Source organism: Zingiber officinale, chromosome 2B, assembly GCF_018446385.1.
Source record: "Zingiber officinale cultivar Zhangliang chromosome 2B, Zo_v1.1, whole genome shotgun sequence".
Taxonomy (NCBI): domain Eukaryota; kingdom Viridiplantae; phylum Streptophyta; class Magnoliopsida; order Zingiberales; family Zingiberaceae; genus Zingiber; species Zingiber officinale.
The window spans coordinates 104,096,774-104,168,022 of record NC_055989.1 but is presented as its reverse complement, the minus strand read 5'-3'; the positions used below and the strand labels follow the sequence as shown (position 1 = coordinate 104,168,022).

Below are 71,249 nucleotides of genomic sequence, written 5' to 3'. Positions count from 1 at the left end.
CCCTAATTAGTAGTCTACTAGTCTCAAGAGTCTTGGTTGGTGTTGTGGTGAGGTTTCTCCACCCACAAGGAGCGACTTGAGATAGCAAGAGTTTGTCGGGGGCTAATCCACCGATGGATAGGGATCGTCTACCTCAAGGACACGCCGTGAAGTAGGAGCAAGTAATCTCCGAACCACGTTAAATGATTGTGTAACTTGGTTTGATTTCTTTCTTGTCTTTAGCTTTCTTTGTATTCATATTAGTTTGTATTTCCGCTGCGCAAACTAACAAGTGTAGGAAGCGAGTATTTGGGGGTGTCGTCTATCCAATCCGCCTTCAAGCCGGCCACCGATCCCCTTACAAGTGGTATCAGAGCAAGGCCTCTCTCCATTGGACTAACCGCCAAGGAAGCACATGATGACCGACTTGATTGAACCTCCAAAGTTTGAAGGAGGAAGCCTTGGGGACATCACATATTGGATGATGAAGATGGAGGTCTTCTTCAACACGGATTGGGACACCATGATGGTGGTCGAAGAGCCGTTTGAAGTCCCGAAGGACAAAAAAGGGAAGAAACTCCGACCGTGTCATTGGACGGAGGAGCAAACCACAAGATCGGAGGCAAACAATAAGGTAATATCAATTTTAATTGATATGTTGCCTTCTAATGTGATGAGCCGTGTAGGTAAATATGAGAACGCACACGATTTGTGGAGCAAGATAAAGAAGGTTAAATGGGAAGAGCCTATGCCTACACAAGAAGAAGAAGAAGAAGAAGAAGAAGAAGAAGAAGAAGAAAAGTCCGAAGAAATTGATGAAATGGTCCAAGAGGAGAAGAAGGACCAATCGGATGTGGAGCCCAAGGAGATGGGCTTAGTAGCTCAAGAAGAGGAGGTGGAGCAAACGGAAGTTGAGTCACGCTCAACATCCGAGGAGGAGAAGGAAGATGAGGCATCATCTACATCCTCAAGAATTGAAGAAGATTCCAAGACAAGTGAAGAAGAAGAAGTCTTGGAAGTCAACATAGCAAGCACCTCCACCGAAGTGAAGTCAAAGAACAACATAATTTGCTTCGGTTGCAATGAAAAAGGACACTACAAGAGTAGATGTCCATTGGGTAAGAAAGAGGTAAATCCTAAACCCATTCAAGTTAATTTAAACACTAACAAGGGTTGTAGGAATGAAGACGCCCAAAGGAGGAGATTGCACATTGTGTGCTTCGCGTGTGGGGAGAAGGGACACTACCACACCAAATGCCCCAAGAAGGGGGAAATCAAGAAGCTTGCGGATCTAAAGAAATGGGAGAAGAAAAGGAGCTCAAATCAAGGGGGAGCTTCAAGGGTAAGGGAGGTATACCCTAGTTTGAAGTGCAATTCAAATTTAAGTTCTTTAAGTTCTTATACTCCCATGCATGCTAGAAATAATTTCCATTATTTACCCATGCAAAATTTTGGTTTTAAATATAATGATAGAAATAGGGTAAATGTTGATCATAACCCTAGGAGACCCATTCATGATAAATCTAGTAATGGTAGACCTAAGGAGAACTTAGGCATTAATCCCAAGAAGGGGAGACACATGCCTAGAAAGGGTAGATCTAGAAATGTTCAAGATGGACATGTTGACTCTAGGTTTAGGAACCTAGAAAGGGAAAATCAAGCTTTGAAGTCAAAGCTTGATAATTTAGAGAAATTTCTTAAGAGATTCACTATTGGATCTAAGGGATTAAATATGGTGTTGGGTAGTCAAAGACCCAACAATAATAGATCGGGTTTGGGATACCGATCTAGCATCTCAAAGGCCAAAGAGAGATCATATGCTAGGGTGGAAAATGATCATGGCAAGGGAGGATCATCCAAAGCTAAGGGAAAGTCTTATGCTAGGGTTGCATATGACTATAGCAAGGAGAAGCCAATAAATGGCAAGGGAAAGCCATTTAAAGGTAAGGAAAAATTAACCAAGGACAAAGTGTCCAAGGTTAAGAAAGTTAGGTTTGTAGGTCAAGTGTCACCGGAGGTGCACCGATGTGGCCTAGCCATTGTGGGCGAGTCACCTAGGGAGGTGGCTAAGGTTAAGAGCTCTAGGGGGAGCTCAAAGAGTCAATTTGGGACCCATGACCAATGGATCTCAAGGGAGTTTTACTTGGGAGTCTAGACAAGCCATGGAATGTGCCAAGTGGTTTGGAGATGGACTTGAGTCTCAAACCTAGGGTTTTGGCACAATTGGGTTGTGTTTCATGCTTTGAAATATGACATTGGGGTCATATAGCATGATAATTGATTTTGGATGTATAGATGTCATATAAACCAATGCTAGGGATGCATTGTGGGTTAGTATGGGCAAATACATCATGAGAAAGCCAAAACTAGGACTTTAGGTCAAGGTTCAATTGAACTTTTTAGCTAGTTTTGTATTTTATGTCAATCTTGGGATTTGTGATAAATATATTTATATATATATTTTTTCCAAGTAGACATTGATAAAATAGACCTCTCCACAAAATTTGAGAATTTTTAGAGGTCTATGGAATTTCTGGTGCATTTCTGAAGTTGGTCAGAAAAGGTTAATTTTTGCATGAATAGTGTACCAGTCGATTGGTAACAGTGTTTTGGAGCACAGAATATCTTGTAAGCTCGTTTTCATGGGGGCAGTCGACTGGTACTTCTTTCAGTCGACTAATATTAGTCTGAAAGTGTTTTCAACACTGGATTTTGACCGGGTCAGCTCGTATAGATGTATGAGATCCATGGGGGATAAATACATGAGTTTAGGGTCAATTGGATGATAAGTTTTCAATAATTGGGATATTGTTCGAAAGCTTTTTGGATGTTAGGCAAAGGGGGAGAAGTAAGGTTTAGTTGGGAAAACCTTAGTGTCTTTGCGTAGGAGGTGTTGGAGTGTATACTAAAAGCCTAGCTTTTGTATAAATATTTATAAGAGTCACATTGGTCAAGTGTCTATATTTATATATACCAAATATAGATGTTCAATTAATTTATATTGTAGATAACATAGTGTGTGGTGTCACACACAGAAGATCGTGTTATCGGTTCTTTATAAATTAAAAACAGTAGCTCACGACCAAGATGGAAAGGAACAAACCATTGGAAGGTCGTAGTGTAATTAGGTATTAGTTTATCTTAACTATATAATTACACTAGTACACTTAGAGTGTATTGAGCAGGACCATTTAGAGGTCGTTTTTTTTATACTGACTTTATAAAGGAACAAAGACCTCAGTTATTATGGAAGTGTGTGCTCTTAATCCCAATATAATAATAAGCACATATATTTGATATTTATTTCTTTAATTTATCAATGGGTGAGATTTAGTTCGATAAATCAATAAGCATGATAAGTTGGGAAATGATATCACTTATAGTGTGTGTTGTTGATTATAGAAGGAAACTGTGTCCTAGTGATCTAGGTTGGTAATGTCCCCAAGAGGAGCTCATAAGGATTGTCATGTTAAACCCTGCAAGTGGACTTAGTCCGACATGACGATAAGGTTGAGTGGTACTACTCTTGGATTAAGATATTAATTAAATGAGTTGTCAGTAACTCACTTAATTAGTGGACATTTGACATCTTAAACACATGGAGACTAACACACTCATAATAAGAAGGAGCCCAAAAATGTAATTTGGGATTGGTGAGGTAGTTCAATAATAGTTCTTTAGTGGAATGAATTATTATTGATGGAATTAAGTTGTGTGTTCGGGGCGAACACGGGAAGCTTAATTTCATCGGGAGACCAAAACCAATTCCTCCTCTCGGTCCCTATCGTAGCCTCTTGTATATAGAGATTTATACCCACCACATACCCACCTTCTTACCCAACCAATAGGGGCCGGCCAAGCCAAGCTTGAAGCTCAAGCTTAGGGTCGACCAAGCCTAAAGGTTGAGCCTTAAGGTGGCCGGCCAATAGCTTGGAGACCAAGCTTAGGTGGTCGGCTACATCATATTAAAAAGGATTTTATTTATAAATTTTTTCTTATGTGGATTCCATGGTTTTAAAAGAGAGTTTAAAATTTAAATCTTTCCTTTTATAGCTTTCTACAAAAGTTTAAAAAAAGATTTAAAATCTTTCCTTATTTGTAGATTAAAAGGTGGATTTTAAATTTTAAGAAAACTTTCCTTTTTAACCATGTTCATGATTTAAAAGAGAGTTTAAAAATTAAATATTCTTTTTTATTAGTTTCTACAAAATATTAAGAAAAGATTTGATATCTTTCCTTATTTGTAGATTGAAAAGAGTTTTTAATTTTTAGAGATAACTTTCCTTTTTGAAAATTATCCACATGTTTAAAAGAAAGATTTTAATTTATAAAATTTCCTTTTTATAATCCACCATGAAGAGAAAAAATATTGGAGAAATTTTTTATAAATTTCCGGAAACAAATTAGGAAATTTTAATTTGTGTTTTAATTAACTCTCCTTGTTTTGGGGAAATAAGTGGTCGGCCATTGAAATTGAAAAAGGAATTGATTTTAAATCAATTAAAATTTATTTTTCATGGCAAAGGAATTAAGGAAGTTTTTATTAAAATTTCCTTATTTGTCAAGACCAAGGAATATAAAAGAGGGGGTAGAGGTGCCTTCATGGCTAACGACTCTATTCTTTTCTTCCTCTCTTTTCCTCCTTGGTGTGGTCGGCCCTAGGGTCTCCTCTTCTTCTTCTTTTCTCTTCCTCCTTTGTGGCCAGCGGCATCAACTTAAGGGAAGTCCATGGTGGCCGGTTCTAGCTAGGAGAAGAAGGAGAGAAAGAATGCTTCGTTTCTAGCATCCCTTGGAGCTTTGTGGTGGTGGCCGGATTTTTACTTCTCATGGAGAATTAATGGTGGCCGAATCTAGCTTGGAGAAGAAGGAACTTGGTAGTTCTCGTTTCGGAAGATCGTTGCCCACACAACGTCCAAGATAAAAAGAGGAATACGGTAGAAGATCAAGAGGTTATTTTGCTTACAAAAAAAGGTATAACTAGTAATTGTTTTCCGCATCATACTAGTTTTCTTTGTATAGTTATTTATGGAAATACCAAACACAAGAGGCATATGATTCTAGAGTTTTCGAAATAGTTTTTTGAGTTTGTGTTTTCTTCTTTTTCGAATTTGTGATTCGATTGTTCTTTTTGGTTAACCTAGAGTTATTTAAGGAAATAAATATTAGCTTTCCTTAAAAGGCTTTGCCTAGGCGGTGGTGGTTGCTCCCATATCCAAGAAGGCCATATGCCTCGCCATGCAGTCCTGGAAGCCAATTTTAGAAATTAATATTTATGGAATTAATAACTTAGGTAGATTTGAATCAATAGTGTTAAGTTCCGCTTGCGATTCAAATCTAAACCATTAAGAACAAATAAGTTAAATTTGGAATCAATGATGTTAAGTTCCGTCTGTGATTCATAATTTAGCTTCTAAAGAACACAATAGGTTATTTAAGGAAAGGTTCGACACTTATACAAAAGTTTTTGTACAGTGGAGCCGGTACGATTTTCTTAGGACTAACCAACAATTGGTATCAGAGCTAGGGTTTGCCTCTGTGTGTTTGGTTTTCAAATTAGGTTATGCACATGTCATACATAATTTAGGCAGGTTAATAGTAGGATGTGCTAACTTTGTGGTTGCAGACTCCAACTATTATGGCATATTTTTATTGTGTGTGATTGGACCCTTGGACATGTCAAGGGCATTTAATTGTGTGTGCATGATTGTAAAATTAAATACAGCAGGAGCTGTATTAGTTATTAGGATTTGCATTTTTTTGTTCGTTCTAGAATACATGTACATTCCATTTATGGAATATAGGATCGATATATGTAAAATTCTATATTTGTCGCGGATCGTATCTTAGCGAGGCGTGGTGCTATTGGAGGACTAGAGGCGCAGCGGAATAAGAAGCAAGATAGATGCGACAACTCGACCCGATGGCAGTTGCTAAAGATGGCAGCAGCTAGGGTTGGAGCACATGGAGGACAGTGATGAAAATGTCATAATAGTTGGAAAATAATTTCCATATTTATTGCTTTTATTTACTGTGATGTATGTGTATGCATGTGATGTATGCTAGGATAGTTTAAAATCCTCACTTTAAATAACTAAGTGGGAGAGAGATTAGTATATTAATCCCACGGTCTCCATTACTAGTTTGTAAGTGATGCAACAAGATTGTGTGTTGGCTCTGAGTGCCTCCCTCCACAACGGATGAGTTTGTTTGCGGATCACTATATCAAAGTTCCTTAATGGATGATTATAGGAAGTTATTTAGGATGTGTGTGATCTTCTCCAACTTAAGGGGCACAATTTTATTTAATGGACTTAGTATCAAGTAATGGTATACACTTAGCCACATTTAATAGTATCCTCCCCAACGGAGTCACTGCTATCACTTGTGTGACCAAAGGGAAACCAACTATTAATTTGTCATAAAACTAGGGTGACAAGATAATAAAATTAATGGGTTAAAATCCCTCTTACAAATGATTGATTTTGTATACATCCACACTAACGTGGCATACAAAATTAACGGTGTTTGAGATAATTTTATTTGTCATACAGTTAGGTTGACAAGATAGTTAATGGGTAAAATCCTCCTCTTACAAATGATGATTTTGTATACGTCCACACTAACGTGGCATGCAAAATTCACGGTGTTTTGAGGTGTTGGTAAATTTAAATAGTATTGTTAGAGGAATCAATATTATTTTAAATTTAGAGTCTTGACCAAATATTTGATCAAAGACAGACCAACTATTAATTTTATTTGTCATAGGTTGACGAGATAATAAAATTAATGGATGAAATCTCCTTTTAGAATTTGTATACGTCCACACTAACATGGCATACAAAATTCACGGGGATTTTGAGATGTTGGTCTTGACCAAATATTTTTGTGATTCTTAGGATTTCAAATGTTAGTCAATCCCCTAGTTGTTATACTATAGAATAGACTTAGTAGTCTCAATTATAATGATTGGAAAACTTGGACATTAAGGTAGATTATCCTCTCAGAACTGAGAACAATAACGGTGTATTTTATTAGTTGTTGAAACATATTTAGTGGTGTTATCTACCGGTACCTGGTGTGTAGATACATGAACCACTGATTATGCCTGTAATTCATTGCAGGGGTTCCAGAAAATTCGACAACTATATAAATCACCGTCCACATGGGCACTGCTGTAAAAGTAGCAACTGTTGCAGTGGGAGATGTTTATCCTTTGATAGGAATAAAATATGGATTATTAGAAATTGTCTTTACGTACTAAGTTTAGAAAGAACCTGATTTCAGTTTCTAAACTATTAAAGAATAGATATTCTGTCTATTTTGATAACAAACTTGTTATCAAGAAAAATAGGGAAGTTATCTGTTCTGGTACGTTGGTTGACAATTTATAATCCAATAACTCCCACGATGTAATAAATGGAAATTAATAACACATTTTCTAACTTTAAGAGAAAGTAACATTCGGAAATGAACCAATCATATTTTTGGCATCCAAGGCTAGGTTATATTAACTTGAGTAGGATTCAAAGGATAATAACCAATGAACTCTTGGGTTCATTGGTAGTGGAAATCTTTCCAACCTGAGAGTCTTATTTGGAAGGAAAAATAACCAAGAAGCTTTTAAGTCTAAGGGATATGGAGCCAAAGATATAATGGAATTGGTTCATTGTGATTTGTGTGGTCCTATGACTATCCAGACAAGAGGTAGTTTCGAATAGTTTGTCTATTTTATAGACAACTATTCGAGGCACAGATAGATTTACTTGATACACTGCAAGTCTAAGTGCTTTGATTAGTTCAAAGAGTACGAGGCTGATGCAGAGAAATGTCAAAGTAAAAATATCGAGACACTACAGTGAGATCGTAGTAGCAAATACCTCTTGGGAGAATTTAGGAGTCACTTATCAGAAGTAGGGATTCAATCCCAACTAACTGCACTTGGTACATCCCAACAGAATGGTGTAGTAGAAAGAAGATATAAGACTCTTATGGAATAATTAGAATGATGATGAGTTATTTAGAAAATTACCAAATTCATTTTAAGGATATACACTGAAAACGGAAGTGAACATAGTACCTTCTAAGTCAGAACTCTCTACTCCCACAGAATTGCAGAATGGACGTAAGCCTAGTCTGAAGCATATTCGGATTTGGGTGGTCTAGCACGTGAGATACACTGAAAAGTTGGACATGAGTTCACTTGTTTGTGAGTTATCCTAGAAAAACAAAAAGAGGTTTGTAGTCCTTAAAATCGGAAGGTTATTGTTGGCACCAATGCCCGATTTTAGAAAAGGACTATACTATGAACCATAAGCCCATAAGTAAATTTGTTCTTAAGAAAATAATAAAGGATATGTCTAATCTAGTACCAACTGTACAAGATGAAATATCACAATAAACTGCAACATGTATCACAATTGATACACAAACAGTGCCTCGTCGTAGTGGGAGGGTTGTGAGGCAACTTGAGAGATTCATGTTTTTGGGAGAATCTTCGGACTTGATCCCGAGTAAATATGAACCTGATCTCCAGACATATGACAAGCACTCCAAGATAAAGATGCAACATCTTTACAAAAAGCAATGAATACAGAATTAGAATATATATGTAATTCTAATAAAGTCTGGGAGCTTGTAGAATCACCAAATGGTGTAAAAGCCATTAAGTGAAAATAAGTCTACAATAGGAAAAGAGGGATAGACAGGAAGGTAGAAACTTTCAAAGCAAAGCTTGTTGGAAAAAGGAAACTTTTTACCAGTAGCCATGCTTAAGTCTATCAGGATTCTTTTATCTATTATGAGATTTGGCAAGTGGATGACAAGACAACTTTCCTTTATGGAAGTCTTGAAGACTGCATCCATATAAAGCAACCAGAAAGGTACATTGCAAAGGGCAAAGAACATCTAGTATGTAAGCTCAATCAGTCTATGGACTGAAGTAAAGCTTCAAGGTCTTGGAACATTCGATTTAATAAAGTAATCCGGACCTATGGATTTATTTAATAATCGAATGAGTCTTGTGTATACAAGAAGTGTGATGGAAACGTGGTGGTATTTCTTGTACTATACGTAGATAACATTTTTGATAGTTGGAAACAATATCAAAGTGTTGTCAGAAGTAAGGGTATGGTTGTCCAAACAATTCGATATGAAGAACTTAGGAGAATGTGCACACATTCTTGGGATCAAAGACATAAGTGATCGCAAGAAAAGAATGTTGTGCTTATCCCGAGCTTCATACAATCCTTGCTCATTTAGCATGCAGAACTCCAAGAAAGGTTTCTTACCTTTTAGGCATGGAGTAGCTTTATCTAAAGAGATGTCTTCAAAGACATCAAAGGAGATAAAGGACATGAAGGCAGTTCATTATGCTTCGGCTGTGGGAAGCCTAATGTATGCAATGCTGTGTACGAGACTGGATATCTGTTTTGCCGTGGGCATGGTTAGCAGACATCAAAGTAACCCTGGACAAGGACATTAGTCTGTGGTAAAGCATATATTGAAGTACCTTAGAGGAACTAGAGATTATATGCAAGCTTACAAGGCAGATAATTTGGTCCCTGTAGGTTGCACGGATTTTGACCTCCAATCATATAGGGATAATAGTAAGTCGACCTCGGGGTTTTGTGTTTACTTTAGGAGGTAAAGTCATAACTATGGAAGAATGATAAGCAAAAGTGCTTTTTCGGACTCAACCATAGAAGCTGAGTAAGTGGCAGCCTCTGAGGCAGTCATAGAAGCTGAGTGACTCAGTAACCTCAAGATGGACTTAGATATGATTTCTGGTTTAATTTGTCCAAAGATTATTATAATTTATTGTAATAATAATGGTGCAGTAGCAAACTCGAAGAAACCATGAGTCCATAAGGTAAGTGAACACAAAAGAGCGCAAGTACCACCTAATACGAGAAATCGTATAAACGAGAAGTTGTTGTCACCTAAATTGCATCAAATGATGACCTATAGATCCTTTCACTAAGGCCCTTAAGGCAAGAGCTTTTGATGGACATGTTGAATGGATGGGATTCAGATGTATGGCAGCATTTATGGCAGCATAGCCTTTTAGTATAAGTGGGAGATTGTTGGAGTGTATACTAAAAGCCTAGCTTTTGTATAAACATTTATAAGAATCACATTGGTCAAGTGTCTACATTTATATATACCAAATGTAGATGTTCAATTAATTTATATTGTAGATAACATAGTGTGTGGTGTCACACACAGAAGATCGTGTTATCGGTTCTTTATAAATTAAAAACAGCAGCTCACGACTAAGATGGAAAGGAACAAACCATTGGAAGGTCGTAGTGTAATTAGGTATTAGTTTATCTTAACTATATAATTACACTAGTACACTTAGAGTGTATTGAGCAGGACCATTTAGAGGTCGTTTCTTTTATACTGACTTTATAAAGGAACAAAGACCTCAGTTATTATGGAAGTGTGTGCTCTTAATCCTAATATAATAATAAGCACATATATTTGATATTTATTTCTTTAATTTATCAATGGGTGAGATTTAGTTCGATAAATCAATAAGCCTGATAAGTTGGGAAATGATATCACTTATAGTGTGTGTTATTGATTATAGAAGGAAATTGTGTCCTAGTGATCTAGGTTGATAATGTCCCCAAGAGGAGCTCATAAGGATTGTCATGTTAAACCCTGCAGGTGGACTTAGTCCGACATGACGATAAGGTTGAGTGGTACTACTCTTGGACTAAGATATTAATAAAATGAGTTGTCAGTGACTCACTTAATTAGTGGGCATTTGACATCTTAAACACAGGGAGACTAACACACTCATAATAAGAAGGAGCCCAAAAATGTAATTTGGAATTGGTGCGGTAGTTCAATAATAGTTCTTTAGTGGAATGAATTATTATTGATGGAATTAAGTTGTGTGTTCGGGGCGAACACGGGAAGCTTAATTTTATCGGGAGACCAAAACCAATTCCTCCTCTCGGTCCCTATCATAGCCTCTTGTATATAGAAATTTATACCCACCTTCTTACCCAACCAATAGGGGCCGGCCAAGCCAAGCTTGCAGCTCAAGCTTAGGGTCGGCCAAGCCTAAAGGTTGAGCCTTAAGGTGGTCGGCCAATAGCTTGGAGCCCAAGCTTAGGTGGCCGGCCACAGCATATTAAAAAGGATTTTATTTATAAATTTTTTTCTTATGTGGATTCCATGGTTTTAAAAGAGAGTTTAAAATTTAAATATTTCCTTTTATAGCTTTCTACAAAAGTTTAACAAAAGATTTAACATCTTTCCTTATTTGTAGATTAAAAGGTGGATTTTAAATTTTAAGAAAACTTTCCTTTTTAACCATGTTCATGATTTAAAAGAGAGTTTAAAAATTAAATATTCTCTTTTATTAGTTTCTACAAAAGATTAAGAAAAGATTTGATATCTTTCCTTATTTGTAGATTGAAAAGAGTTTTTAATTTTTAGAGATAACTTTCCTTTTTGAAAATTATCCACATGTTTAATAGAAAGATTTTAATTTATAAAATTTCCTTTTTATAATCCACCATGAAGAGAAAAAATATTGGAGAAATTTTTTATAAATTTCTGGAAACAAATTAGGAAGTTTTAATTAACTCTCCTTGTTTTGGGGAAATAAGTGGTCGACCATTGAAATTGAAAAAGGAATTGATTTTAAATCAATTAAAATTTATTTTTCATGGAAAAGGAATTAAGGAAGTTTTTATTAAAATTTCCTTATTTGTCAAGACCAAGGAATATAAAAGAGAGGGTAGAGGTGCCTTCATGGCTAACGACTCTATTCTTTTCTTCCTCTCTTTTCCTCCTTAGTGTGGCCGGCCCTAGGGTCTCCTCTTCTTCTTCTTTTCTCTTCCTCCTTTGTGGCCGGCGGCATCAACTTAAGGGAAGTCCATGGTGGCCGGTTCTAGCTAGGAGAAGAAGGAGAGAAAGAAGACTTCGTTTCTAGCATCCCTTGGAGCTTTGTGGTGGTGGCCGGATTTTTACTTCTCATGGAGAATTAATGGTGGCCGAATCTAGCTTGGAGAAGAAGGAACTTGGTGGTTCTCATCTTGGAAGATCGTTGCCCACACAACGAACAAGATAAAAAGAGGAATATGGTAGAAGATCAAGAGGTTATTTTGCTTACAAAGAAAGGTATAACTAGTAATTGTTTTCCGCATCATACTAGTTTTCTTTGTATAGTTATTTATGGAAATACCAAACACAAGAGGCATATGATTCTAGAGTTTTCGAAATAGTTTTTCGAGTTTGTGTTTTCTTCTTTTTCGAATTTGTGATTCGATTGTTCTTTTTGGTTAACCTAGAGTTATTTAAGGAAATAAATATTAACTTTCCTTAAAAGGCTTTGCCTAGGCGGTGGTGGTTGCTCCCATATCCAAGAAGGCCATGTGCTTCGCCATGCAGTCCTGGTAGCCAATTTTAGAAATTAATATTTATGGAATTAATAACTTAGGTAGATTTGAATCAATAGTATTAAGTTCCGCTTGCGATTCAAATCTAAACCATTAAGAACAGATAAGTTAAATTTGGAATCAATGATGTTAAGTTCCATCTGCGATTCATAATTTAACTTCTAAAGAACACAATAGGTTATTTAAGGAAAGGTTCGATACTTGTACAAAAGCTTTTGTACAGTGGAACCGGTATGATTTTCTTAGGACTAACCAACAGGGGGAGCCTTGGAATAGGTTCTTAAAAATCCCTGCGGGAAAATTCCTAGCTCAATGGGGAGCATAGGTGTAGGGGGAGCCTTGGGATAAGTTCCAATGCATGATGCATTGTTTCGGCGTTGTAAGTCCAAGTGTGTAGCCTTGGCATCGTAAGTCCATTCGACATTGTAAGTCCAAATGTGTAGCCTTGGCATCGTAAGTCCATTCGGCGGTGTAAGTCCAAGTGTGTAGCTTTGGCATCGTAAGTCCATTCGGCAGTGTAAGTCCAAGTGTGTAGCCTTGCCATCGTAAGTCCATTATTTTTAGCATGTTTATTTGCTATTTATTTTCCCTAACTTAAACGTATTGCCAAACATCAAAAAGGGAGAGATTGTTGGAGCAATCCCAATGGTCCGTGCGACCATGTGTTTTGGTGTTTGGGCAAAGGGTTTAAGTTAGGTTCACCCTTGTTATTTGATATGTGTACTTGAGTTGTGTAGGACTGCAGGATACACATGTGACTCAGGTTGACGGCGTCGGGTCCAGTGAAGGATGGAGCATCCAAGGGACCGTGGACAAGGCAGCGAGGACAAGGGCAGAGGGAAGCGACTTCGAGGCATACGCGAAGGATGGCATTGGGGACGAGCCGCGGGCTTGAATGCATCCGAGGGACGAGAGCCAAAGGAAGTAGGCTTGAAGGCAAGAGGTCAAGGCTGCAAAGAAGCGTCAAGTGAGTCATAAGGGTGAGGGTACGAGTGCACGAGAGATTATACTCGGAGTAAAATCCTAGTTTTAGGGGTTTACTGTAGCAGTAATGTAGCGTTACTGTAGCAGTACTGTAGCAGTCGACTGCATGTTTTAGCAGTCGACTAGTGCAGTCGACCGCGCAGTCGACTGGGTGCGAACAAAATAATTCTGTTCGTTTGGTCTATGTGGATCAGTCGACTGCATGTTTTAACAGTCGACTGCACCAGTCGATTGCAAGTTTTAGCAGTCGACTGGTATCGAGCCGTTGGGATGTAACAGTCGAATTTCCACATAGGGCAGTCGACTGCATATTTTGGCAGTCGACTGGTAGGTGGGGTTTTCAACCCGCGGCCTATATAACCAAAGCTTGGGAGCTTGGTTATAACTGACGAAATTAGTGGTGGTAAACCCTAATTAATAGTCTACTAGTCTCAAGAGTCTTGGTTGGTGTTGTGGTGAGGTTTCTCTACCCACAAGGAGCGACTTGAGATAGCCGGAGTTTGACGGGGGCTAATCCACCGACGGATAGGGATCGTCCACCTCAAGGACACGCCGTGGAGTAGGAGCAAGCAATCTCTGAACCACGTTAAATGATTGTGTAACTTGGTTTGATTTCTTTCTTGTCTTTAGCTTTCTTTGTATTCATATTAGTTTGTATTTCCGCTGCGCAAACTAACAAGTGTAGGAAGCGAGTATTTGGGGGTGCCGTCTATCCAACCCCCCTTCAAGCCGGCCACTGATCCCCTTACACTTACTGCCAACCGAACATTGTTTTCCAGGTAAAAAAAATTACAATCTTTTTGGTTGAAAGACTAAAATTTAGAAACACAAATTTCTCAAACCATAGAAATCTGCAGCTAGATGGTATGATTATTGCTCCAACAAATGCCAAGTACTGGGCTTTTGGACTTCTATGGTGGATTGAGTTCACAAAACTGAAAGGCATAGCAATTCGAGGGAGTGGAGTAATCGAAGGGCGAGGAAGTGTCTGGTGGATAGACACTGACTCTGATGTCGATCCAGTAAGTGTTTCATCTTCTTTTAATCTCTCTCAAATCCATCAGCTCAAACAGATTGCCCATCTTTAACAGACACATGATGAGCTGAGCTCCAACCTGCCTCAGATTAAGCCTACTGTGAGATCTCCTTCCTCATGATCTGCAAAGCAAAGTTGTAATCTCGTTCTAACATTTTTGCTTCGCAGGCCTTTAGGTTCTACGGAGCTACAATATGTCAGTGACTGGCATCATAATTCAGAACAGCAAGCAATGTCATCTTAAGTTCGACAACTACGAAGCTGTTCAGGTCTATAACATCACGATTGCTTCGCCAGGCAACAGCCTCAACATGGACGGAATTCATCTGCAGAACTCGAGAGATGTCATGATCCACCATGACAACATGAGCTGTGGTACATATTGCACTATCCTTTACTGATGAATGACGACCTGTTACATTCTGCAAGTGTACGGAAATGTCGCAAGTAATATAAAAGATTATCGTATCCACAGGGACTGGAATAAGCACTAGAAATATCTCAAAGTGAATTAGCTAAACAACTAATCAATTGATTTTAAATGCTAAGGATGAAAAACAAATCTAAAATGAAAGATTAACAAACAAGAGTTTGGGGTTTGAGTTATGATAAAGGGAGGTTCTAAGAGTTTTGGTTTCTTTGTAAGATCTCTTGAATGTATATGGTTTACCAATTCTTATTTCTCAATTGTCTAATATTTGTAGAAGGTTGCCGGTTCTCTCTTGCAATAGATAACCGACTTAGGACTAAAAAATGTACCTAAATGTGATCAATTAGATATGAACCTACATTGTCCTTACACAGGATTGCACCTATTACTATGCTTCCCTCGGATATCAACATAGAAGTTCATAGCTTCTTAACCCATTAAGATACAAGGATTGAATTATAAAATCTATCCTACCCTCTTAAATATTCTCATTTCCCCTTCAAGGTTATCCCTCAAACGTCCTTACACGGGCTTGCACCTGTCACGTGGATCCCTAAAAAAATTGAGTGAGAGTTAATCTCTACAAAGTCCATAAGATATCCAAACAATCAATCAAGAATGAGAATTAAGCCCTAATCACAATTAATCATTCAAGATCCAATCGATACAAACTAGGCAACATCATAGAAACAAAGAAATGGCAAATCCACAAGAGTTTACATCAATTTATCTCACAAATACTCCCTCCATCCTAGAACAAAAAGATCTACTCTATAAAACGAAGAAAGAAAACCAAAGATAAGAAGATTACAAGCATTTCTTCAATCCCAATCCAAGAAGAGGAGAGAAAGAAAACTTATCTACAATATAGCTCCATCTTCGGATCCAATCCTCACTTCCGGAGTCAAATTCGCCAAGATCTCCCTTTAGATCGCTCAAAAATCCTCCCAAGAATGGGAGGAATCCACCAAATCTTGCTTTCTCCCAAAGGGGAGAAGATCCCCTTTCAAATCTTCAAAGAGGCTTTAACTAGAGGGGGCTTTCGGGCGCCACACGGCCCCGGGGCATGGCCGTGTGAGGTTCACACGGCCAAAGCCTTTCCCCTCTCTGCCATCCATACACGGCCGTGTGGTGTACACGGCCGTGGACAACTCCCATCAAGACCTCCAAGCACGGTCGTGTAGATCCACACGGCCTGGACTGCCCCAGTTTCTAGAAACCTGGCACGGTCGTGTGGTGCACACGGCCAGAACACTTTTAAGCGCTAGGAACCCTGCACGACCATGTGATGCACACGGCCAAGGCCTTCTTGGTCTCTGGAAACCTTACACGGTCATGTAGATCCACACGACCATGTAAGGATTAAACTCTGATTTGGTTCAAAACTTGGCATGGCCGTGTGAGGTTCACACGGCCAGGCCAAGTTCCTTGTTTGTTTCTCCTGGTTGACCACACGGCCAGAGCTCTCCACCCAGGCAGGGCCGTGTGTGGCACACGACCAAGTGCTTTCTCCAATGCTTAGCTCATAAGTTTGCCCAAGAATGTAGAATATTCACCAAATTCGACTCCTGTGTACAAAAAATGCACAAAAAGTAGATCTCCGAACAAAAAAAGTAAATATGCTAAAAGAAAAGTTGGAAGTATAAAAATGCATAGATCAAGCAAGCTCAAAGTATGTAAATGTGCGTCAAAACATGCATAAAAGTATATAAAAACTATGCACATCACGACCCTAAAGGAAAAATGACTAAAACTTCTAACAAAACACAGGGGATGGTTGCGTCTCCATCCAAACGGGCTGCTCAAAAATTAACAATTGAGGAGTTGTTATTTCCTGTTGCTAAGTTGGTTTTATGTATTCCTTGAACTATCAAGTTTCTTTTATGTCTATGCTAATTCTTTTCACTGATATACCATGTTTTCTGGTTTATAAATTTACCTCTTTTTGTTGTTGTTGTTTCTACAGGATTTGTGTGTTGGTCTTCTTAGACGCGCTACATATACAACTTAAAGGCTTTGATCATTAAGTGAGTATTTTCTTTTGACCTTCTTGTTAAATTGATTCATGACCAAGTTAATTATGATTTTGTGAATTTCTGAATCCATCTGAATAGTTCCTAATACGGTTTAGGGTTTAGGTGATGATTCATGAATGACTCATAGTTTATTTATTGGTATAATGATGAAGTGCAAATTTTGTTTGTCATACTAAGTTAATTGTTGTTGAAGGAGGAAAGTAGGAAACAACTCTCTGTCACAGGGTTAAAATATCCCAGTTATGCTTAGGACTCTTGGTCAGATGGATACTGCTAATCCAATATTTACTCATGGTCAGCTACCTCCACGGGTAAGTCATTGAATATGTTTTACTTTTTTTTTTTTTGCCTTCCTACTTCAAGATTGCTTAAATGTACCGTGGAAGTTTTTATTTTATTTTTCAAAATCTATTGATTGAATTAATGGTCATTAGTAATTGTATTTTTTAGTTACTAGCTAAACATTTGTTGCAACAAAGATTTAGTTTGGCCATTTTATTTCTCATCCTCAAACAATCTGCTGTAGGTGAAATATGTTGATCCATTACTACACTCATCAATTGTTAGAGATGCAGCATTTGAGACTATGCTAAAGCTTGCTCATTGTATAGCCCCACCTCTTTCTAGTTGGGCACACGAGGTAGCTGCTGCTTTGCATATTATTTCTGAAAAAGATGTACATGCTTGGCCCTTCATTGGGTATTTTGAGCAAATAGTTAATGGTCTTTTGCTGTCATGTAAAGTTGGACCACTTCCAATAGATTTGTTTACCTTTATATTTCCGTATATTTCTATCTAAATTTAGTTATAATCTAATTTTACTTGTTTCTAGCTATTCTTTTTAATTGCTTCATTTCTACTTAGTAATAAAGCATATTTTTCTCCCAAGAAGATTGCATACACTTCACAAAATGACAACACTTCGTACTTCTGAGCCTCCATGGCTACTACACCTGGGAATTTGTGATATGACAAACACTTCCAACCTATTTTCTAGTGTTAGTTCATTGTTACCATATTTTCCCCCAACAGATTTCTTCTTTACAACTTGTTCACCAGTTTTCATTCTCTTTATTATTAGAATGTAGGTTTAGTTTATATTAGTTTTAGCTCATTAGTAGTTGCTAAATGAGTGTCAATTCTTTTGATTCATATGTCTCTCTGTTTTACTCTTAAAATGATAGGTCATATCAAAAGAAGTTCCATTGAGGTGCCTCTTGGAGCTACATGGGTTCATGGAACAATGCGAACTTCAAGATTTGATACAATTCCGGTACAATGCTTTCCTAACATATTATGAAATTGTGAACTTGCACTTTATGTAATATACTCCTCAACAGATATGTCCTTTGGAGAGGGCTAGGAAATGGGGAGTATCTCCTTCAGTTAAATCATTTACTTTTCTTGTTAAAGGTGGTTTTGTAATGGAGTTAACTGTTGCTTAGTTTTGGTCCAGTGGAATTGCTAGCCATGAAGTGACTCTCGTAGATTTTGAGTGAATCAACTAGCTATTTCTTACCATGCATCTTGTCATTAAAATGGAGTGATAGAAAAATCTGAGGTGTCAGATTCACACTTTCATCCATCAAATGTGTTTACTGTGTCATTATTTTGCTTGTGTACTAGTAATTTCTTTGCATTCTATTTTGAGTAAACATGTGTTGGAAATGAGATATCTTGGTGATTGTGGGAAAATTCAATTTTCTTACTAGCTTTCTACATTTCCCGAGGGTCGGATCAATTAATAGCTCTCACTGTGCTAGTGCTAATTTAACATTAAGATCGATCTATAGAGGTATCTACTCGTTTGGTCCTAGCATGTCAAAACTTTCTATATTTTCCAGGTCAGCAAATGAGATATACTTGCATGGTGAAATATATCATTTTTTTTGGGCAAGCCACTTTACCAAAGAAGGATTTGAGATCACAAACTCTTCAGTCTATAAGTTTTTATCTGTGAAATATATCTTTTAAGTGTGTAATCCAGTGGAGTCTATCACTTGAAATTGATATCTATATAAATAATAAAAAGTACATCTTTATTATGATTGTTTGTTCCACTTTGTAATCTAGTAGCTTCCCCGTTGGCAAATATCTTGTTGTTGGAGTTGTTGATGGAAGGAACATTCGGGCAAATGATTTTGCATCCTCTCTCAGCACACTTGCGAGTCTCGAGGCCATTGTTGGAAAAGGTCATATTGGTGTAATGCCTTTTCTTTCTTTCTAATTCTTGTTTTTCTTCAAAATGCAGCTGATATTATTTAATGTTTGTATGTAGATAAGCTTGTTGTCTCAACTTCGTGCACACGGTTGTCGACCTTGTCAACGAGACAAATTAAACTGGATACTGAGATCAAGGGCTTGCTTTTGTGTCTCCAAAAGTTGATGAAATAAATGCATTGGCTAAAGTGTTGGCTGGTGAGAAGGATGAGGTAGTTCTCACTGCAAAAGTTATTCATGCTTCCAGGTTTCATAATGATAGCAAAAGCTTATGATATTTGGAATCAAATGACACAACATCATGTCGTGCATATATCCCTTTCATGTTGTAATTGTCTTGACTCATAGTTTATTTTTGATTGATTTTGTTTTTGTTTGTATCTTTCTGCTTGTACATACTGTAAGTTGTAGATAAGTACTGATTAATTAAATTGTAACTATGAGAAAATTTCATTGCAATAATTTCTGATTTGGATTATATTAAGTTCCCAGGAATGATAGATCTATCACTATATGATGTGGTTGAGATAATTGATGAACGTTTCTCTTTTTAAGTATTCCAATTAGTTATCTTGTTACATGGTGCTCTTACTATTTTTTTAACTATGATTTTTGGTCTTGGTTTACTAATATATTATTTATGTGTTTTTATAGTTTACAAATCTCAAGTACTCCAGAGTTGAAATTGATGAAGTGTGGTTCGAGTGGGCTTCCTCTAAGACATCCTCAACTATTTAAATCTATTGGTGTCAAGCCGCCAAAAGGTATTTTGTTGTATGGTCCACCTGGTTCAGGTAAGACATTAATAGCTGAGGAGTCACAAATGAGACAGGAGCTTTTTTCTTTTGCATCAATGGTCCAGAGATTATGTCAAAGCTAGCCGGTGAGAGTGAGAGTAATTTGAGGAAAGCTTTTGAGGAAGCAGAGAAAAATGCACCCTCAATTATCTTCATTGATGAGATTGATTCCATTGCTCCTAAGAGAGAGAAAATTCATGGGGAAGTTGAAAGGCACATAGTGTCTCAACTGTTGACACTGATGGATGGGTTGAAGTCTCGTGCTCATGTAATTGTCATTGGGGCTATGAACAAGCCAAACAGTATCGATCCAGCTCTTAGACGATTCGGTAGGTTTGACAGAGAAATTGACATTGGTGTTCCTGATGAGGTTGACCATTGGAGGTTCTTCGCATCCATACTAAGAACATGAAGCTATCTGATGATGTATTTGAACATTACCAATTGATGTTACCTTGTTAATAGATATCTTGCAATGAATGTCCAAGTTATGAAATTTGATTTATTCAATGCAGGTTGATTTGGAAAGGATTGCTAAGGATACTCATGGCTATGTTGGGGTTGACCTTGCTGCTTTATGCACTGAAGCTGCTCTCCAGTGTATCCGTGAAAAGATGGACATAATTGATCTAGAAGATGAATCAATTGATGATGAGATTCTCAATTCTATGTCTGTTACAAATGAACACTTTAAGACTGCTTTGGGATCTAGTAACCCATCTGCCCTCCGTGAAACTGTAAGTCTTTGCTTTGGTAATTGTAATCATTTTCAGTTAGTTTTTTTCCTTCTAAATATGATTATCTACATGAATTTTTAAAATAAACTGTTGCTGCAAGAATTGAAAATGAGAAATTTGACATTGGTGTTCTTTCTAAATTAAACTTACCTTTTTCAACTTGAGAAATTCTATAGCCTCATGTGTCTGGTTGGTAACTTGTGTTTACTGTCATATGTTGATGAATGGCCTAAAAACCACTTCTATTTCTACCTTGAGATATGCTGATAGTTTGTTGGGTTTTGATCAGGTTGTTGAAGTACCAAATGGCAGCTGGGATGATATTGGTGGGCTGGAAAATGTCAAGAGGGAACTGCAAGAGGTAGTTTGCTGGATATGTTTGAGGTTTTATGTCCAACAAGTGTGATTTTTTCTTTCTGATGGTGATATTCTAGGACTTCTACAGCATGTATATTTCTTCTATTTTTGTTCTTTGCTGTAGTTAAGTAGACCAAATGATACTTTTGTTTGACAGATTAGAACAGTGGATGTTTTAACTCAGAAAACTAGGCATTTGAAGGTGAAAAGTGATGAGATTAGGGAAATGGAAGGCGCAAGAAGAATGGAGCAGTATAGCAAGTTGAACAGATTCTGATTCTCATAATTTAATGTAGCCTTAGCTTGATTTTTGACTCACGATGTTCTACCTTGATGTGTACAATATCTATTAGCTTTTGATGTAAAAAGAATATTTATGTATTTTATGGATACTGTTGTAAGAAGAATATTTATGTAATTTGTGAATATTTGTGTATTTTATGGATACTGTTGGAAGAAGAATATTTGTGTAATTTGTGAATATTTGTGTATTTTCTTGGATACTGTCGATTTTTCACTGTTTCGGAAATCGAATTTGTGTCGTTAAATAATACTGATATTACATCGGTTTTCCACCGCTGTAAAACCGGTGTCATTAACTAATATTACATCGGTTGTATACCGCTGCCAAAACTGGTGTTATTAACATATAATATTACATCGGTTTTACACCCGATGTCGTTAAGTGATACTACACCGGTTTTAACCAGATGTCTAAAATGACAAACCTTTTACATCGCCTTCATAGACATCGGTAGAAAATGTAATAGACACCGGTGGAAAACCGATGTCTATGAGGGTTTTTGTTGTAGTGTTTGTGGAGTGTGTGGTAGCACATCTCATCCAGCTCTATTTGTCATTTTTTCCAAAAGACTGCTATAACTCCGGAACTTCAGTGTTTGGTTCAACCTCAACATCAAAATACATATGAGCAAGTTCCTGATACTTATGGCTATGACTGGGAAGATTATCAAATTTAGAACCTTCAACCCCATCTAATTCTAGAGCAGATTGAGCAGTCATTTTCCCAGCAGCAGAACTCTGACCCACCTTAGCACTACAATCAGGATTGGATGGATTATCAAAATTTTGATTATAGAAGCGTGCAAGGTGTTGATCATTCTTTTCAAGCATCTCAGAGTCTCTCAGAGTTTCAGGATGATTTTTCATTGTATAGACCGCATCATTCACAACCAGATGAGTCGATTGACTTGGAGGACTCCCAAGACACAAATATTCCTGCTCCAAGTCAAGAGCTAATGGTGCAACGGGGGATTTTAGCTTTACGAATATTACTTCAAATATCTAATAATGTTGTTGATCCCTCTATTGATGACATTAGTGTTAGTGGATTTTCCCTACTTATGATGATGATGTGGTAGATAAAAGTGTAGGGACATGTACTATGGAGGAAATGTTCCAAGGATCACCTCTCTTGGTCGCACAACCAATTGATACTATGGAATTTGCAAATATGGAATTGGTTGATGATAATTGTGTAGGGACTTGTGCAATAGAAGCAAAGCCCCAAGAATCACTACTTTTAGAGGCACCACCACTCAAACCAGAGCTAGAATCACTACAAAATTCTGAAGAGGTCACATCCACTTGTTTAGAACTTTCAGGTACTTCTCAGCACTACAAGGTTAGTATTCTTAATGATCTTTTAGAAAATTTTATAGAGGTACCTATAATTGACTTTGTTGAATGTGATTCAGTTTTTATTACTTATTCATCTTATCTTGATATGATTCTAGTTCTATACTATATAACATGCTTGTGGGAGGTTTGTTTTTCGTTTTGGTGTGTAGGTTTTCAAGAGGCCAATAATTGGAAGCTCATACTGAACCATCTTCGACCACCTGAAAGAACTTTAAAGAAGACGAAGATGGAGAGGGCAATACTTCACTTTTTAACTCCAATATTGAAAGCTCCCTCCATAATAAGAACCCTTGGTAAGAAGGTTCTAAAATATCTTACCCCTCCAAGAGCGAGATTTAGATGAATCTTATGAGGCGGTCGAGCTAATGACCTTAAACAAGCGATTCTTGGGAGACAACCCAAGTTCATTTTCCTTATTTTCTTTTATGTCTTTAGTTCTTTCTTTATAATAAACATGTATCCTCTACTTAATTTTTCTTGTCTATCTTATTTTTGTAGAATTCAAAGTTGTGGAGGAATGTGAGTATTGGACAGAGGAGTATCTTTAAAAACATGAATGTCAACCATTTGGAGCTCATCGCTTGGTAACTTCTCTTACTTAAAATCTCCTCCGCATTGTTTTTAGTTTTCATTGGGACAAAGAAAAGTTTAAGTCTGGGGGGATGCATTAGATGCATTTGGATTAGTTTAGTTTTTGTATAATAAATTTTTTGTTTTTGCTAGTTGCATCATTCATCATATCATGATTGTTTGTTCCTTAATGCAAAATACTAGCACGTTTATTCTAGATTCCATGTGGTTTATTGGTTACTTATGGTGCTATTATGTTTAGTGATCTATCTTTTTCTATCTATGATAGCATGAAGTGATCAATGTTTTTACTATAAGAGTTTAAGTATTGGCCTTGTTTTAGGATCTCTATACACTATGCCTATTTTTGATGGTTGATAACTCTAAAATAGTCATGATTCATAGAATTGGACTAGTACTTGTGCTTCTATGGCGACCTCTCAACTACATTTTGGTTATTGGATAAACTCAGATCATGTAAGCTCATTTGGAAAAATCAATCCCCAAAAAATGAAAGTTTGTTCAAGTTTGATACTTTGCAAACATAAAAAAAAAAGAGAAAAAAATAAGGGATAAAAAACAGTTATCGTGAGTGGAAACTAGTAATTCACCCCTTTGAAACCGAGTTAGGTTACTGGAGAAATGAATGCTATGTTTCTCTTGATACTGAGTATTCCTTTGAGACCTTGTGTAGATGATGCATAGCATTTTTTTAGGGGAACGAACCTTGCGTGTGGCAGGTAAGTGTCTATCGCCGGAAGTATAAGGAACAAAATTTTATGATGACTTGACTAGACTTAGGGATTGAAACATGATAAACATAGTCCACTTTCGCACTAAGCATGGAGGACTACTATTTAGGTCATACTCAAATTACTTTTATACCTTGCTCACCAATGAAATCATTTGATAGGATTAGATTGACTTGCTAGAGATTATGATGTACTATTTAACCACATGAATCTAGATTGCGGGTTTTGCTTGAGGACAAGCAAAGGTTTAAGTCTGGGGGTATAATGTGCGTAGGTTATATACACTTTCACTACAAGAAAAAAGCTAATAGACAACGCTTTAAAAGCGTTGTCTTTGTGCCTGAAAAAGTGTTGTTAAAGGCACTGTTGTTAAAAGCCTGCTCAACGACAATGCTTTTAAAGCGTTGTCGTTTGTAGCGAAGACAACACTTTAAAAGCGTTGTGTATTTTTTTGCAAAAACATCATCTTTGCAACGCTTTAAAAGGGTTGTTGTTTTTGGCAAAGACAACACTTGTGCAACGCTTGTCTTTTTAAAATAAAAATAAAAATAAATCTATTTACAAAATTATTATTTTTTATATTTACAAAACTATTAATTTTCTTTTACCATGTCTAGATTTGAATTTGACATATAAAATAACATTAATTAGCTCAGCTAATGATTTCAAACTCGTACGAAAATAATAGAATTCAATTACAAAGTATTAGTATTTATAAGAAAATTCAACTATACACAAAGACTAAATAGTTCTGTTTCAAAGTAGATAGTGACATTCGAATTTAAAACAAAAACAAAACACAAAATAACTAGTCGGCCTCGAAGACAACGATCTGCATGCTTACTTCTACTAGATATACTGATCAAAAAAGATTGTTGGCTTGAGACTGGGACAAAACACCTACCACTGTGTATCTGCCACAAAAAATAATACCATTAGTATTATACAAAAGAAATTTTCACTCTTAAAGTTGAAAACAAAGGTCACAGTTCACACCATACAACAATGAGAAAATTTGAATTGAGAAAGACAGAAGAAAGAAATGGATCTTTGGCAGGTAAATTAGTGCACAAGAAAAAAGGCAACCAAAGTCACACATGATTCTATACATAGAACCTAGAATGATATCTTGGATTGGTTTTATATTTTACTGGCTACATTTCTTTAACAGGTATATTAATGCTATAAATCACATAGATATATTCTTCTCGCATTACTGAAATTCCTTCTCATTGTCAAATGTTTGACAAGATAATAAGTAGTCCTCGTCTATTGAAAAAGCAACAGTAAGATACATCTACAGACTATATTATTTGTCATTCATTGCATATCTCAGTATTAGGACACTAAAAAAATGTTGATTATGTTTACAGAAAAACCTTCATCTCAGGCTTCTTGACCTACCTTTTTAGTTTAACATATTCCTATTTTTTTCATACCACAGTTACAGGAATTCCATCTTAAACTGAACGAGAATGATTCAGGAGATAAATAAGTTATATATATCAATATATTATTAACATCCATTTAATGTAGGTTTGTTTTCCAGTTAAGCACTCCTATAAGTTTCTGATATTTGTTTCAAAACTTCAAGAATACACTGCACTGACTTAATGTTATAGTTCTGTCTTGAAACTTTATGAGAAATTATGTATCAACCTTCCACCAGTCCACCTGGACAATAAAGGATGATATTGGCTATTAACTATTCATGTTTCTAAATTTAGAATTCCTTCACAGACACTTAATAAAACTTTCAGCAATCAGTTAAACAAAATAGATGAATTAATTACAGAACAGAGCCTTGCTACAATACTATAGTGTAAAAGAGCTCGACAAAATAATCTGTGATTAAAAGGTTAAAACATAATTTCACGAAACAAATAAAGTCCAAATGCAAAAACATGGCATTTACCTATTGAGAACTTCAGCAGCCTTAGCCCACACAAAAAGGATGGAGATCAAGAGAAGCAGAACATTTGAGACAAGCAACAGAAGGGTATATCCAGCTACCTCAAAGATGATCCAAGACGCAAGTACACCGATGAGAATTCCCACGGTTACATTCTTCTTCCTCCAAAGGATCACATCAGCAACTATCAGGCACAATTACAGCGAGTCACTGATCAGGACACAAGCATTTTTAAATTCCACTCCCAATCATTTTGTTTCTCTCTATGTAACCCTAATCGAAGTAAAAATATCACAACTAGATTCGCCAATAGTAGAAAGAAGGAAAAAAAAATGGATCGGGAAACTAATAAAACACTTGATGGGCATGAGTCAATGAAATCATAATGTGTGCAAATTGAAACATAGGAGGTCAAATTAATACAAGCACTTAACATTCACATAAAACATTACTCAATATGAAAGACAACATGAAGAAAAACATAGAACGAAACCTAAAGCATGAAATGAAATCTAAATGAAGCTCTAAAATAGCAAAGACTCAATCAACTAACCTATCAGCATCCAAAGGGTTTTCCTATGATCGATAGCATTTCACTTTTCAGCTATCCTTACCCCTGATAGACTATTGCGTGGTTTGATGGAAAGAGCATGACAGATGTTAAGAATTCACAACAGGTTTATGTTTATTTCTCACTCAGGAAAATAATTGAGTCAGACATCTAGGAAAGAAATGGATGAATATCATGGCAGCTGTTAGACAAAAGGTTTCAAATTAAGACACAAGTAATCTTCAACCAGACCTCGGATAGATATAACATCATAAGATGAGTCCTATGCTATCATATATAGTTCTTCCTCTACCTGGCACCTTCTAATTTTCATTGATTTAGTTTGTCTAACTACAAAATTAATGGTCTCTCACAAGTCTTTGTCGTTGAGTTTGTCGAATCTTATTCCTCTTCTATATGTTGTCATGTGAGCTTCGGATGACAGATTCACAATACGGGCTCTCAATTCCTATCCTCTCTGCTGTGCTTTTCATTTTGTTAAGTAGAAGTTTGGTCAGCAGAAAATGACCTGAAATCAAAACGAAACCACATTGCAAGATCATATGGAAAACGAACATGTGGAAATCTTAAAAAGAATTGCTCGTTTACGATTACTAAGTGAAGTCGTTTTGAGATGGTGAAGAAGATACTCACCGACATGATTGGTAGTAAACTGCATCTCTATCCCATCCTCCGAAAGTTGAAACGGACAGTACATGACGCCGGCATTGTTTCTGAAAGCAAACAAGTTGAAGAGGAGACGTAAGATTCGGCCGCGACAAAGAATGGAACAATTAGTGTGAGGAAACAATGGTATAATTACATCAAGATGTTTAGAGGAAGATCCATGGCAAGAAACTTCTCGGCGAAGGCTCGGACGGACTTGAGCGAACTGAGTTCTATCTGTATGATGTCGATTCTAGCAGATGGGGTGCTCTGTAGAATGCTCTACTTTACTTCACTAGCAGCTTCGGTGTTCTTGGCGTCGATGATGACATGGGCTCCTCTGAGGGCCATCACCCTTGTAGCTTCGGTGTTCTTGGCGCCGATCGGACCACAACCACATATGAGGATTGACCGTAACCACAAAAACGAGTGTTACGAGTGTTTGACCGGGGGAGGGACGAAAGAAAAGCAAATATTTCAACGGTGAGTTTTACAGTAGAACTTACATAAGCATATCGGCTTTACTAGGTAACCTCCTGAAGAAGTTAAAAGAGGCGAAGGGTGTCATGCTTCGCAGCTTTGGGTGGCGCATAGCGTACAGGTGAGGTGGATGCTCGGAGTCGTCGTCGGTGCTTGCTGATGTCGCCGCTGGAATCAAGAAGAAGGGTGGGCTATGGAGATCCGGCCGACGACAGTGAAGAGAAGAAAGAGTTGCCGGCCGGTGGTGAGGAAGAAGAGACGGCCGGCGGTGGGAGGTCGCGTGCCCTAGCCGCATGAGAGGAGATGTCGCGAACAGAAAGGAATCACCAGCACTGTGTCGTCGCATGGGTAAAAGGAAACAAAATTTTCTCCTCCTTTAATCTGGGTCGTCCATATTGTGATGAAGATGGATGAAGATCCAGCCGTCAGATCTTGAGATAAGCGGTCTAGATCACTTAAGATTGAGATGATAACTTGACAGTAGACAACGCTTTTTAAAAATCGTTGTCGTAGACACTTAAAAAAAGGCTAATAGACAACACTTTTTACGAAGCGTTGTCTTTGACCCATAAAAATCACTAATAGACAACGGTTTTAGAAAAGCGTTTTCTATTAATAAGAAAATAATGAAATAGACAAAGCTTTTCACTAAAAGCGTTGTTAAAAAAAATAGACAATGCTTTTTAAAAAAAGTGTTGTTGTTTAAGTGTTGTAGAATCCCAATTTTCTTGTAGTGGTTTTTTAAAGTTAGCTCTTCAATGAAAATTCAGTTGATGAATTGTAAGAAGAAAGTCAAGAAAAACTAAATGATCATGTAACAAATGAGCAGCAATCGAGTAATTAAAAAGAATTAAATAATCATGCAATCAATGACGGGGAAGAATTGAGAGAAAATGATGATCGTAATCACGCAACGAATGAGCAAAAAGAATTGAGAGAAAATAATGATAATGATTTAAATGTAAATGACTTGACAATTTTATGTATCAAAAATGAGATGTTAGAAAAACTTGATTTTAAAAACCTTATTGATGATTTTATTTCTCAAAATGCTAGAAGATATAGATTTTTTCAATGATTATTTCATACTTATTTTTTTTTATTTGTAGGTATTACATTTTTTTGGAAAAACTTAGGAAACATATTTTATATGGTATTATATTTTTTGAAGAATCTTGAAAAATAAATTTTATATGAAGTTTATCATATTTTAAATGAAATATATTAATTTTTAAATTTTTCTATTAAATTATATTCAAATTATAGGTTAATAAATTCTTTTTCCTAACAGGACATTTTTCTTCGCCCAAGGTCCCCTAAAAGTCAAGGCTGACTCTACCTTCCTCACTGCCAGCCGCGAGTAGTCTTCCCCACCGTAGCAGCCATTGCCACGCACGCGACCCCCACTATGGTCGACACTGGTCCTCTCCTCCATCGTGGTTTGTCGGAGACTTCTTGATTTCTTCCGGAGACAAGGCAGCAAATGATTTCCTCCATCATTTTTTTAATTTCTTTCGCAAGGAGATCGCTTCCATCGTCACTTCCGGAAGCCATCGTTGTCATCTCTAAACATTCCACCAGAGCCAATCCCAACCGCCCAGCAGATTGGGAATTAGCTAGACAGTGCACCGCCAACCACAAGGTCAAGTCAACATCACCTACTATCAAGTTATATTACTTTAGAGGTCAAATATTATATCGAGGAGGTCATGCTTCAGACCGATATCAAATTTATCATATTATTGATCATACTAAAAATTAGAGAAATGATACGCTGCTCGAATTTGCCTCTCGAATTTGGATCTCGAATGACGTGGCTTCCTGCGTGGAAAGTGACACGTCAAAGACTTTCCACTTTGTTTTTTTTCTCTCCCTGCTCGGCTCGAATTTTCTCTCCGCCTCTTGCCTTGCCCTAACGTTTTCTCTCCGCCTCTTGCCCTAACATTTTCTCGCCGCCTCCTTGCCGTCTCTCTTTCCCTCCACCTCTTGCTGTCGTGTTTTCCCTCCGGCTCCTTGCCCTAAATCTCTCCGCTCTCCATTCTCTGCTCTCGGCGCTCGGCGGACTTGGCTCCTTCCTTTCTCTCAGCCTCTTCCCTGCCCTAAATCTCCCATGAATCCAGGTACAAAGCTATTTTCCTTAGCTGATTTTTGTCCAAATCGATTTTATGCTATTCGGACCTTAACGTTGCTCGGTTTCCTGCTGTTTAGCTGCTCGCCTCTCCCTATTTTTTCTGCTCGTAAAAGGACTTTTTTGTTCAACTTAAGCAAAGTGATAAACTTAGAGCAGTGTGCGTTAATCCTTCCTCTATATTCTCGAAGCAGTATCCTTGAGTCTGAGAAAATATTAAAGTGGATCAGTGCAAATTTTTTTACAAGCCCTCTGATAGTACCCGCTAACTTGATTGTTTCATTGTAATATGACTTGATTGTTTCAGTGCAAATTTTTGGCTGGGTTTTTTTGGCTACAACAAAAGTAACATAGCTGGGTTTTTTGGCTACAAGCTATTTAAACCACTGAAATATCATTTAAGAATCTCCATTCTTTGCTAGATGCTTGCATTCAGGATTCAGTCTGAGTCCATAATCACTTTCTTGGTGATGGCAAGCCTTAGTAGATGCTTGTATGTTCTTATTTATTTTCTGGATGTTTTCTATTTTTTAAGCAAATAAATGTAGTTGAATACTTACCTGCCTTCCATTTTTGAATAAATGTAGGTGAAAAATAATCATGGAACAAGGAAAAAGTGATTCAAATGAGGTAAATGATAACAACGGCCATGCGAGCACAGACCTATCTCCATCTAGTTTAAATGAAGTCATGATTCCTAAGATTGGAATGACTTTTATATCTGAAGATGAAGTTCATAATTTTTATAAATCATATGCTCAGAATGTTGGTTTTGGTATTTCCAAATTAGGTGGTAAAAAGGGAGATGATGGAAAGCAAAAATATTTTTGTTTTGGATGTGCCAAAAGTGGTAAAATAGTATCTCAAGCCAAAAATGCTTTGTACCCTAGGCCTTCTACTAAGACAAATTGCAAAGCTAAGATTAATGTTGTTATTCGGAATGATGATAACTTTGTGATAAATAGTGTATCTCTTGAACATAATCACGTCTTGAGCCCGGGAAAGTCACGACATTTTAGATGTAATAAATTATTGGATTCAACTACAAAGAGGAAACTTGAATTAAATGATCAAGCAGGAATTACTTTAAGTAAAAGTTTTCATTCATTGGTAGTTGAGGCTGGAGGCTATGAGAATTTGACATTTGATGAGAGAAAGTGTAGGAATTATATTTCAGAAGCTAGAAGGTTGAGGTTAGGGGATGGAGATGCTGAAGCCTTGAGTAATTATTTTTGTCGCATGCAAAGTCGGAACTCTAACTTCTTTTATGTGCTTGATTTAGATGAAGAGTCTCGAATAAGAAATGTTTTTTTGGGCAGATGCAAGATGTAGGGCTGCATATCATTACTTTTCTGATGTTGTGACTTTTGATACAACTTATTTGACTAATAGTTATGATATGCCATTTGCTCCTTTTATTGGGGTGAATCATCATGGTCAATCCATTTTGCTTGGTTGTGGATTATTATCAAGTGAAGATTCAGAAACATTCATATGGTTGTTCAAATCTTGGCTGACATGTATACTTGGGCGTGCTCCAAAGGCCATAATCACAGACCAGTGTCGTGCCATGGCAATTGCTATTGAAGAGATATTTCCGAATTCTCATCATCGTTTGTGTCTTTGGCATATAATGAAAAAATTACCAGCAAAATTAGGTGGGCATGCTCAATATAAGCTGATAAAGAAACAATTGAAGAATATTGTTTACAACTCACTTACTATTGATGAATGTGATGCCAATTGGATGAAAATGATTGAGGTTTTTAATTTAGAGAACAATGATTGGTTGAAATCTTTGTATGAACAGCGGAATAGATGGATACCTGTGTATGTCAAAGATAAGTTTTGGGCAGGTATGTCCACCTCCCAAAGGAGTGAAAGTATGAATGCTTTTTTTGATGAATATGTTCATTCGAAAACTTCTTTGAAGCAATCTGTTGAGCAGTTTGATAATGCTATGAAGAAGAAGATTGAAAAAGAAACAAATTTGGATTTTGGTTCTTTTAATTCTATGATACCAGTAATTTCTGGTTATCCTATTGAAAGACAATTTCAAAGTTTCTACACTAACAACTTATTTAAGTTGTTCCAAGATGAGATAAGAGGGTTGATGTTTTGCAATACCTCACTAGTGAGGCAAGAAGGGGTTGCTTTTATATTTGAAGTGGTAGAAACTTTGTTGGGAGAAAATGGAGACCCTATAAGAGATGCTTCCTTCAGGGTAGATTATACTGAGTTAGATTGTCAAGTTAAGTGTCTATGCCATCTTTTTGAGTTTTGGGGAATTTTATGTAGGCATGTGATCTCTGTGTTGATACGAATGAAGGTGATTGAGGTTCCTATGAATTATATTATGGATCGATGGGGCAAAGATATTAAACGTGGTTATCAAAGTATCACTAACATTTATGATGAATATGTTTGTGATGGAGAAAGACATCGGTATAATATTCTCACTCCATTGATACAAGAGGTTCAACAACTTGGGGCAAATAATGACGACAGTTGTTCTGTTTTGGTGGAAATCTTGAAAGATGCGAAGGAAAAATTAATTGATATTCAAATAGATCATTCAAGAGCGCACCAATTGAAAGAAACATCTACATCAAGTTCAAAAACAATACACTCTCCATTAAAAGTAAGATCTCGAGGTCGTCCACCCACAAAGAGGAAACAATCTAAAATTGAACAAATTATGAAGAAATCAGTTGCAAAGGCCAGAAGAAAGGTATGATTTATTATGTTTTAAGCCATAGAGGATTATTGTTCGGTACCTATGAGATAACTTTTGCTTTATATACTTCTTTGTAGTTAAATATCTCTATTTACTATTTATATGGCTCTTTGTTGAATACAATGTTAGGTCATTCATTCTGCGACAACCAGCCAATCAACAACATAATGATGACGACGACAATCATTCAATTCTTTCTGTTCTCAGAAACCAGGAGCTAGTGACGAGAGAGAGAGGTACATCTGGGCAAATGTCAGTATCAAAACACATTATTTAATGTCAGTTTCAATAACTAATCAGCATTCTAATTGTCATCATGCAGATTGATATTCTGTGATGCGTGTTCAAGCTTTTGGCGTGGCCATAGATTCGAGTTCAGGCTTGTTAGGGGCTAAGAAGGCAGTCTATATGATGCTTGTTTCTTGTGTTTCAAACCTTGTTAAATTCTGTGTGATGGTTAATTGTAGCTATGGATGGCATTTTGTAGTTGAACTGATGACAAATCTGTATCTGTGTTTGCAAAGAAGTTTCATGAAAATTTCTGGTTTTTTCACTACTACAAATAGAGATGGTTGGCCTTAATTTATAGGATGGTTCGCTGTTTGCTGCAAAAAAGTGAAAATTTGTTAGCTCTGTCACTCTTTTTTTTTTAAATCTATTATTTTTTAAAATAATGATATTGAATATTGAGGTGTATTTTTTAAAATTTGTTAGCTCTGTCACTCTTTGATATGTGGGTTTTTTTTTCATATGTTTTATTGCCTCCATTCTTGACTGCTCCAATGATTTTGTTTCTTAACTACTGCATGTGTCTTGCCTCGATTGTTGACCATTCCAATATTTGTGTTCTGAACTACAGTGTGTTTTAGAGCTCTATTATTTGGTATGCATTATTGTCTCTGCATTTTACCTATATTACATTGTGTTTTATCATGTTTGTCGATACCAGGGAATAACAAAAAGGATCGGTAAAGCAGTGCATGAATTGGCAGCCAAAGTTGATGAGTACACACGGGGTATGATGGGCCCTCTTGGAGCTACTCTCTTTGAAGACCTTGGACTTTACTACATTGGACCAGTGCACAGACACTTATATTTGATGATCTAGTTTGTGTACTTAATGAAGTGGCATCATTAGATTCAACTGGTCCTGTGCTAGTACATTTCATCACAGAGGATGAGAAGGACTCAGAATCTACCGAGGAGGGTAAGATGATTGAATCCTTGGCTACTGTAGCTTGTGGCAGAGCAAGGTCTCTGTGCCACTAATCAAATTTGATGTAACAATGTGTATGCATTTATGTATATTCATTCATAAATTGGAAATGTATACCTTACTGTACTGAAGATTTCCTAAGCGATCAATGTACTCTCACATTGATGCCAAACTGGTACCCCAAAATCATTCTCTTTAGTACCAGATCGTATGTCTATCAAAAGCAGCCTCAGGACATTCAAATGATGTTCTTGTGGAAGCTCTAGTAGCAGAAGCAGAAAGGGACAAATCAATTGTAGTGGTCCATTCTGGCACTGGACTTGGTCCATCTATTAAGTTCAACTACAAAATTTTCTGGTTTGTTGTATCTTATATCCAACTAAATAAGTCCCGAAAGAATAACAAAGCAGAATAAAATCATTACAAATTATCAAACGATTATATAACATGTTCTGCATTATCGATCTTAACTAAAAACAAATTATCCTATCACATTACAGCACCAACATTACTCAACGCTAATTAACAAGACCGAACTAACAAAGTAATAAGGTATACAGCCAAAAGAGTTAAACTCACTATAACTAATATCCAGACCACTGATGGTACATTCCAATTTCCTAGATTATGCCCACGAGAAGCAATGTATTCACTTCCTAACCTTGACTCTATTCTTCCTAACCTTCCACGACATATGTCACTTCTGTCTTCATTAGACAAAGTATCGGCTACGACCCACTTTTGCCAGCCATGTTGCGCACATCCATAATACCTCCTTCCGGGATTTTTGCTCGATCTAGAAACACATACCAATGTTCTTCGTCCGCAATCTCTACATGGTACATGTTCAAATTTTGCGTCATCGATAGAGCTGTAACTTGATGATGCCATCTTTTAACAACCTATTCAGCAAACAAGAATTACTTAGATTCAAATATTTTTTAATGCTCATAGATTGTATGCTAAATTAATGGAAAAATAGGAAATAAGTCATTTTGCGTTATTGTATAAATCAACAATAAATACTACATAAATTATCTCATTTTGATAATAACCACTAAGTAAAACAAAAACTTATTGCTTCCATCAGTTTTTCCTTGTGATGGAGATTCTTGCTCTGTACATTCATTAGCATGCAGTCTCAGAACCTAATTTACAAGATACGAAAAATATTGACTGAATAAACTATGAAGGAAAATACTTATTTGACTAAATGCTGTAGGATATTATGCATTTTTCAGACCTTTCCAAGGCTTTCTAAGGTATTTGAGAAACGGAGGGCATAATACATAGCACAACAACGCAACCTTTGAAAATCAACAAGAAGGTCATTGTTTGCCAGCATGGAATCAAATTTGGGGATATGAATGACCTGAAGGTATTATGACATAAATTTATATCAGAACTCTAGTTAAAGTCTTAACTTGCCATCATACTGAATCCGGAAAGTGAGACAAGATGTCACCCAAGATAAAAACAAGGTCTATGGATAGAAAAATCAATATTGATAATTAAAACAACTACCCTAATAAACAGCCCCTTAGTCACAAGCCGTAGCAACATAGCCCCAAAAGATCAACTCCAAGGCTCAGATGGAACTTCTTGAAGCATCCAATAGGATGCTCCATCACAGATTTTGGACTGCTCACGTCCAATTTAGTATCAAATCTGATTATTGTAAGCTAAAAGAACCCATATGTTGCCTGAATATATAATTCAAGTTGTCTAGGGCTAAAGACACTAGCACTCCTCCAACCCAAAAAATGACAATAGGCTTGCCATCACCAAGAAAGTGATTATGGACTCAGACTGAATCCTGAATGCAAGCATCTAGCAAAGAATGGAGATTCTTAAATGATATTTCAGTGGTTTAAATAGCTTGTAGCCAAAAAACCCAGCATGTTACTTTTGTTGTAGCCAAAAAACCCAGCCAAAAATTTGCACTGAAACAATCAAGTCATATTACAATGAAACAATCAAGTTAGCGGGTACTATCAGAGGGCCTGTAAAAAAATTTGCACTGATCCACTTTAATATTTTCTCAGACTCAAGGATACTGCTTCGAGAATATAGAGGAAGGATTAACGCACACTGCTCTAAGTTTATCACTTTGCTTAAGTTGAACAAAAAAGTCCTTTTACGAGCAGAAAAAATAGGGAGAGGCGAGCAGCTAAACAGCAGGAAACCGAGCAACGTTAAGGTCCGAATAGCATAAAGTCGGTTTGGACAAAAATCAGCTAAGGAAAATAGCTTTGTACCTGGATTCAGGGGAGATTTAGGGCAGGGGAGAGGCTGAGAGAAAGGAAGGAGCCAAGTCCGCCGAGCGCCGAGAGCAGAGAACGGAGAGCGGAGAGATTTAGGGCAATGAGCCGGAGGGAAAATGCGACAGCAAGAGGCGGAGGGAAAGAGAGACGGCAAGGAGGCGGCGAGAAAATGTTAGGGCAAGAGGCGGAGAGAAAACGTTAGGGCAAGGCAAGAGGCGGAGAGAAAATTCGAGCCGAGCAGGGAGAGAAAAAAAACAAAGTGGAAAGTCTTTGACGTGTCACTTTCCACGCAGGAAGCCACGTCATTCGAGATCCAAATTCGAGAGGCAAATTCGAGCAGCGTATCATTTCTCTAAAAATTAATACTCTAGAAAATATGATTAATCTTATACTAGAGTGAAATATCAAATTTATCTCAAAAATAAATATTTTGAAATTCAATATCCTAGATAATTTGACTCAAATTTTATTGGTGGTCCTACAGCATCAAGACAACCAACTGTTTCATAAGTCTATCCTAAAATCCTCTTGTCCATGCCTACTCATGGTAAAACCCAAAATTTTTATATACTGATTGGTATATTGACACTGGAGCAACTCATCAAATCACATCAGATTATAATATCCTTACATATGTAATGTCGTATAATGACTCAGATATGATTCAAATAGGCGATGATTCAAATTTACAAATTGTTAATCTTGGAAACACATATGTTCATTTATCCAATTGTACTTTTCACATGTAAAATGTCTTTTATGTTTCCTCTATTATTAAAAAATTATTTTTACACGTCATTTTTATTTTGATAATAACGTTTTTTAAATTTCATTATAATAATTATCTTATAAAAGATACTATTATGTTTGATGGGAAAAATGACCATCGAAGGGACTATCGTGGAGACCGTCTGGAACCTGAGAAACAAGTGGTGGGTGGAGGATGACATTCTACGTTTATCGTACCTGGTGGGCATTATACCATGTATCTATGTATATTTGCACACAACTGACTGGAGATCCTTGAGGCATCTAATGCACACTAAGTCCTTACGGTCCTGTAGCATATACTACATCAATGGAAGCCCTCCAGTTTTGTCATCCATTGCCACACTATAAAGGTCATAGACAAATATATTTAACGCTTTGCATTTGCGAATAATGGGTGGAGCCTAAAATCTGAACTGTAGCTTTTCCTTTAAGTAGCTTCGCCCTTGTTTGCGAACTCAAGAGAAAACTCGATCGTCTATGAACTAGCTGCACGTTCACGGGCTCCTTCTCTTATAGCCCCTCGATCACCATGTCTCCAACCCTGACAACCTCCAAATTTGTTATATCCATTGCAACAACTGACTCTTTTCTTTATAACCTATGTATTTTAATTATGTGAACCGAATAATTTTGAAGATGATAAATGAAAGAAAAAGAATAGAAAGAGAGTAACAAAAAATATTGTTCATTGATATTTGTGATAAGGACATTATAATATATAATATATAAAAAATATTTGGTCAATTGATTCATTAATAAATAATATAATTATTCTAATAGTTACAAGTGTATTATTTTAATAATTATTAAATCTTAATACAAATTTGATTTGGTTTGATGATTTAATTTGATCAATTTTGATATATTAAATTATTTTCTTTTATGATTTGATTTTATAGAAATTTTTCATTGACCACTAGAATAAATCAGGGAAGGGGAATGACCAATATTTGTAGGTCTACTTCTTATTGGAGAAAAAAAAATCTTTTGCAATACTTCGTAACTGGAACTAAAATCTTAGACTTTCAGTTACCTATTAGAGAATATAACTATTGTCAGGGGCAACTGACTCTTCTCCTGTTATCAGTCAGGGTTGTCCAACTTTTATAACAGATGTGGAACATTCAAATTAGCTTGTTTGATTGCTCTTTTGTGCTAACGTTTTTTATAGTTGACATATTGAAGTAAGCACCGCAAGTAAAGAGAGTTTCCATTTGTTAAGTTTGTCTCTCTATATTTTTGTTAATTTCAAATACCTTTTTATAATTGCTAACTAAGTTACATTACATTTTACATAAGTTTTATTTAAATCCAACTGATATTTGATTTACAATTTTTTTTATTATAATTAAGATGTTTACCTATCTAATCTAAAAATGGATGATCCAAATTCATCTACAGGATAAATTCACTTAGAGACCTACTATCACTAAATTAGTATATTTGTTTTAAGGTTAATTGATATGTTCATCTTGTTAAAAAGTTAATGTTTGATGTTCTAGTAAGCCCATGAACCTCGTGGAATCCATTTAATGACATGAGAATTAATATATTTAATTAAAGTTAATTGACACATGAATATTATTAAAATGTTAATGAATATATTTTAAGTTTAATAATGTGTCGCCTGCCTTTTAAATAATAATTACAGAGAGTTATAATATAAAATCCGTCAGCATGAATCATCTGATTTATTCAAAATTAGCAAATTAATTCGGTTACGTTAACGAAGAATTAATATTTTTCTTTTGAAATTTAAGTATTCTACACTCTATAACTTGGCTCTTCTTTCAGATATGATCAATATGTTTAGAGATAGAAATATGGAGCTAATTATTACTTATTTGGTCATCGCATTTATACTTGTACTGGTACCTCTCGCCGGCCTTCGCCACAGCCGCCGCCGCTGCCGCAAATTTAACCTTCCCCCGGGTCCCAAGCCATGGCCAGTGATCGGAAACCTCCACCTCATCGGCCCACTTACCCACCAATCCCTCCACGCCCTCGCCAAGAAGCACGGCCCACTCATGTATCTCCTCCTCGGATCCCGCCCCACCGTCGTCGGCTCCTCCGCCGCCGCAGCCCGGTTCTTCTTCAAGACCCACGACCTCTCCTTCTCCGACCGCCCCAACACGTTCGTCACCAAGTACACGGCATACAACTCTTCCGACATGGTTTGGTCACCCTACGGCCCCTACTGGCGCCAGGTCCGCCGCCTATCCCTCACCGAGCTGTTCAGCGCCAAACGCCTCCACTCCTTCTCCTCCATCCGCGTCGACGAGGTCCACTCCCTCCTACGCCGCATTTTTGACGCGTCTCCGCAGGTCGTCGTCAAGGAATTCCTCTTCACCTTCGCGTTCAATGTCATCAGCCGCATGGCTTTTGGGAAGCAATACATAGCACAGGACTTCAAGGAGGGGATCGAGGAATTAGTGATGCTTTTTGGAGTCTTCAACCTCGGCGACTACATTCCCTGGCTCGGATTCCTCGACCTGCTGGGCAACGTCCGCCGGATGAAGCTGCTGGGCCGGAAGCTCGACAGCTTGTACGAGCAAATTCTGGTCGACCACGAAGAGCACCGCCTATGCGAAGGTGACGCCTTCGTTGCCAAGTACACGGTCGACGTGCTCCTTCTGATGGTCGATGATCCAACCATCGACAACGATACCAGACTTGATAGGGACAGGGTCAAAGCTTTCATTCAGGTAGATTAATCGATTACTTCATTTCAAAATTTGATTTTGAATGCTTTGATTGGATAATTTTATACAGAGCATGATCGTTGGCGCCTCCGGCTCGTCGTCGGTGACAATCGAATGGGCCATCTCGGAGCTCGTACGGAACCCCGAGAAACAGAGGAAGGCAGCAGAGGAGCTGGAGCAGGTTGTAGGCCGAGGGCGGTGGGTGGAGGAGGATGACATCCCACGGCTTCTGTACCTGGTGGCCGTCGTCAAGGAAACGATGCGCTTGCACCCGGCGGTGCCCCTGCTCGTTCCGCGGCAAGCTCGGGAGCACGCCGTCGCGGGCGAGGACTGCGGCGGGTATGACGTCCCCGCGGGGACGAGCGTGCTGGTGAACGTGTGGGCCATGGGGCGGGATCCATCTGTGTGGGAGTCGCCGGAGGAGTTCATGCCGGAGCGGTTCTTGGGCAGCGCTGTCGACGTGAAGGGCCAGGACATGGAGCTATTGCCGTTCGGAGCAGGGCGGAGGATGTGCCCAGGGTACGGATTGGGATTGAAGATGGTCCAATTATTGATGGCCAATCTTGTTCACGGATTCGAGTGGCTGCCTCCAGCGGGGATGAGGCCGGAGGAGGTGAGCATGGAGGAGGCGCCCGGTACCACCCTGCGGCGGGAGGTGCCACTGAAGGCTATCGTCGTGCCCAAACTGCCACGTCACCTTTACTGATCCACGTGTTATATAATATGTCTATCTGTCATATGTAATTCATACTTAATATATAAAAATAAATAAATGACATTCATTAATAAACTAAATAATAATTTAATCAACACTATTATTTATTAATTCATGTAAGTTTTAATACAAAGGCCTAACGCCATTATTTCATCAGGCCCATTAATATCCTAATTCTCCAAACATTACTGTTGGGCCATTATAGTTCCAGCTAGTAAAATCGATAATGGTGGCGATGGTAATTTTTTTAGATAAAAAATAAAAAAGAAATCACACATTTCAACAATTAGATAATTGCTTTTTAACGTTGAACCAAGCATATAAACTCCTGATTCGAGCATCAATTCATACTTAAATATAAACAAATGTTTCATGGTAAGTTCATGTCTTCGAGCGAATCTATCGAGCTGTTTGATAAGTTGAGCCGACTAGAATACCCATGTGTTGGGTTGGCCAGTCGACCACAGAAAGCCTAAGTTTAGTTAACTTGGACAGTGTGCAATCTGACGGGGATGCTCGGAAAGGAAAAGGATGATCCACCAGGCAATTCAATCAAAGAGAAAGTGAAGTCCGCCTCAACAAGCAACAACAACTCTCCCTGCAACGATGAATCATCCTCCACCTTACTCTCTTTATTGGCTTCTATAACGCCTTCCTCCTTCGTACATGTCCTTTGCTCTCTGCTTCGTTTAAATTAGACATTATCTTCTTTGTACATGTTCTTTGCAGACGACTCGGTCTACTCGAGCTCTGTCTGATAAGGCAAATCAGAGAACCCTGAAGAAAGCAAATCAGTGCCTGATCCATCTTGCCATCTCCTTTGCTCGAGTGCGTCAGGGAGGGTTATGGGGATGCCACCCAAGTTTATCTAAAGGAACAACTTTAACAACTCCATAATCCAAAAGCTTTTCGGTTCCCAATCCTTTTCTGGGCAGCCAATCCATAAAAGCATGCACCATGACGAACAGTGATGCAAAGTGACACGATTTAGCAACAACATTCACTACTGGGGAAGTAGGAGATAGAAAAAGTGTTTGTCACACTTATTTTTATCTTGAACAGGAAAACGCAAAGTGTGTCTGATTGATCTGACGCCCTGTAACACAGATCAGTTGCGTAAGATATATGGAGCCACCATCTGCTTCCTGATTAGTCCTGATCTCTGCCATGGCTCTGGAAATGAAGAGCTCCTCAGGCCTTAGCAAATCATGCATACTCATAATTGGTAAGCTCTCGATGGATCGATCGATCGACGACCTTTTGTGATGAGTTTACTACTGATCATGGAGCATTGCAGTGGTGGCGAGCGTGGAGAGATTTGCTTACAAAGGAGTGGCCTCCAACCTGCTGAGCTATCTCACTCACCATGTGAAGATGAGCACCTCTTCGGCTGCCAAGAGCGTCAGCACTTGGAGTGGAGTCACTTCCATGCTTCCTCTCGCCAGTGCGATCCTCGCTGATTCCTACTGGGATCGTTACTCCACCATTACAGTCTCTTCCTTGCTCTACATCATGGTAATTCGTGAGAGCTAGAGAACGATCATGGCTAGCTAGCTCCATCTCTCGATCGAGTTGCTGAAAACTTTTTTTGTTAGCAGGGATTTGTGGGGTTGACCTCGTGGGCGTTGCTGTGCGCATGGATGCCGACTTCATCTCTGTTCCTTCCGCTCTACTTGATTTCCTTAGGTCAAGGAGGATACAACCCTTCGTTGCAAGCGTTCGGAGCCGATCAGTTGGACACAGATGACGAGAGGAGCAACAAGAAGAGCTTGTTCTTCCAGTGGTGGTACTTCGGCATCTGCAGCGGCAGCCTCTTGGGCAACTCCGTCATGTCCTATATCCAAGACACTTTTGGTTGGGGACTGGGGTTCGCCATCCCTACATGTGCCATGGCCGTCTCGGTGGCTTGCTTCCTCTGCTCGTCCCGGTTTTACGTCCACAAGATCCCCGATCGGCCTTATAAATTCAGGTCGAAAAGCCTCATCGGTTTGGAAAATGATGCTGAAGAACTCGAGTAAGATCAGCTTTCACCTGTGCTTTTGATTTTGATTTTGCTTTTGCTTGACATGTTTGATTAATTGTGTGGATGGAAGGTTACAAGCGAAACCTCTTGGCTCGGCGTCTGATTGCACCGGCGGCGACGTCGCCGATGAACCGCCTGGCGTGGCTAGAACAATACTCAGACTCCTGCCAATCTGGACGATGCTCCTCACGTTCGCAGTGATCTTCCAGCAGCCGCTCACCTTCTTCACGAAGCAAGGCATGATGATGAAACACAGCGTCGGACAGCGACGAACAATCGTGATCCCTCCGGCGATGCTGCAGAGCGCCATCACCATGTCCATCATCCTCATCATGCCTCTCTACGACAAGCTCATAATCCCCTTCCTCCACCTCCTCACCGGAAAAGAGAAGGGAATCACTGTGCTCCAGAGGATCGGCATTGGGATGTGTCTCTCCGTCATCGCCATGGTCGTCGCCGCCGTCGTCGAATCGAAACGGATCCGAATTCTGCAAAGTGGAGGAATGTTCCTGCCACACGATCAGCCGCTTCAGCTTGAATCTCAGCTGAGCATCTTTTGGCTGTTGCCGCAGTACATTCTCCTGGGAATTTCCGACGTGTTCACCGTCGTGGGGATGCAGGAGTTCTTCTACATGGAGGTGCCGGCGACGATGCGGACGATCGGAATTGCGCTGTACCTCAGCGTTTTCGGATTCGGAAGCTTCTTGAGTGCTCTTCTGATATCAGTTCTGGAATTTTTCAGTAAATCAAATGGGAAGAACCAAAGCTGGTTCTCCGATGATATCAGGGAAGCAAGGCTCGACAGCTACTACTGGTTCTTAGCTTCGTTGAGCGCCATTAGCTTTCTTGCGTTTGCATACTTGTGTAGACACTACAACAATATGAATTAATTCTTCCCAAAACTAAAAATGATTCAGAAATCAAGTAATTAACATGAACTGCTAATTAATATGAATTAATTCTTCCCAAATAATTAAACAATTTATGTAGGACGAGAATCAAATGTACGATGCTTGCGTTTTCCTCAAATTCCTGAGACCTTCTTCTTCCCTTCGTAGCGTGGTTTTTGTGCATGTCTGGTTCATGGAGAAGCCATGACTGCCATTTTAACTGATAAAAAAAAACACAGACATGATCGATTTTGAACTCAATGAAAATGAAACTTCCTGAATTAGATTAAATCTTTTGTCGCTTAGCTCCACGATCAGTTTAAAATCGAATGATAATTACATCCAAATAAAATAATTTTTTTACAAATCGATACATCAAACTTTGCCCAACCCAAACTAATAAAAAAATCAATTAATTCAATCCATTATCAAATTTTTATCAGTCAAATTGTTATTGGACAATCGAATCTAAATTGAGACTAAATATTTCAAAGTCGAGAGTTTCAAATATAACAATCATCACATATCATATCCATTTCTTCAATGCCTGCTTCCTCGTTCCTGAGCTCTTGAGCCGGGTTGTTCTGCTGTTCGATTGAAGTAGTAGTAACCCGAAAACGAATTCCTTTACTTTAAGACCATGAGAGCGTGCCCATTTTGCTAAGGGCAGAAGCCTCTTTGACAGAAGTTGCTTGGGATTGGAGCCGGGCAGGGAAAGAATTCCTTTGGTGCAAGAGGATAGCGCTTAGACTCTAGTCCCTCAACTGAAGGGGGAATGTTCTCCTGATGAAACTCTTCCTGCAAGAAAGAGCCATAACATGTATTCTATTGTTGGCCTTTCTTTACCTGATGGATGAGCCATGCAGTGTCTGACTCTTGCTGATCTTCGGCGGATGAAAAGAGTGCCCATGGCTTGTTCATCTATATTGCCCAGTATGGTAGAGAGAATCTTCATCGGTAGGTTCCCCAACCTTCAAAAGGAAAGGACATGCACTTACTTAACTAAGGAGACCAAATTAGTGGGACCAGAGCTTCCACTGTATGGGTCATAGTTCTGCAGTACGCTCTTGCACGCCGATTCCCCAGAGTTGTATAGCTATAGAACTCAAATCCTGCTTGGAAGGTTCCCCTTCGAGCATGGGTATCGTCATGTACCAACCAATTCGGTTTAATCTAAATTTAAATTTAAAAATGAAAACTGAATTAAATAAATTGAAATAATCAATTTTTTTTATAAACTCTGTTTTTTAATTAATTAATCTTTCAAAATTGAATTATTTGGATTTAATGGAGAGTTTAATCACCCATAAATACACATAGACAAAGATTTATTAAAAGATGAAACTAGTCGTTGAAGCCAGTAAATTAGGAAATATGAAAAAATAATTCATTAATTTTTATCAGGATTTGATCCTTACTCAATACTATAGATTTATCGTGTGATAACTAACTCGGTCCAAGGACATAGATAAAGAACATGATAAATTCAATTAACTCCATTAATTAGCTCTAGCATGATATATCGTCCGGTCCTACCGAATTTTTTTATCGGACATCAGAATAAATCGAAAAGTATTCACAATAGACGATCAAGAAATTTATCATCCTTTAATTACATGTCCCATTTTAAAAAAAAATCTTATAAATTTAAAATAAGATGACTAGAAATCAAATTATAAATAATTAAATAACCACCTAAATATCCTATTGTTACATCTTAGCCCGGGCACAGATATATAGACAAAGAGAGAGCATGCGTAGTGGTGGGACTGCAAGCTGTTTAATAATCTATCCAACTATAAATCAAATACAACAAAAGATTTTGTCAATATTCTGACATCGTTGCGCTAGATCCAACGCCAAATTGATTTAATTATTTTATTAAAGCTTAGCAAACTAATTCCTTTTTTAAGAAAAAAATGAACACGGCAAATACAGCAAAATTAATCATTGGATTTGTTAAAAATAATGTGACAAGATTAGCTTAATTAAGACAGTTAATAAACTAATATATCCACAATTAATTAGCAGAATATTTGTTTAACAAATAACTAAAGGAAAAAAAAAACCTCCTACTGCTGACTTGCGATTTATTATATTTTTAAAAACTAATGATAAAAAAAAAGAATTTTAATTAGTTTGTGATGGCCAATGAAATGTCAAGAATGTGACACCCATATGACTTTCATCGTTCAAGAACTAACTTAAGGTATTGAATTTGTTGTTAAAAATTTCCAATTAAAAATGTTAGATAAAATAATTAGCTTTTTCATGATTACATAATAGTTTTATTTTTTAAAAAAAAAAATAACATAGCAAATCTATACTAGAGCAAAAGAAAAGTATAAAGTAATCCCAAAAACCGAGAATAAATGTTTACTTTGAAAGACTGAGTGAGGAAATAATTTGGAGGAAGAATGTCCACAAAACAGTGAGTTGACACCCATATTCCTTTTGTTTACTTCAGTGAAAAGAAGATTCTTTGCAACTTCTTTCGCTCGTCCTGGTACACACATAAATGTAGAATTTGAGTAAAAATTAAAAAGGACGTTCCACGTTTGACTATTTATTAAAAAATTGACTATTTTAATTTAATTAAAATTACTATATATAAAAGTTAAGTATTTATTATAATACTCTTTGTCGGTCCAAATTACTTAAACTTCATTAAAATCAACTATAATAACTATCTTAAGTAATTCTACATAGTTGTTGAATTTTATACTCTAAATTTAAGTCCTAAATATTATTATATTATTTAAATTGCATTAAAATTATTTTAAATTGATATAAATGATTAAATTATTTTAAAATAATTATGATAACGATAAAGTAGCAGTATTTATATTTATTATATATTATAGCAATTAATTGTAATTGGTGTAATACATAAAACATAATATTGTAATAATTATTTTGTAGCTATATATGTTATTTTAATTAGCCGTAGCTGCTATATCAATATTGAAAAAAAACATATTATACGATGAAGTGTCCATTTAAGATCCATTTAAGTCGATGAGGAAGGCTTTCTTGATGGATTAAATTAGTTGTCTTATCTTATGTCCATTTCCATTTGATTAATTTCAAAAGATTTCACATCTCGTCACAAAGTCCGGTCCTATTGGTCGTGCCAGATTTCATTGTCGCCTCGCACGATCTCTCCAACTGTTACAAAAGAAGTTTCGTTGCGATATATAGGTTTACGTATCGGCCCCGTTATTCATAAGCCGTTCCGATTCTCATTCCCGACGGCGGACGGCGCCGTCTCTCCAACTCCGCCGTTATTCTCCCTGACATGTCGTCGTTATCACAGATTAACGGCGTTGCGGTGACGCCGTATAGCGCGCACACTCGCGTGCAATTCCGTCGTAGCGCTTCCAACTTCCTCTGTATAAAAAAACCCGCCCCTTTCTTAGCCCGAACTCTTTACTGAGAGAGGGCAAAATAAGCCTCAATTTCGCAGAAATCTCGCCGGAATCTCCAGATCCGGCGGTGAAGCCTCCTGTAAATCTCACTCCTTCGAGATCCATCGTGCTCACCCTCTTTCTCCGGGAACTGAGTCGTTCTCCGGCGGGTCTCCGCCGGAAGGAAGTGGTGGTGAAGTCTCGTTTCTTTCTTCGTCGTTGTTCTTGCGAGCGTCTTGCAAAGCCCTAGTTGTTGATGGGGTTTTCTCTCTACCCGATCAAGACTTCGACGCGTCTTCTGTGGAGTACCAGCTTCTTCCGTCATAAGACCATCTGTTTGATCGCCTTCTTCTCCTTCTTCTTCTAAATCGATCTAGATCCCCTTTCGTTCGATCGCCGATAGATCGAGAACTGAGGGAGAAGTGTAAATAGACGACCGATCGCTCCCGATTCAAGGTAAGAAAATGAGTTCCCGCCGTCTGATCTTCGATTCGTCTTCCTCTTCCACCTCCCGCGGCCGCTTGATCTTCTTGAGCAGTCCGAGCTCGGTCTTTTCAGGTACTGGTTATGACCTCTTGTTGATTTTTGGATTGGGGGTTCCAATTTATGGTTTATCAGCGTATTATGTTGGAATCACAAGGGGTGAAATCGGTGCTGATGGGCGCAGGGCACGATGCCAGCAAGAGACCACGGTTTTTCACGTCGCAGGACGAGATCTACGAGGAGTATTACGAGGAGTTCCAGCCGGAGAAGAAGCGCCGCCTCACTTCGGAGCAGGTATGAACGAAGCAAAAAAACCTGTATCATTGTACCTAACTGCCCATTGGTTGTCACTGTGGGCCCAACATGTGGCGGCCCATGATTATATATCTTTGCATTCCTGAATCTGCTTTATGTACTTTGCACCAAAAGTTTTTCTGGTTTCCGTTGTCATTTAGCCATCGATAGAGAGGAAGAGGACAAAATAATCGAGACTATTGTTTGCCGACTAAACAAGAAACTAGAAAAACGTTACTTTTGCTGGTAGTAAAGTTGATTGGAGCTTAGTTCCTTGTTACCATATAGAAAGTTAATTTCTTTCAAATAAAATTATATAATAAACCTCAATTGTTTGAAATTCGTTGCTGATTTTCCTTGTTTACTCGAGCATTCAATGTTATTTAATTTGTGAAAGAGAAAAAAATGTAAAAGAAATACTATAGGGCTTTGCTTGTCCCCACCTCTGAAATTTCAATTTCAATTTTAATTAATTGAAGTGGTTCTATTAGTATGAGTTTTTCACAATCTGAAACAAAGCTGTCTGCGTTAATTTATATCAAATTGGAACTGAATACAAACTATAGGGTCTTCTTCTCTGAAATTGATGGAACAAGTGATTTTCTTGTACAAAAATATAATTTTTATGAGACTGGGAAATTGTTTTGGATGTCTGATTGCGAAGATATGGCGGAATTAATTTCTTTTACTTTAAAGTTCAAATTAGGCTATAAAAATTAGTTTTGCTTGAACACCGATCGAGAGTATATTGTTTTGAATTAACAAATAGATATGCATGTTGGAGCGGAGCTTTGAGGAGGAGAACAAGCTGGAGCCGGAGCGCAAGAGCGAGCTTGCTAAGAAATTAGGGCTACAACCGAGGCAGGTGGCGGTGTGGTTCCAGAACCGTCGTGCCCGGTGGAAGAACAAGCAGGTGGAGAATGACTACGATTGTCTGAAGGCCTCTTATGATGCGCTCGTCCTCGACCATGATGCCGTTCGCAAGGACAACGAACGCTTGCGTTGTCAGGTGAATTATTCCTCTCTCTCTCTCTCTCTCTCTCTCTCTCTCTCTCTCTCTCGCATCTGTTTCAGTTCATTCAGCTTGTAATTTACAACTTGTTAACATGTTTACTTAGATTGTTAATTTTTTTGGTAAATTCATGAGAGACAAGGTCAAACCACTATAGTGATCACAAATCAAATCATACATCTTTCGTTTGTTGGGTTAGTTTTGTATTTAGAAGAACTACGGCTTGTATCATCTGGTCGTTTAGGCATAGTCATCACCATCCACAGTAGCTGTAAAATGACTGTAATAGCCTTATTTTGTCAACTTAGATACTGTTTTATCTTTTTTAGTAGGTCGCAAGTGGATACCTCGTCAGCTGATTGGTTGCTCCGCTCAACGTGCTGTATATACACGGCAACACATATGAAATTTAGAAACAGTAGGACTCATCACCATATTAGGTTACTAAAAAATCTAGGATTTAGTCCAGGTCAGAACTTATCATCTAGTGATGATAATTTATTCTGTTGACACTGTATTTGAAAATAGAAAAAAGTCAGGCTTGTCATATTACTGAATTAATAACCCAAAAGGCATGGCTGGCACTTCGTTCTTCTTTATTTAATGAGTCATGTTAGCTGAATGTCTTTGTCACCCTAAGAGGAATCCTTGGATCTATTCTTGATGGTCTGATTCTAGCTTCACCACTGTTGATCATCAGTTAGAGACAAAAATCCTTGGTGCTCGATTTTTGTCTAAAACGACATTCCAACTGCTGATCTGGACACCAGGCAAAAAAAAAAAAAACCTGTCTTTTCCTCATTACTTGATTGAGCAGAGCTCTATCTTGCTTTGGATTTAGGATGACTTTTTGATCTATTTAACGGGACTCCCATCAATCTTGTTGAAATATCACCTCTCTGTAAGGGACCGACAAGAGGATGTGCTCCAAATCCTCTCAATTCAAATTGATAAAAGTCTACACTCAATTCAGTTAATTATGCTTCCAATAATTAGTCGAACTACCAAAAAGGAAGTTTGATAACATATGGACATTATTCATCTCACATAACTTGCAGGTGAGCTTTCTACTGGAAAAGTTGCAAGCAAATGATCAGCAAGGGGCATCTGGAGTCACCGTTCTGTCGCCAGATGATCAGGCAGCATTGGGTGCTGATCCGATGGCCCTGAATTTCCAGAAGAAGGTGGACGACCTCCTGAGCACAGGAAGTGGCGCACACGCAGCTGCGACAACCATCGGAGAGCCTCATCTCCTTGTGGAGGAGTCCTTGCTCCCGGAAAGTGGCCACCCTGTTGGACCATCAGACGCTGGCACCCATTCTGAGGACGACATTAGCAATGAGGGCTGCAGCTATTATCCCAACAGCGTCTTTACAAATCGTCAGCAACTGCAACAGCAAGATGTGCAGTTGGATGAATGGCTGGGTTGTGTGGAAAGCATTTTCTTCCACTAGGAAATACGATCGTATTCAGTCATGATTAGTGTCGATGAGTTGATCTGTGTTGTTGTACGTGTGTAATAATACTTGTTGTACAATGCGTGGGGATCATTATATGTTTGGACTGCATGCTACCGAGTGCATAAGACCTCAATGGCTCGTTTGTGTTGAACATTTGTCCTAAGAAGGTTACTTTGCCACTGTTACTGATTGTTGTCCATCTTGATCATAATCTTTGTTCTTTTATCAAATCCAATTATCCATATCATAAGTATTATCATGAGTATTTAGAGTCCACTAAATGAATCATAATCAGGTTTAGCATGCCTTGACAATTTGAGTTAATCGTTTTAATAAATTAATGAAGCATAGTCTATGACCAAGTATGATGTAAGATGATTCATCAATTAGTTGTCACAGAGAATCTGAAGGAACAAAGGCATACTTTCTTCTCTTGAGAATTAGTGAAACCACATTCAATACAAAAGGATTGAAATCAAAATCCAGCATCTGATATGGATTTGGCACATCAACTAAATTTGCCAATAGAAAGAAATATAACAGACATATGAAGTTCATGTATCCCTACTACTTCTAATCCATGACAAGTACCCACCAGGCGAACTACTATCCAAAGACACTGGGAGTTTTCCTTTATTGTTAGTCCACTGCCAGATTTTTGACTCTGAGAAACTCTCACCTCTACTTCCTAAACCCAGTTTATTCCTCTCTAAAACCTTCATGATGTTTGTATGATTTTCATTCAGTCGCCTGGTTCCCTTTGCGTAGCCATTCGTGACATGAACACTGTTTAGAGAAACTTGGAGATTCGTCGCAGCGACAACATATTGATAAGAGCCCATGGAAAAGCACCTCCTTGTAGCATTATTGCTAGTCTCTCCTTCCTCCCTTCCTACAACGCCAACAGCAATGCCGCCGCCACCATCAACAACACCTCTAGTGCCAAAGTTCTTGAATTTTCCTAGCCTCACTGAAAACACTCTCTTTTCCATGTTAGTTTCAGGGGCTTCTGATTCTTGTGGAAATTCATCCTCTTCCCCTGGCAACTCAAAATCGAAAATTGGATTTTCAATCGGGAGGCCGGGCACGAAGAGTGCCCCTCGGCACAGAGGGCAAGTAGAATTAGAAAGTAGCCATGTGTCTATGCAATTGATGTGGAAAGCATGGCCACACGTCGGCAAAAGCCTGAGCTTGTCTTCCTGAGCAAATTCACAGAGGCAGACGGCACAATCAAATGGCTCCTTGGATCCAATGATCTCCCTGTAGAAAAAGACTGGCAGTGCATCAATGTAAGTCTGGTCAAGGCCTGAGTCATGGAGGTGGAAGAGTTGCCGAAGCTGCCGTTGGAGTGCATCGGATCCAGCGACTTCTGCAGCGTCTGGTTGGCCGCTCGAGTGCTGGAAGGAGCTGGGAAAAGAGTGCTTCTTGATGACGAATTTCAACAGTAGGTGGAGAAGACCAGCAATGAAGACTACAAGAGCAACAATGACTATGATGAAGAGGAGTACTGGGCTTATCCTACTGCCCGGTGAAGATGGTGCCGGTGAGGACTCCGATGATGCAACTGGCAGTGAATCTCTCAGAAAGGTACTGAAATTATGCGAAGATTGGTTCTTGGCCTCAGAGATGAGATCAGGAGCTCTTATTGATCTATAGGAGACAGGCATTCTCCTTCCCCAATCTTGGACCAAATCCAAGTCATTTCACCACTTCCTCGAGACTAGAAAGATCATAACCTATTGAAATCAGAAGGCAATTCGTAAACCAAAAGTCCAATAACCAAATTAAAAAATTAGGAAAGAAACACTTCAAAAAAGGCTAGCACCGAAAGGAATGGCACGAAGGCAAGAATCTGGGAAAGAAAAAGGCAGTAGTTTGTCGTAAAGTAGCGAAATCCAAACCAAGGCCCAATCGAACGAAAGGAAGAAAAAAAAAATTGGAAATGATGCGGGAAGTAAACAAAGCAAGAAAGATTAAGCACTTTCGAACCTTTCGAGGTCAGATCCAGTCACGGTATTCGAAGAACCCTCGCTGCTACTCCAGGAGAAAAAAGTTCAAACTATCGCTGCAGCAACTCAGCGAAGAGGGCGAGATCTGGGGAGGCAAAGGACCAAACTTTGATGCGAGAGTAACCTCCAGATTGGCTTCTTCTGCATCACGCGGTGGAAGAAACAGATTTGCTTAGGGTTGCAGATTGTCTTCTGCTGCTCTGCTCGCGTCGCGTCGCGTCGCGTCGATCTCCACCGGTTGTTTTTCGGGATTCAGAGAAGAACAGCTGTCTCTCAGTGGCATTTTCCAAATTCTTCCTGCACAGTTTGGAAATGGCATGTGAGGCCCCACAAAATTTATTTATCGTTATCAAGGGACTGTTTTGATAACATGCTCGATCATCAATTTGCCTCTCTTTTTGTTTACAGTTTGCAAAATGAACTTATCTCTTAACAAATTCCAACTATAAGAACAAAGAACTCCAATTGCCACTGGTGATGCTGGACACCCTGCACTTTCCGAATTTACGGATGGCCGATCTATAAAGACGTCCACCTAGGTTAACAAAAAAAACTTCAATTGCAAATTCCAATTTCGAACCTTAAAAAATTGGCAGCCATGAGTTCACGATGAGCCCATTACCTTGCAGTGACTGTGACACCACGAGCAAGCGGCCACCTACATAATTGTGAACTCGAGCTCGCTTAGCCGGTCGTGACTCGTGATAGATAGATACAGAATTCCTTTTCTTTTTCTATGTTTCTTTCTTTTCTTCCTTATGAAATCATGACATCATTATTCTGTGATCTCACGGATTCGAATTACAGAAACAATTTCTCACAATATAAGATTAAAATACATATAATAAATTATTCACTGAGACTCCATATTAGGATAAACTTTATACACTAGACTATCTTTTTCTCCTTCTTTATCTTTATCTTTTTGCCTTTCCAGAGCATTTTTTTACTATTAATTTATTTGCCTCCTTCGTTAAACTAACTAATATAAATTGAAAAGAAACTCATAATATGATTAAAAAACTTATTTGATGTAACAAAAATGAACTTGGAATGTCACACCCCAGGGTGTAATTTTTCACACGCCAAAAGGTGTCCAACTCGACGACACTAAATAACAGTATTAAAAGAAACCTAAAAAAAAAACGTAGTTGGAATTCATCAAATTATCCTTATTTCCATGTCTACCCAATGGATTTAGTTGGAATTCAATTCAAAAATTGGTTCGGTCTTTTTTTTAAAAAAATTCATCACTTAACATCTAATATCACAAATTTTGAGAAATGCTAAATGATCCAAATACATTATTTACCCATGAAGCGTTCTAAACAATCCAAAATTCATAGTCGAATTTAATAGACCGTAGCTGGAGTCAGTGCCTGTGGACTGCCACTGCAGACAATTATGGGATGGAATCTCTCACCAACCTATTAATGTGCAGGAATTTGTAGGGCCAGGGGAGCAGCAATCCAGTTCATCATTAACACTAACACAATCATTGAGCTGTAGTGAGAGTGAGTTGTGATTGTCAATCTGTATTTGAGAATTCCCAGCAGAATGATGATCTTAAAGTTTTTTTTTTAATGCTAATGATTAAGAAACGAAATGACAGAATGAAAAATTTCCCTATTAGGAGTGATATCAGCAGGATTCTCAGTCAATTATCGCTAGAGATTCTTACTCAATAATTAATTATTGATAGCTCTCCACAGCTGATATGATCCCCCTTGCTTCTACATCTTTTCTAAGCGTCAGGTGCTTTTAGAGCCATTGGTGAAGTCGAGCAAAACTACAGCACATAGAACTAGAGCTGTCAGACGGGCCAATCCGTGGCGGGACGGGTCGGCCCGTGACGCGCTAACCATTTGACGGGGCGGGGCGGGACGGGTCAACCCGTCAACTTGGCGGATTGGGAAATTTCTAACCCAACCCATTCTAAGGCGGGTTGCGGGTTTGGCGGGCCAACCCGCGGACCCATCAAAAATTTTTAAAAAAATTAAAAAATATTTCATATCTTCAACATTTTACTTTGAAAAAGTTTTCTACAATTAAATGTATACTTAAACATGTATTTTAAATATAAATGAACACAAATGAATACTTATGTTGGATGAAAAATACTATTTTTATTTCAAAATTATAACAAAGAAAGATAATAAATTGACTTAAAACTTAGCTTACATGTGTTTTTCAACCCGCGGGCCAACCCAAGCCCGAGCGGGCCGACCCGCGCGGGTTGCGGGCCTAGGCGGGTCGGCCCACGACGGACTTGGGTTGATAAAATTCTAACCCAACCCGCTTAAATTGTTTGGCGGGGCGGGCCAACCCGACGGACCCAACCCAAATTGACGACTCTACATAGAACTTAGTAAACTAAAAGTGTTCCGTCGAAGAGACCAAAAATCCTGATAAACAAATTGAAAGTAAAAGACTCTAGAATTTAAGGGTGCGTTTGGTTCAGGGTTATCCTTGATAATCTTGATCATTCATCCAAGGTTATCAATGAAAATCTTATTTGGTTTAGATAATCGATGATTCCCAAGTAATGTTTTATGCTTGACATGAAAATAAAAGGGGCATGTAACTCGGAATCGAAAAACCTTGGAAAATTGAGATTTTTCTTGATTCCGGGGTTAACGAAATTTTTTTATTCAAAATACCCTCGAATAAGAGAAAAATGTGATAAAAATAATATAAAGAAAAAATAAATAAATAAAATAAAATTTTTAAAAAATATATATATAAAAAATAGAAAAAAATTTAAAAAAAATAATAAAAAATGGTGAAAAAAATAAAAAAACATAAAAATAGAAAAAAGAAAAAACGTAAAAATTTTTTAAAAAGATAAAAAAACGTAAAAAATAATTAAAAAAACATTAAAAAATTTAAAATATATATTAAAAAATAAAAATAGAAAAATATATAAAAATTTTAAAAACAAAAAAAAATAAAAAATATATTAAAAACATTAAAAAGTAAAAAAACTTTAAAAAATTTAAAAAATAAAAAAACAAAAAACAAAAAAAAAACTGAAAAGAAATAATAAATAAATAAATAAAACACACATAAAAATAAAGAAAATGTAAAAAAAGAAAAAATAAAAAAACATAGAGTTTAATAATAATATATATGGTTGATTTTGTAACTAAGGGTAATATAGTAAAATATTAAACTATGTTATTTATTAAAACCTTCAAACAAACAAATTTTTGTTGCATTACCTAGGTTGAACAAAGAACATTTGGTTATATTTTATTCCCCATAATCTTGGTTATGTGATTACTTGGTAATCACATAACCAAGATTATACATGATAACTTGAATCAAACACACCCTAAAAATTAGTTTCAATTCCTAGCTAGTCACAACAATGTTGATTATCAGAGGAACGTTTGAGTTCCTGATCCTTAAACATCTATGATCTCCGAAGTAATCTTTGATTAAGGATAATGGACCGGCTGGGTTAAGCCTCGGAGATTGGATTTGGTATTTGGACCTTGTAAGGTAGCACTCAGGAAACAGAGTCGGAGTTGTACAGTGTTTGAGAAATTGGATTGGAGTTTTATGGCACTCGGGAGATCGGATTGGAGTTACAAAGCTTGGGAATCAGAGTCAAAGTCTTATGTAGCGTTTGGTATATGGGTATGGGAATAAAGAATTGGATTCATTCCTAAATCTTATGTTTAGTTATGAGAATGTAATCAAGATTTTGGAATGAAATTCCAAAAAATAGATATTGATGAAACTCACCTCCTCCCTTGGGTTTTGATATAAATGGGAATGAGAATTAAGTTTTGGATGAAAATATCCTTAATATATTTGTTCAATTTTTCTTTCATATCACTTTTTCACTCTCTTTGTTCTCTCTCATCATACTTTCTCTCTCCTTGTTTTCTCTCATTATTCCAAAGGCTAGTAGCCGCCCGTGATTTACCTCCTCCATGTTGGCCCTGGGACGGGTTGGCAGGGCGTTGGGGGCGAGCGTATTCGCCTTTTGCCATCATACTTTCTCTCTCCTTATTTTCTCATCAAACTTTTTCTCTCACCATACTTTATTTCTCATCATATTTTTTTTTCTCTCCTCATTCTCTCTCATTACACTTTCTCTACTATTTTCTCTCTTACCACATATCCTCTCCCATCACACACTCTCTCCTCATTTTCTCTTATCACACTTTCTCCCTCTTCATTCATTCTCATAAAACTTTCTCTCTCATCACACTTTCTCTCCCATTACACACTCTTTCCTCATTTTTTCTCATCACACTTTCTCTCTCATTATTTTCTCTCATTATATTTCTCTCTCCTTAATCTCTCCCATCACACACTCTCTCCTCATTTTCTTTCATCACACTTTCTCTTTTTATTTTTTTCCATCACATTTTTTCTCTCATCATATTTTTCTCTCACATTCAACTTTCTCTTACATTTAATTTTTTTCTTTTATTTTCCTCTAAGGGTAAAAAAAGAAATTTAGGTTCATTCTGATAGAAAATATTCAGCTAACCAAACATTATTTTTTAAGAGTGATATCCATGTTCATACTCATTCTTATTTCATAATACTATGATTCTCATTCACATTCCGATTCTTAGGGGAGAACCAAATGCTACCTTACAGTGTTCAAGAGATCGAGTTTTAAGTATTCCAGGGCTCCGGAATCAGAGTCGAAGTTGTACAATATTCAGGATATTGGGTTTGAAATTATAGGGCACTCAAGAGATCGGGTTCGAAGTCTTACAATGTTGAAGAATAGGGTTTAAAGTCTTGTAGGGCTCGGGAATTAAAGTCGCAGTCAAGAAGTGGTCGAGAATTAGGTCTATGAACCAATGACACTCTACTTTAGATGCTAGCGCTCAAGAAATCAGCTCAAATCCAACAGCTCACCGTACCATATGTTGGAAATATGAATAGAATAAAGAGCATGGAGAAGAAGAGACTCTATTGTACATAGATTTTTAGACCCACATTGGGAGTCTCTTGACTTTATTGTTGGTTTAAATTATAACACATGTATTGATGTCATAGATATATGTATGGGTAGAGACTCTCTCTCACGCGTGGGTGCGCAGGGGAGTGCAAAGGCCCAAATTTGCACTGAACCAAGTTGACTCATGTGTGAGTACGACCTGCACATGTCGAATTCTAGACCAATCGACGTAAAATTTATCCAAAAGAATGAACCAACATTTTACCACCTGAATTTCTTTTTTGCTACATGCTCAAGAGTGTAAAGGAAGCATTAATATGAAATTAATGGTGATTCCATAACGTCTTGACATTAATGGCAACATTAAACTCATTAATTGTGATTTTGTAATGTCTCAGCATTAATGACGATATTAAACTCATTAATAATGATTCTGTAACGTCTCGACATTAATAAAGACATTACACCAATTAATGGCGATATTAAATCTAGCATTAAATGATCATAATTTGGTCATTTATTACAAGCAAGGTGAAAGCTCTTATATAAGAAGGCTAGATCTTGAGCAAAGGAGAAAGTAGTAGAAGATAAGTGAAAGCAAAAGCGAAAGCGAAAGCGAAAGCGAAAGTGAGAGCAATAGCAAAATAATTCCTCCATCGTCGTTCCATGATTCTTTTCTCTCAGTCGTACATCCGCTCGGCTGAACTACTTGTGATAACACTCAAGTGCGTTCTCAGTTCACCATGAACAACCATTGTTTGGTTGTGTGCGTGGTTCTGCCATTATATTATGAGAAACAAACGATCCGAGAGAACCTCGAAGCACAGCCAGAGGTGGAGTGAATCTGTTTCAAGGAATCTATTCCTCGACGAATTCCTTTCCCGATTTGGCTGCACACTCCATTGACTCTGCGATTAGGACCACCAGAAGCTTGACAGAACCAGCCCCGCCGACAGCCTAAGATTAGCTGCTCAGGTTTTCACAATAGATAAGTTAGAATTGATTTTGTATCATTTTAATTTAGTATTTTGTCCCTAAAATCTCCAGCAGATTGTTTAACAATCTTGAAATAGATTTGATTTTGTTGAGATGACCATAGAATAAAGTGTTGAGGTGCAACATACTCAACACATGAAGGTCCCCTCCGCTTCGATTGGAACTGTGTCAATCAACCATAGGGAAAGACCAGAGAAGTTCACTGGATTGAACTTCAAGAGGTGGTAACAGAAGATACTCTTCTACTTGACCACACTCAATCTTGCTCGGTTCTTGACTGAAAACCCTCCTAAGCATGCCGAGGATGTTGATATTTATACCATCAGTGCAGTAGAGGCATGGACTCATTCTAAGTTCATTTGCCAAAATTACATCCTTAACTACTTTGCTGAGTCACTATACATTGCGTACAGTACGAAGAGAACAGTTAAGGAGCTGTGGGAGTCTTTAAACAAGAAGTACAAAACAGAGGATGTAGGTCCAAAAATTTATTATGGGTCAATTTCTGGACTACAAGATGGCTAACTCCAAGATAATGATCAGCCAAGTCTAGGAGCTTCAGGTGATCTTGGACGAGATCCACTGAGAATGGATGGTTTTGAGTGAAACCTTCCAGGTGACTGCTATCATTGAGAAGTTGCCTTCCGGCTGGAAGGACTTCAAGACCTACCTGAAGCATAAGCAGAAGGAGATGAACGTGAAAGAACTTGTGGTTAGACTTCAAATTGAAGAAGACAACAAGAGTTTGGAGAAGAAATTGTTCTCTCAAGCTACTTTGAAAGCCAACGTGGTTGATCATAGTCAAAAGTCAACAAGATTTCTAACATGGGACCCAGAGGAGGCATAAGTAAGAAATTCTCTAAGTCCTTTAACTGTGATCGAATAGGTCACAAGTCTTTAACATACAAAAAAAAATAAAGAAGTAACAAGAGGTCAACTTGAACTAGGGACAAAAAATGGATGACCCCTACGCCGTGGTCTCTGAGTTGAACTTGGTGGGTTCAAATCCACTACAATGGTGGATCGATACTAAAGTCACCAGACATATCTGCTGTAATAAGGAGCTGCTCCATAACTTTGAAGAAGTCAATGGAGACAAGTTGTTCATGGGGAACTTAATAACCTCAGACATCATAGGTCAAGGAAAAGTGGTGCTGAAGACGAACTTGAGCAAGGACCTTACTCTGAACAATGTGTTATATGTTCCAAAAATTTAGAAGAATCAAGTGTCTGTATCACTGTTAAGCAAGAATGACTTTCTCATTATTTTTAAGTTAAACAGAGTTGTATTATCTAAGAATGGAATGTTTGTAGGAAGAGAATATATATCTGATGGGCTATTCAAGCTCAATATAATGACCATTGAGCTAAGATAAATAAAGATGAAAGTTCTTCCACTTATATACTTGAGTCTTCATGTTTGTGGCATGGTAAACTAAGATATGTTAAATACTATGTGTTGTATAGATTAATAAACATGCAAAGCATACTTACATTCCACCTTGGCCCAAAATACAAATGTGAGACTTATGTTGAAGTGAAAATGACTAGGTCATCCTTTCAATATGTTGAGAGAAGTAACGAACTACTCGAGTTAATTCACACTAGCATATGCGACCTCAAAGGTACACCAACACATAGTGGGAATAAATACTTCATCACTTTTGTTGATGATATCACAAAATATTGTTATGTGTGTCTTCTCAAAAGTAAAGATGAAGCCATAGAGAAATTTACTCTCTATAAGAATGAGGTTGAAAATTAACTTAATAAAAAGATTAAGGTAGTTCAAAGAGACCAAGGCGGTGAATATGTATTATCGTTCACTGAGTTGTGTGTTAAACATGGGATCAAACACGAAACAACAACTCGTTATACTCATAAAAAAAATAGTGTTGTTGAGCGAAAAAATCGCACTCTAAAGGAGATGATGAACACTCTTCTATTAAGCTCTAGAATGCCAGAATTCATTTGGAGGGAAATTATGTTAACAGCTAATTACCTTTTAAATAAGGTGCTCTGGAAGAAAATAGATAAAAATTCTTATGAGTTAAGGAATGAAAGACAACCGTCGTACAAATATTTACGAATGTGGGGGTGTTTTATCAAAATTTTAGTACCTAATCCGAAAAGGATTAAGTAGGACCAAAGCCTGCTGATTGCATATTTATTGGATATGCACACAACAATAGTACGTATTAATTTTTTGTGTATGAGTCATAAATACCGGATATACACAAGAAATCGATAATAGAATCAAGGAATGCCTCATTCTTTGAGCATGTATTTCTGTATTAGACCCGAAAAGATGCTAGCTCCTCAAAATGAGCATATGAAACACAAGAAGAAGAAGATTATGAGGAACCAGTCGAGGTTAAACTTAGATAGAGTAAAAGAGTTTGGGGGGAAAAATCCTATGGAATGGATTTATCACTTTCATGTTGGAAAGTGAGCCTCATAGTTACTCAGAAGCAGTAAGTTGTTCTGATGGACCTCATTGGAGAGAGACAATTACATCTATGATAAAATTCATCTTGTAAAATCACACTTGGAAACTTGTAGATCTTCTTCTGGGAACTAAACTACTAGGTTGTAAGTTGATTTTCAAGAAGACAATAAAGTCAGATGGCATAATTGATAAGTATAAGGTCATATTGATAATCAAAGAATACCAACAATGAGAATCCCATAATTACTTTGATACGAATTCTCCGGTGTCAAGAATAACTTCCATTAGAGTTTGTTGGCTATTACTGCTCTATGGAGCCAAGAAATACATCAGATGGATGTAAAGACAACCTTTCTAAATGAAAATTTAGAAGTGGAAATCTACATGGAGAAACTTGAAGGGTTTTCTGTGTTAGAATAGAAAATAAGGTTTGTAGATTAGTAGAGTCATTATATGGTTTAAAACAAGCACCAAAGCAGCGATATGAAAAATTTGACAATGCCATGAAAAAATGTGGATTCAAGATTAATGATTGTAATAAATATGTCTACATAAACTCATAGAGAATGACTATGTCATCTTGTGTTTTTATGTAGATGACATATTCATCATTGAGAGTAATAATAAGTTAATCAAATTTACTAAAGATATGTTGAACTCAAAATTTAACATGAAAGACATGGACATAGCTAATGTGATTCTAGAAATCAAAGTTCTTAGAACAACAGAAGGACTTGTTCTTAGTCAGTCCCATTATATGGACAAGATTCTTGAGAAATTCACTAAGGGTGATACTGCATTGGCATGAATGCTGATAGATACAAGTCAACATCTATCAAAAAATCAAGGAGAAAGTATATTAAAGATAGAGTACTCTAGAGTTATTGGAAGTCTGATGTACCTGATGAATTGTACATGATCAGACTTGGCCTGCATAGTAAGTAAACTGAGTAGATACATGAGTAATCCTAGTGTTGAGCATTGGAAAGGGATAACAAAAATACTGAGGTACTTGAGGTATACTCATGAATATAGACTATACTATACAAGATATCCTGCTATGATCGAAGGATAGAGCGATGTGAGTTGGATATCTGATATAAAAGACTCTAAGTCTGTGAGTGGATATATGTTCACTATTGGAGGTACAACAATTTTCTAAAAATATTCTAAGCAAACTATAATAACTAAATCCACAATGGAATATAAGTTTGTAAGTCTTGATAAATGCTGTGAAGATACTGAATGACTACGACAATTATTAGAAGATATTCTGAAATAGCCAAAACCTGTACCGACAATTTGTGTACATTGTGATAGTCAATCAGCACTCGGTCGGGCATAGAGCCATCTGTATAATGGTAAGTCTAGACATATACGTTGTAAACATAATACAATTAGACAACTACTCTCAACGGGAGTTATCACTGTTTACTATGTGAAGTCAAAAGATAACCTAATAGATCCATTAACCAATGGGTTAAACAAAGAGTGAATTGCAAATTCATTGCGAGGGATGAGCTTGATGGTGATAAGAAATGTTAGTGCAAAGGAAACCCAACCTATGCAGACTAGAGATCCCAAGAATTAACTTCAAAGGGATAACATAATTATCCGACAAAGTTGCTCACTATGGGGGGGATAACCCAATGTACCAGTGAAGGATGGAGGTTGAGCACATGACTTTTAATGATCTAGTAGAGTAATGATAAATACTCTTAAGAGATCACCTATGTGAGAAAGAAATGGAGCCGCTTCAAAGAGAATTAGAGGTATAATTCTTAGAGTTTCTCACAGAACTAAGCGTGTTTATGGCCAAGAACGAACATACTCATGAGAATTGAGTTGTATCAGGGAGAGCCATTGGTGAGATATGCCAATGCTTATATAGATGACAGAACAGTTAAGGATATCATGTCTATTGTCAGCCAGTATGTAAACAGATCTTTATAAGGAAAGGTTCAAAGGGTAAAATATACGTATCTTATACTTGACTCAACTGCTAAATGCTATCATATACCCTGTTTTTTATTCATGTTGGGGATTGTTGGAAATGTGAATGAAATAAAGAGGTAGATAAGAAGAGACTTTATTGTGTATGAATTTTTAGACCCACATTGGGAGTCTCTTGGCTTTATTGTTGGTTTAAATTATAGCACATGCATTAATATTGTGGGCATATGCATGGTGAGAGGCTCTCTCTCACATGTGGGTGCACAAGGGGGTGCAAATCCAGGGCCTAGATTTGTATTGAACTAAGTTGACTTGTGAGCGCATATGACCTACGCGTCCAATGTCGGACAAGTCAAGACAAAATTTGCTCCAAAGAATGAACCAACGTTTTGCCACCTTAATCTCTTTTTGCTACCTGCTCAAGAATGTAACGAAAGCATTAATATGAAATTAATGACGATTCCATAACGTCTCGACATTAATTGTGATATTAAACTCATTAATGGTGATTTCGTAACATCTCAGTATTAATAACGACATTGAACCCATTAATAATGATTTCATAATATCTTGACATTACTGAAGACATTAAATCCATTAATGGTGATATTAAACTTAGCATTAAATGACCATAATTTGGTCATTCAGGTAAGGTGAGAGTTTCTATATAAAGAGACTGATCTTGAGCAAAAGAGATAGTCGCGAAAGATAAGCGAAAGCGAGAGCAATAGCAAAAGAATTCCTTCACCATCGTTCTCCGATTCTTTTCTCTCAGTCATGTATCCGCTCGACTGAACTACTCATGATAGCACTCAGGTTCATTCTTAGTTCATCACGAATAATTAGTGCTTGGTTGTGTACATGGTTCTTGTTGGTGCGGTTTGCACTAACGATTTAACCCAGGTTTTGATGAATGACAAATCAGGTTAAGTTAGCTTGTTGTTGTCTAACACTCTGATCGAGTATGCAGGAAAAGTCCAGACAGGTCGACGGGCTGACCAGATGTCTGGCGAGAAGTCCAAGCGGGTCGACGGGCTGACCGGACGCTTGGCGAGAAGTCCAGCTAGGTCGACGGGCTGACCGGATAGCTGGCGAGAAGTCCAAGCGGGTCGACGGGCTGACCGGACGCTTGGCGAGAAGTCCAGCTAGGTCGACGGGCTGACCGGACGTCTGGCAAGTAAGTAAGGTAAGTCACTGGAGGGGAGTGACAGCGAGGACGCGTCCGGGAAGGGAAAGTCACTGGAGGGGAGTGACTGCGAGGACGCGTTCCCGGGAAGGGAACATTAGGCGCCGATCCGGCTTAGATCCATTTCGGATATCTAAGTCGAGATCGTGACTAGATTCCGGCCTCGGAAGACTGAATCTAAGTCATACTTTGCTTATCTATAAAACTGCGCTAACAATCTTTGGGTACATTTTCCTGACTAACCTTTTCTTGCAGGAGAAGGACTTTCGGAGAAAGGTAGTCCGGGCGCCCGGAAGGCAAGTTTTATCCCGATTGCGCGCCGCCACGTGGAGCTCACCGGTTGACTCTACGTCATCCTGGCGCCTGGAAGGGATCCGGGGCGCCCTGAGCTTCATATAAAAGAAGGGGCAAGGGTAGAGCTTCAACAAGAACTTAGAATCCAAGATCTGCTGCTCTGTGCTCTTGCGACGCCACGAAAAGCTCTCCGACTCAGTGCTAGTTTTGTTTTAATTCTATTGTCGGTATTTTCTTTATCTGTCAATTCTTGTACTTAACTCTGTAATATTCGAATTGATAGTGATTGCCCAACGAAAGTGGTCAAGGACCACGGACCTTCGAGTAGGAGTCATCACAGGCTCCGAACGAAGTAAAAAAACATCTGTGTCTATTTTACTTTTCCGCTGCGTTTAAACTCGTTGTTTTTCGAATCGATATTCACCCCCCCTCTATCGAATCTAACGGTCCTACAGTTCTACCATTGTATCAGAAACAAATGACCCGAGAGAACCTCGAAGTACAACCGAAGGTGGAGCGAATCTGTTTCAAGGAAACTGCATTGAGCGTAGACCTCGACATCTTCCTCGATGAATTCATTTCCCGATTCGGTTGCGCACTACATCGACTCTGCGACTTAGACCACCGGAAGCTTGGCAGAACCAACCCCGCTGGCAGCCTATGATTATCCACTGAGGTCATCACAACAGATAAATTAAAATTAATTTTGTATAATTTTAATTCAATAATTTTTTTTCTAAAATATTCGATAAATTGTCTAACACTATAAAGGGGAAATTCTAGGAGAATGTTAGGTGCAATAACAATAATGATGAGTCTTATTGTTCATAATCAATGGAGCTTTACCACGAGAGAAGATTGCAAGGTCGTTGTGGAATGGAAAAGTAATCGGGTACGATGATCGTTGTGAAAGAAGAATTTAAGTATGAACATTGTTACATAAAACAACAGTTGTAAAAGAAGGACAATAATTAGAAAACTGAATAGGCTCATTCTGAAGGGGAGCTTTATCGCAACGATAAAGTTATTATTACGTGACCAAAAGATCATGGATTTGAATCCTGAAAATAATCTCTTGTAAAAAATAAGATAAGACTGTATACAATGGATCCTAAAATTCTATGCATCAAACTTTTTTTTCAATTGGCTCACTCTCATAAAATTATCGAGAAAATTACATTTTCAGTCCTATAACTTGTATCTTTTTCAATTTTAGTCCTGTTATGAGTAAATTTACGTTTTTAGTCCTGTAACTTGTAATATTTTCCAATTTCAGTATTTTTTCCTCCAAAATTGAAATTTTTCAACAGAAAATGTCTAGTTTGTGGTTGGAATATAAAAAGCACATGGGTCGTAAAAAAATCAAAATCCCCAAATTCAATTTACAACTCATCATTTTTTGTTGAAAAATTTCAATTTTAGAGGAAAAAGGACTGAAATTGAAAAATATTATAAGTTACAGGACTAAAAATATAAATTGACTCGTAACAAGACTAAATTATAAGACTAAAAACATAATTTTCTCTATAATTATCTCTCTCATTTCTACTATCTTCTCTTCTCGTTAATTCACTTAAGCATCAAGGATATTGCCAGGACTAGACTGACACCTTCTGACTTTGAACTTGAATTGACTTTGAATAGGAATCCGTCCACTTGGTATGGAGAAGATGTGGAGCACTTGGCCATCAACGTCCAACAAATACTCTGGGAGTTTTTGAATTCTGCCATATCAATCTCGTCCAATTGTTTGCTAATCTGAATGGCTGCTCGAGGTAATTACTACAAGACATGGATGTTTTGGTTTCATTTGTTATAAAGTAATGATGAGGATTTAATTTTCTACAAATCATAACTTTTGGCAGGCTCGAATGTCAGAGGCTTTGTTTATGCTTATGCATAGCTTTTTTGAAGATTTATATTTATTACTGAGTGGAATCTGTAATTGCTATATTTTGGGTCTAAAAAATACCGTTTAGTATCTTTTTGAAGTCATTAGGCAATTTTTTTATTATTTTTAGTCATTTGAATTTTTATGATATTTAAAGTATTTTTATAAGTCGGGTATTTATTGTTTAAGGTTTGTCCATATAAATGTCTTATTTAATCATTTGAGACATTCTCCTTTATTATAGAATAAAATTTTATTTTTTGGAAAACCTCAAAGACGATGATTTCTCTTTGTTTTCGACAATTTCTCTTCCTACATTCTCCTTAAGAAGAAGAGATTATCCCCTTCTCATCAATCTGTAGAATAATCTTGTCTGACGTCAAGTAACCACTATTGGCAAAGATGTTTAAGTTTGATATAGTTTCAGTTCCACACTTAAGTAATGAACTCACAAGTTACATATTTCTATAGAATTGCAATGTAGTTCCATAGCATAGTTGTGAAGAGTTTTCATGTCTACCATCTCAACACATGAATCATTGGGCACCTCGGATTCAATTCCTTGTAGCTCACTTCATAAAAGCATTGGACAGGACAATACTATCGATAGATCATGCATCTATAGCAAGCAACATCTTTCTTGCTATGCAACACTGTCATGGCTTAGATTTGTTGTTGGATCAGGCTGAGAATAGCCCAAGAACAATCTTCTTAACTTGAGGATTTTATGATCATTTGGTTATAAATTAAACAAAAATACCTTTACAGAGTGTTTTTACTAGTTGGATTAGATTGCCCTCTCATTTGCAATTTAACCGAGTCAGAGCAGAGGGCTAAAAGCCACTTAAAGTCGATCTTCAAATCGCATTGTCCTCCTCTGTGCCAGCATAATGTGCTGTTTGCCATTGTTTTCGTGGAGCTCAATGTAGAATCATGAATCATCACTTCTTACTAACCTGATGCTCTTCTTCAACCAAATTATAGGAGATTTTTTTATAATAAACAGGATAGTAAATTTTTATACTTATTATTATAAGATATAAGATATTGATCTGGCATAGAGACCATTGCTCGGGACCATAGAAGAGCTCATTACGATTGGAAGATGCAGCTTAATTTAGTAAGAAAGAAAAGTTGTTTTTGTGTATCTGTAGATATCATAACATAATCCTGGCTAACTTTACATGGCCTTTGCCATCATCCAATTGATTTCCTGCAGAATTCCTCCTTTCATCACTAACAATGGACTTGGTGTCTTCTCCATTTACACTGCATCATCATGTCAGAAATTTTTAGGGAAAAAAAAAAAAACTGGAAAGCTAAAAGAAAAGAGCAGTGATGAGGGATACTGATGATTATGCACTGTTCATCGAATTGATTGCAGAAATTTCATGTTCAGTATTGTGTTATAATGCGATCTTTTTGGCTCCATTATTTTAGGACCTACCACAACACCATCAGCATGAGGTAGAGAGTTCCTGCAGAGAGAACTATAGTTGAATCTCTCTTTATCAAATCATACTCGCCTTTAAGAAAGAAGACTAAAGAGAGTGAGTGGCATTGGGTCTTTAGCTTTTGGGCTTACTTTTGGGATTCCCTGCGTGCTTGATGGACAAAAAGAGTGCAGAACGCAGTGGAGGTCCCTGTCAAAGGGGTCATTCCGTGACAGGATGGGTCGGTCCGTGACAAGCCAACTATTTGACTGGGCGGGACGGGTCAACCCGTCAACTTGACGGATTAAGAAATTTTCAATCCAACCCAAACTAAGACGGATTATGAGTTTAGCGGGCTAATCCACGGGCCCATCAAAATTTTTTAAAAAATTAAAAAAATATTTCATATCTTCAAAGTTTTACTTCAGAAAGATTTTATCATTCATATGTATTCATAAACATGTATTTTAAATATAAATTGATACAAATGAGTATTTTTATTAGATGAAAAGTATTATTTTTATTTTAAAATTATAAAAAAAAGATGATAAATTGGCATAAACTTCACTTACATGTGTTTCTCAACCCACGGGTTAACCCAAGCCTATCGCGAGCCGACCAGCGCAGGTCACGGGCCTAGGAGGGTCAGTCCGTCAAGAGCTTGGGTTGATAAAATTTCAATCCAATCTATTTAAATTATTTGACGGGACGAACCAACCCGACGGACTCAATCCAAACTGACGATATATATATACATAGCAAAGCAAAGCATTAACATCTCTCTCTTTTTTCTTCTAGAACATGAGAAGAAAAAAAAACTACTCTTCTTTTACTAATTTGGAAATATGTCAGGCACGAGGGAATCTAACAAGGTTGGGTTGCTTCTCATTCTCTACCAACTTCCCTGATTGAATATGTTCCCCATTGATCATGAACTTAGAAGTACACTGGAGAATGCATAATGAACAACTAAATACAGAAGGGGATGAAAGAAACATAAACACACAAATCACATCATTGGAGTATACAAGAGAGAAAATTGTATAAAGAATGAATTAAAGGATGGCCCCTAATGCCCAAGATGTGTGTGTTTTTAGCATATTGGAATCTATCTAGCTACGAACCCGTTTTAAATGACTAGTTGCTTGGCCTCTTAACTTTCATGAGAAGGTGAGCAGCAAAAGTGGTCGAGAATCCAGATCCTTCAACCTTCAGTAGATTACCTGTTCACATGTTTATGTATTTACATGTGGCCTTATGCCCTTATGTTCAAACACCTCATGATGCTTTTTATGTGCACTAAAATCTTTCGAACTTGGTGTCTATTTGCATCTGATTTTTTCGGCGACTTTTCATAATGCACCCTTTAGCAAGGTCCCTAATGTAGTGTTTCTAAAACTCGATCGAGCATGTTGTCGAACCAGATTGCCAATGGCCAATGGGTTAGTTGCTTGTGTATTTTGCAAGCCAAAACACATTCTCAAGTATCACTGTTTTTTTGGGAATTGCAAATTTTCAGAGTACATTGTAGTCTTCAGATGGCCAATGGTCATTTACACAAAATGGAAGCATTTGCAGTAACTTTCGGAACAACCTCAAGATTACTGTCAAGCATGCAGAAAGTGAAGAAACACATGCAAGAGACTCATAATTCACACTGCTCGAGCAACAGGACCTAAGCAAAACAACAAAAAGAAAATTAACTCTCATCAATGGCAGAGCAGAGCAGAGCAGCTTGACCAGACCAGAAGCAATGGATCAGTGTGAGATCTAGAACCTGTCATCAGTTATTGTGGCTTCTATGCTTCCTTCTCTTGTTTGGTAGAGACGAGGAGGAAGACGATGAGGTTCCTGAGTCCCTTTTGGCCGGACTAGTTACTCCACCCTTTCTGAGCCTTCTTTCTACAACAACTCTTCATAACGTTCGGTAGCAATTTGAAATCCTCTCCTAAATTAAAGGCCAAATTTCTGCGTTGAGCCTAGAGCCATCCATCGATTAAATTACAAATTATATACCATTTCTATTAGTTACCTCTGTTAGCCCAGTGAACCACGATGCTGCGATCGTAGGAGCAACAATGGCTAGATCTTGCGTCTCGTTGACTGCACAGATTATAACAGCAACTGCGAGTGCCGATGGGGAATGACTCGTGATGTCGATCTCTGTTGCAACAAATTAAGACTTCAGATCAAAAAAGCACTGCAGGTTTTATTGCTGAGGTTAACTCAGTTATTACCCTGCATCGAAGATAATATGATTTGTGCAGCCTTAGAAACTAAGGGTTTTGCTCTTTTACTCGATGGATCAACCTGGAGAGCAAAGAAGTTGATGAAGGTGAAGGGAGTCACGGCACGAAGCCTCCAATCTAACGCAGCGAGCACGAGAAGCCCCATGCGAAGCACAGTACGAGGCTCGAAGATGAACTTTGCACCTTCGACTTGTACGATTAACACAGCTTAATTAATGCATGCACAACTGAAACAAACATATTCAAACGAAAAGTTGAGAAGAATAATTCTGAAATAAGTAGAATTAAACAATCTCATATCTGATGCAGATGTTGTTTAGCTGGAGTTCCATAATACCTACTCCATTCACAATCAAATATCTTAATCCTCAAGGTTTACTGAAAGCATAATTTAGTCAGTATCAACATACATTCTGTCTCAGAATTCCCTGTAATTAACCTCTCCAACAGACCTTACTGTTTGTTTCAGGCTATGCAAGTCTTGAATGCCCACAGCAACACGTGCAACATAGACAAAGAATAATCTTCTCAATCAATGGCGCAGTGAGGATCTTCAACTGCTTTGGATGGTTGTTGTTGTTGTTATGTGACTGTACTTTCTGTGATCTGCTGCTCTTTGACGCGTCGAACGACAAACAAATTAAAAGAAAGTCCTTGTTAAATTTGAGCTCAATATATAAGTCTAACAATTACTGGACGACTAGATTTAAGCTCAATATATAAGTCTAAAAATTATCGGACTACTAGATTTGAGCTCAATTTATAAGTCTAAAAATTATTGGATTGCTGGGCTGCACTGGATTGGAAGCCTAAAATTTACTGGGCTATTTGATTTGAGCTTAAAATATAAGCTTAAAAATTACTGGACTACTACGCTACACTAGGCTGAAGCCCAGTGAAGCCCGACCCTGGCTATGCAGTGTTCTCAATCTCTTTAACGACCCGTGATAGATTACAAGTCCTTAATTGTCAAGATAATTTTGTCTTAAATAATTCCTTTTCTCATTTTTCAGTTATTGTTTGCTCAGTGATCCTTCTTGAGAATGTCAATGGACAACTCGCTGGTGATTGTATACTAAGGTTGACTATTGCATGGATCACCTTTGTCGGTGGTTGTATGCGAAGGTTGACTATCACGTCGATCACCTGACCATGCAGTCTCAGAAAATTATATAAGGAGCCTGGGATGGAAACACACCAAGAAGAGCAAGTTAAAGTGATGGTCGTTCTTGACACAGTCACTTCGAGCCTCAAGTAAGTCCTCAAAGGAGAGATGGAAAATGCATCAGAAAATTAGGGGTTGATGCGTTATTCACGTATACCTTTTCTCACGAGGGGCAACTACCTTTTATAGGGTCATGATTATCCACCACGAGGTGTTGCCACCATGATTATCCACCACGTTCTCCTAGTGTCCCTTGTTTCTTGTGATTGTTACCACATTTTCATAAATAAATAATGTTCATTATTGCCCATTTATTTTGGAGTAAATAGCTATGTTTTCCACCTTCCTCGTGATAACAACAGCGTTGTCCACGTCTTCAATGAATAATAGTTCATCGATTTAATTCTTGATAGTTGGGGTCGTTTTAGTTTAGTCAAGGGCGCTTGAAAATTAAGTTAGGAGTCAAAGTCAGATTGGAACCCAAGTTGGGAATTGACAGTCAGAGTTGGGTTGGAACCTAAGTCAGGAGTAAGGAGTGATCAGGACTAGAGTACACTTGTTGTTTGACTTTTGGCTGTTACCTTGGTAAGACTATTGACCTCTTCAGCCATGTGGCCTCCCCTTATTACCCGTGTATCACTCATCTCCCCTTTAAGTTGAGTTAAAGAAGACAAAAGTTTGACTGACTGAACTGGTGTGATGTGGCAAGACATCTTTCTTTATCCTGTTTATCCGGACACGTGGCAAAGAGTAAATCCTAGGCACAACCTTTAACAAGACCTGCACCTTAATTGTTGTCATGCCTCATAAATATGGTACATGCTTTATTAGCTTCGGCTTCCAAGCCTAGAAAGTGCTAGTGTCTTCGAGGTTATATCATATTAATGTGAGAAAACCTCTAGCAGGGAAGACTGAACATCTACCTCAATGTAATGATTCTTAGGAGTTGCTAAAATTTATGTACTTGATCGACTGGCCAATGATCTCCCTTGCTTTCAAGATGGTCCA

General features: G+C 37.7%; 5 protein-coding genes, 1 long non-coding RNA gene and 1 pseudogene across 7 annotated transcripts; 4 read left to right on the top strand and 3 right to left on the bottom strand.

Annotated features, from left to right (window-relative positions):
- Positions 1 to 26,936: 26,936 nt before the first annotated feature.
- Positions 26,937 to 27,401, bottom strand: LOC122049367. Its single transcript, XR_006130937.1, has 3 exons — positions 27,262 to 27,401; positions 27,093 to 27,172; positions 26,937 to 26,967 (listed from the first exon to the last, which is right to left on the bottom strand). It is a non-coding gene; the product is annotated as an uncharacterized LOC122049367 (long non-coding RNA).
- Positions 27,402 to 30,394: 2,993 nt separating this feature from the next.
- LOC122048513 lies at positions 30,395 to 33,718 on the top strand (annotated as a pseudogene).
- Positions 33,719 to 36,808: 3,090 nt separating this feature from the next.
- LOC122048512 (dimethylnonatriene synthase-like) lies at positions 36,809 to 40,124 on the top strand. The gene is made up of 3 exons (XM_042610073.1): positions 36,809 to 36,914; positions 38,495 to 39,405; positions 39,473 to 40,124. Exons 1-3 carry the CDS (start codon positions 36,809 to 36,811, stop codon positions 40,106 to 40,108), a joined length of 1,653 nt encoding a protein of 550 aa, XP_042466007.1. The 3' UTR covers positions 40,109 to 40,124.
- Positions 40,125 to 41,174: 1,050 nt separating this feature from the next.
- On the top strand, positions 41,175 to 43,054 carry LOC122049365 (protein NRT1/ PTR FAMILY 5.8-like). The gene is made up of 4 exons (XM_042610758.1): positions 41,175 to 41,342; positions 41,415 to 41,632; positions 41,716 to 42,131; positions 42,211 to 43,054. Exons 1-4 carry the CDS (start codon positions 41,285 to 41,287, stop codon positions 43,028 to 43,030), a joined length of 1,512 nt encoding a protein of 503 aa, XP_042466692.1. The 5' UTR covers positions 41,175 to 41,284; the 3' UTR covers positions 43,031 to 43,054.
- A 3,338-nt stretch (positions 43,055 to 46,392) lies between these two features.
- LOC122046618 (homeobox-leucine zipper protein HOX16-like) lies at positions 46,393 to 49,873 on the top strand. Of its 2 annotated transcripts, none has more exons than XM_042607397.1 (4): positions 46,393 to 46,995; positions 47,105 to 47,214; positions 47,984 to 48,223; positions 49,285 to 49,873. In XM_042607397.1, the coding sequence occupies exons 1-4, from the start codon at positions 46,902 to 46,904 to the stop codon at positions 49,678 to 49,680; spliced, it is 840 nt and encodes a 279-aa protein (XP_042463331.1). In that variant the 5' UTR covers positions 46,393 to 46,901; the 3' UTR covers positions 49,681 to 49,873. The 2 variants fall into 2 exon arrangements, with proteins under 2 accessions (XP_042463331.1, XP_042463330.1); XM_042607396.1 differs by having other exon boundaries at positions 46,394 to 46,995; positions 47,078 to 47,214.
- A 218-nt stretch (positions 49,874 to 50,091) lies between these two features.
- LOC122046617 (RING-H2 finger protein ATL47-like) lies at positions 50,092 to 51,987 on the bottom strand. The gene is made up of 2 exons (XM_042607395.1): positions 51,676 to 51,987; positions 50,092 to 51,422 (listed from the first exon to the last, which is right to left on the bottom strand). Exon 2 carries the CDS (start codon positions 51,351 to 51,353, stop codon positions 50,241 to 50,243), a length of 1,113 nt encoding a protein of 370 aa, XP_042463329.1. The 5' UTR covers positions 51,354 to 51,422; positions 51,676 to 51,987; the 3' UTR covers positions 50,092 to 50,240.
- Positions 51,988 to 68,533: 16,546 nt separating this feature from the next.
- LOC122049364 (cyclin-D1-1-like) lies at positions 68,534 to 69,269 on the bottom strand. Its single transcript, XM_042610757.1, has 3 exons — positions 69,065 to 69,269; positions 68,860 to 68,990; positions 68,534 to 68,775 (listed from the first exon to the last, which is right to left on the bottom strand). Exons 1-3 carry the CDS (start codon positions 69,219 to 69,221, stop codon positions 68,743 to 68,745), a joined length of 321 nt encoding a protein of 106 aa, XP_042466691.1. The 5' UTR covers positions 69,222 to 69,269; the 3' UTR covers positions 68,534 to 68,742.
- Between the last annotated feature and the right edge of the window lie 1,980 nt (positions 69,270 to 71,249).

Excerpts from the sequence above, each read along its gene's own strand:
- LOC122046618 (XM_042607396.1), top strand. The coding sequence starts at position 46,902 with ATGAGTTCCCGCCGTCTGATCTTCGATTCGTCTTCCTCTTCCACCTCC. Across the intron at positions 47,215-47,983 it reads GCCGCCTCACTTCGGAGCAG|ATATGCATGTTGGAGCGGAG; the intron begins GTATGAACGAAG and ends ATTAACAAATAG. Across the intron at positions 48,224-49,284 it reads ACGAACGCTTGCGTTGTCAG|GTGAGCTTTCTACTGGAAAA; the intron begins GTGAATTATTCC and ends CATAACTTGCAG.
- LOC122049364 (XM_042610757.1), bottom strand. The coding sequence starts at position 69,221 with ATGGGGCTTCTCGTGCTCGCTGCGTTAGATTGGAGGCTTCGTGCCGTG. Across the intron at positions 68,991-69,064 it reads CATATTATCTTCGATGCAGG|AGATCGACATCACGAGTCAT; the intron begins GTAATAACTGAG and ends TTGTTGCAACAG. Across the intron at positions 68,776-68,859 it reads GGTTCACTGGGCTAACAGAG|GAGAGGATTTCAAATTGCTA; the intron begins GTAACTAATAGA and ends CCTTTAATTTAG.
- LOC122046617 (XM_042607395.1), bottom strand. The coding sequence starts at position 51,353 with ATGCCTGTCTCCTATAGATCAATAAGAGCTCCTGATCTCATCTCTGAG.
- LOC122048512 (XM_042610073.1), top strand. The coding sequence starts at position 36,809 with ATGACCATCGAAGGGACTATCGTGGAGACCGTCTGGAACCTGAGAAAC. Across the intron at positions 36,915-38,494 it reads CCTGGTGGGCATTATACCAT|ATATGATCAATATGTTTAGA; the intron begins GTATCTATGTAT and ends CTCTTCTTTCAG. Across the intron at positions 39,406-39,472 it reads GGGTCAAAGCTTTCATTCAG|AGCATGATCGTTGGCGCCTC; the intron begins GTAGATTAATCG and ends AATTTTATACAG.
- LOC122049365 (XM_042610758.1), top strand. The coding sequence starts at position 41,285 with ATGGCTCTGGAAATGAAGAGCTCCTCAGGCCTTAGCAAATCATGCATA. Across the intron at positions 41,633-41,715 it reads CTTCCTTGCTCTACATCATG|GGATTTGTGGGGTTGACCTC; the intron begins GTAATTCGTGAG and ends TTTTGTTAGCAG. Across the intron at positions 42,132-42,210 it reads AATGATGCTGAAGAACTCGA|GTTACAAGCGAAACCTCTTG; the intron begins GTAAGATCAGCT and ends TGTGGATGGAAG.